The sequence below is a fragment of the Pinus tabuliformis genome, chromosome 3_1, assembly GCF_031772625.1.
Source record: "Pinus tabuliformis cultivar Carrire ecotype Pingquan chromosome 3_1, CPIR1, whole genome shotgun sequence".
NCBI lineage: Eukaryota > Viridiplantae > Streptophyta > Pinopsida > Pinales > Pinaceae > Pinus > Pinus tabuliformis.
In genome coordinates, this window is record NC_142301.1 from 854891507 (window position 1) to 854963595 (window position 72089).

Below are 72089 nucleotides of genomic sequence, written 5' to 3' on the forward strand. Positions count from 1 at the left end.
AAATTTATACTTTCTTAAACATTGTCAGTTCAAATGGTAAAATAGGAGTGAAATTAGAAGGAAGTGGTATGGAGAAAATGTATCATATTAGGGTTTCATGGGTCGTATCAGTCACACATCAAACACTGTGAAAACTTAATAGTGAGCCTTTCACGCCACAAATGTCTCTTATTGATTTTGAACTAAACAAGAAGAAAAAACATGTGAACTGATTAATAAAACAATAAGTATCTAAATCAAGGCTAGATCTTCAATGTTATTTCTAAATTCACTAAGTTCTCATTTTCCTATTTGAGAAGGGTTGACCTTGAATCCTTATTATCATAGATATTGTACACCATTGAAAATACTTAGTTTTAAATGTAAAAATGTTTCCACTGCAAAAAAATGTGTAAAAACAGTTGTGAATCTTACCAATTATAATAAAAATCGCCAACAAGGTGAATAAAAAAAATGTAATGAGTGAAATAAAGAAATAACACAAGTACATATCACTCTCCATTGGCATCACCCTGGTTATCTTCCTCGCTTGGCATGATAACACCGTTGTTTTCAAAAATATGATTTGATCTAGGGTTGTGTCTTAATACGAACCTCCAACCCCTATCCAACACATCTAGGTAAAAAAACACCTGGTTACAATGTTTTGGGAAAACATAAGGCTCGCTAACTTCATGCCACATCTTTATAGAGTTGATAGATATCAACACACTATTGTAGTCTTCTTTTACATTATTCCAATCAAAGGTGTCCCGCCACTTGCACCTAAAAATAACACATTGGAACGAAGAGAAATCCACTTGAATGATCTCTTGTATCATTCCAACGTAACCTAATGTCCCCTGCATTAGGTTTTGATTGTGGTGGCTAGCACGACTAGATTGGTCGAACTTGACTTCCACTCTACATCATTTTGTCATGCATCCATCATCAACATCCTCTGTGTGAAAATAATGTCCAGATTCCCTCATTAATGGGAAAAAATGCACCTATAAAAAAGTGAAAAAAACACAGTGTCATGTACTATCTAATAAGTCGGACAAATATATATATGTATATATATATATATATATATATATAATATATATATATATATATATATATATATATGTATATATATATATGTTACAATTCAAAGGTGCAGTATGAAGTTAGAATTGTACAAAAAGAGATTACAATTACTGAGTTGTTGCACCCAATCCCTATGTTTAGCACATCCTCTTCAGCACGTGGGTAACAACCAGATGCACCATACTTCTTTATGACTTGATCAACAACCCAACTGTTAGGGCATGTCATTGGCATATTTTCTTTTAAATGATTAGGATAAGACACACTTCTAGCATTCAACCATTTGAATTCTTTCCTATCACTGTCCCATTTCCTCGTCTTCTCTTCATACAATGTGAGACACGGTTGTGTCGCTTCCATATTGTAAAGAATGAATTTGTTGATGGCTTCAATTTCTAAATTCACTGAAGAAATGAATGAATATGCATTAATATGAATTTTAGTGTGAATAGTTATTGTGTATTGATTTGACAAATGATAAGCCTGCACTTACTCTTTATCATGCGCCTCTTTCCATCCGTATCGAGAAGCTCTCCTTTTTTGTCTTCCTCCCTTTCATCATCCCAAATCACCGCACCTGATGTATTGTTGATCTGCTTGACGTACTCATTGGCATAATAGAAAGATTCATACAATTTATACCCCTCTGTCATAGAGCCCTCGAGTTATGCTCTTTGCAAACATAACCTTTCAATTTCCTCATGTAACTCTTTAAGAAGAACATCCAATGACAAGAAATGACCCCAACTAATTCAACCTCATCTACCAAGTGAATTAGAAGATGACTCTGCAAGTCCATGAAACTCATCAACAACTTATGCCACTGTGGAATGCTAGCCATATGAATCTCCTTTGATGTGATCCAATGTAAAAATGCAGATAATTTAGATATGGCACATCATAGGCCTTGGGGGAAGTCATGGTTCACACATGCAAGCACGAGCAAAGGATAATGACATTGCACAGTAAATAATATATTATACAAATATTAGTTATAAAATATCCCAATACATAAAAATAAACAAACAATAAAATCATGTTTTTGACATACGTACTCTTAGAAGGTTAAAATGGCCATGCGATTTCAACCTCAAAAAATGGTCTTCCACGGTGAAGCAACACCGTAGTGAAAACCAATATAAATAAGACACCTTCACACTCATTATAACTTCATTTTCCAAAGAAAGATCATATTTCTTTAAAATCCATGAGACATCACCTTATTTGAAAGACCAAGAGGGACCAATCTCTCCTCTAGTTTCTTGTCTTGGCTAATGTTTATTTTTTGTTTTTGAAGAAATAAGATCTCTCATAATAGCCAATGTGTCACTTTCTTTCGATGATATATGCCTCCATAAAGAAGATGAAACATTTTTAAATATATGCATGGGATCTAGTAAATGGTCAATCTTAAGATGCGCCCAATATGGGATCTCATAAAAGACAAATTTCATTTTCATCTCAATAGGAAATTTCTCAACATAGGTGTCAAAGAATTATAGATCATCGAACATAGGCTCCACGTTTGAATTGAACATTTATGTATACTCCTTCTCCTTCTCACTCTCATATGCTCTAATAATTCAAATGGTGTCAATATTGCAAGCCTTTAGGTTCTCTTTGGTTTACCATTGAAAGTTGATGTTGCTCTTCTATAAGGGTGCTCTTTTAGGAGGAATACCCTGGAGCAGTCATACATTGGATTTCATAGGTGGTCGGGCCACCTAGAATTCAAAGAAGGTCCACAACATTTAAATCCTTGATACCCTTTTTTTACAAGAACTGCGAAATTATTGTATACAAGCTGACCATGAAGATCTGAACAATTGCAACAAACTAAATTAATATGCAAAAGAATATGGTTACTAAAAAAATCAATAAGAATGTAATTTACCAGAGAAAACTCCTAAGCTTGGATAGTCATGCATGGTGTAAGCACATATGCCATACACGTAAAACTCATCTATGTTGTGATGGGTCTTGTAACATTGTACACATGTATCCCTTACCATAATTCCTTAAATTCATCTATCAATGGTTGTAAATAGACATCCATATTCTTCACTTTTTTTTTACTAGGGACAATGAAACCCAACATAAGATGTTCATTCTTCATGGACAACCATTGGGGGATATTGTTATTGATCATTACTACATGCCAAAGAAAACAATTGGTGTTTTGGAAGGAATATGGGTTGACGCCATCCATGGTTATGCTAAGTCGTAGACTTCGTACTTCATTCTTGAATTTTTTAGGCCATGTAACCTCTATATGTTTCATGGCTATTGAATCTGTTAGGATTCACATAACTCTTGACTCACTTATGTGTGAGATGTGCCATCCTTGCAACATAGCTAATTATTTGCAATGAAAGAGTCTTTGAATCCATAGGATTATAAGCATGTGCCTCAATATCTTATGAGGAGGACTATGTGATTTACCCACTTTTTTGAATTACAGTACTCGTCATGCCCACATTTCAGACATATCTCTTTGTCTACATATTCGAATCTATATAGAATACAATCATTCAAACATGTATGATATGTTATGTACTCAACACCCAACATTTTGAACAACTTGTTTTCCTCTTCGCACTTACTCAACAAGAAATTAAAACTAAGAAGAACCTTATCTTTAAATATCTTGTAGTAGGTGGGGAATATAATTATACAATGTCAATATTTAACATTCATAAAATCGACCATTTTTAATTTTGATTGTGTGACAAAATATAAGGGACTTGATCGATAATGCAGGTGAATTACCTCAATATTTCCGAGAAACATGCATTCGACATGCCAAGCTTTGCTTTCACATTGTACAACAACATAGTTGTTCCCCACTGAGTAGACTTTGACTTGCCGCGAGGTCCAAAGGAAGGGGTGGTGGAAGCAGATTTCAGGGTTTCGAATAAGGAATCAGTGATATGAGCATCATCCCCTAGCTCATCGTTCTGGAATGCATCTAACAACATGTCTCCATGTAATTCGTATCCCGTAAGCAATCATCCATACCAACCTCTATTTGATTGTCTCCATTGCCAATTTATGATGAAGAACTACTATTGTTGTAGCCATTCCTAAATGGTGAATCTAGACGTAGTGGGAATTGAATAAGTGGTTAATTCAACCATTCTTTGTATGCTTCCTCTCTGAGTCTTTTTCTTAATGCAACCTTCTCTCGAATTGAAATTGTAGTGGGGTGTTCAGAAAGATGGTAGGTGGGTCACTCATCATCACTACAAGCCTAATTTCAAAAAATATTGAACGTCATTAATATAATATCAATAATATTAGTAAGCATGTAAATGCAATTGGTTTGTTGAAATTACATTATAACAAACAACTATTACCATCATTGATCCAAGATTGCGGCTGGAAGATGCCATGTTCCAATTGATAGGATTAAGAGGTTGTCCATTTTCATCTACCAACTGCTTGTGATATGCTGCTCCTAATAAGAGCTTCCAACGTCTTTGAAATGGAGGAATATTTTATGCATCTGAATTCGATTCTAAATCAGGATCCTGTAAATTTAGATACATTTTTATTAAAATTGATATGGATTAAAAAATCAATTAGATAATCAAAATATAAATAAAAACAGAATTCACTGGAGATGGAAAGGGAGAACTCTGGGAAGAAATTTAATCAACAACATAGAACGAGGTGAAATTTGAAGAATTGACCATTTGATATTATTGAGATTTTGTCCTTGCATTTGAGAAAAATCAGAAATAAAATTTTGTGAGCATCTTTAAATGAATCTCGAAAACCATATAACCACAGTCTAAATTTCAATATAATTTTTAAACCATTTTTAAAAAATAAAGCGACTTTAAGTGGAAAATGTATATTATGAACTATTGTAATCCATGTGGATGCATTCTAAAGGATAATTTCATATTAATATGCCATTTTATGTGAAATTAAAATTTCAGGTAGCTTTTGAACTCCACTGGTGCACTTATCAAAACAAAGCGCACTGATGCGTTTAAAAAATTAATAGCACTAAGGCATTGAAATAATACCTGCACCAATTTCCGACATTCCAGAGACCCAAAAAAAAAAATGTTATCATATGGTGCTCTTCTACAAAAACACATTGATGCGTTAAAAAAAACATCGCTATGCACATGTTTCCAATTTAAAAGAATAAAAATGAATTCAACCAACTCAGTGCTCTTATAACAATTAGAGCATGGATGTTTTTATATCGAAACCACAACATTGCGTTAAAAAAATTAATCGCATCATTTCAAGATTTCAAAAATAAAAAATATATATATATCATGTCAATGCGTTGAACAAATTTGGCGCCCCAACGTCGGTGCATTTTTATTATAAATGCACCAGTGCGCTTGACTATCGAACACACTGATGTGCAGAGAAATTGAAAAAATATAAGCAATTTGTTTTCTCTATTATTTTTTTTTAATTAAAAAATGAGCAGCAATTGATTTTTCCAAATCTAATTTCGTAAAGTCTTTTAAATAGTAAAAATTTATTCACCATTTCATTATTTTACCAAAAATTTCAAGTGAGTGATTTGCAAGAGAGACATACCAGAAGCACTGTGCAGCAACAGAATACTTTGGAGCAACAAAACTATTCAGAAGATAAGAGGCTGAAAGGTATGGGATTCACTCAAAAATTTGTATAGTAAAAAGATTAAATTTTATCGTTTATTTTACTAATGAAAAAATTTACAATTTCTTTTAGGGTTTAATTAAAAGAGATGATTTTCAAGAGAGGCATACTGGGAACACTATGGAACTGCAAAATATTTTGGATCCACCGAAAGATCAGAAGTTGAAAGGTATGGTGATTCATGTAGAAATTCTCACTGTAGATTAAACTGATTATGCAATGTACTAAAGCAAAATACTTGATCTACTTCTATTATCAAACTTTGCGGAAGCTTAATCAATTTGAGCAAGATTAAATAGAACACATATAACAGAGAATGAGAAAGCAATCACACATGAACACATAAGAATACTTTGGGGAAAGCCTCAGTGAAAAACCCCGATCTCTGTATTATCATACAAGTGGAAATCTGTCTGGATTACATAAAGCTTTAGCTCACAAGCTATCTAGCTCCCAGTACAATCCTTTCAGAATCCCATACCTTTAAAGACCCTATGAACACATCAATCCTATGCTCCTCTGGAATATCTTTTACCCTTATGTTCAATTTTTGGAACTCCTCAATGTGCTCCATTATTGAACCCTTTTGTTTGAGACTTATCAATTGGCTAAAAAAAGTGTTGCTTTTTGTATCCTCATAATGTGCTATCAATTCTTCCGTAAAAATTGCCCAAGTGATAAATTGTTTACGAGAACAAAGCCATTGATACCATACAAACTGATTTGGTTCTAAATATAAAGTTGCCATACGTACCTTTTGTGTGTTTTGCACATTATTGAGATCGAAGAATTGCTCCATCTGTAATATCCATGTGGCGGGATCCTTGCCATCAAACTTCCTCATATCGATTTTTCGAACATGGTGAGTCTTCGATCCAACATTAGAGTCTATGGAATCATGATTAACATTTCTTTTGTTCTCATCATGAGTTTCCTTTACTACCTTTTCACCATTAGTGACCCTTTCTTGTAGCAAGTTCTTCAATTCTTCCATGTCTGTCTTCAAATCTATCTTCAAATTTACCATCGAATCCTCCATCTTAGCTTCCATGCCCCTTTTTTAGATTCCACGCCATTTATCTTAGATTCCACGCCACTTATCTTAGCTTCTGTTAGCTTTTGTGAGCGTGACATTTGTTGCACTTGTTTTTGTAATTTTGATATATCATGTAGCATTTCTTCCTCTTCTTCATGAGTCATGCTAGAGCTTTCAGGTTCCTTACTAGGTGTTTGCATTTTCTTTCCTCGGGGCATCAGTTACCGATAATAATGATTTACTATGCCCTTTGAATTCCGTTAAACCAAGCTTAGATAAAAAATTAAAAAACAACTACACACCTTTTTTTCACTTTATAGAAGCCTGATATTGAATCTGATGTATCTCTGTAATTTCAGATCATCCAGTTCTGAAATTGCTACCTGTAATAGCCTTCTGCGTCCTCTTTCCAATGCCACAAGTCTGAGCCAAATTGGATTCTCCAAGTAAGAGTTATGTGAAATCTCCCACAGTGACTTGATTTTAGCCTGGTTCAGTAGAGCGAAATTGTACGACGTGCCACGAGTCACTGTTTTAACCTTTGAATCTGAAACACACATACAAGAAACTACAGTCCGTCCTCTTTCTGTACCTTTTTACGAAATTTCAATCCGATCCTCAGAGAGAGAGTTATGACGATTTTCCCCAGGTCACCTATTTTGAATGTAATTCAGGAGTCTGCCAAAAGGTCAACTTCCTCAGATCATATCCCCAAAAATATCACGCGAAAAGCTCTGAAATTCGGACCCAAGGTTCAGCGCCAATTCTTCTCAAATGGGTTTTTTTTGCGACTTCTGAAAAGTCACAGAAAAAAAGTTATAGCGAAAATTCCACGATGATCTGTTTGGAGCAGCGAAACCCTAGAATCCAAAGCTCTGATACCAAATGTTATGAAACCAGCTCAAGAAAAGATAGATCAACGCCTTAGAATTCAGCCTCTTCGAGGGGGCAACCTCCTTTACATTACATAAATGAACAATTCTTGGATGATACAAATGACAAAACCTCCTTTCTATATATAGGAGTCTAACGAGTCACAATATAATCCAGCCGACCTAACAATAATAATTTAAAGCCACAAAAATAACAATAGAGGGATTCTATGGGCACAGAAATAACAATATGGGGGTAATAGGGCACAACAATATAAATAAGGGGTATAACTACAATAGTAGTGGGGTAATCACTAGTATTATAGGGACCCAACATGCCCCTCTCCTTCAAAAAAGTGTTGCCCTCAACGCTTGAGTAGTTCTGGATACTTCTGCATAAAATTCTCATCCTCCCATGTGGAATCTTCAGCGGATAAGTTCTTCCACTTGATAAGATACTATGAAATTGATCGATTTCGTAGCTGTCGAGTTCTTGTTTCTGTGACTGCTTCCGGTTCCAATATAATTTTTCCTTCCTCATCAAGTTCTGGCAATATTGTTTGAATTGGGAGCTTGTCACCTATAACCTTCTTTAAACATGAAACATGGAAAACTGGGTGCAATCGAGAAGCTGCAGGAAGCTCCAATTTGTATGCCATAGTACCAATCTTTTGCAACACCTTGTACGGACCATAATACTTTGGTGATAATTTATTATCCTTCTTAGCTTGCTTTAGGGACATTTGCTTATATGGTTGTAGCCGTAGGAATACCCAATCACCTACATCAAAACTTCTTTCACTGCGATGTTGATCTGCCTGTTGTTTCATTCTATTTTGTGCCAACACGAGGTTATCCTTTAAGAGTTGGAGGACTTGTTGTTGATGTTCGATGTGATGTTCCACTGCCTGAACCTTAGAATTTTCTCTTAAATATGATGTGATGGATGGTGGTTGATACCCATAAAGTGCCATAAATGGGGTCATTTTTGTTGCTGTATGGAAGGAAGTGTTATACCACCATTCAGCCAGAGGCAACCATTTGACCCATTGTGTCTGTTTATCAGATACAAAGCAACGAAGATATCCTTCCAAACATTTGTTTACTATCTCAGTTTGCCCATCAGATTGAGGATGATAAGATGAGCTATGAGCTAACTGAGTACCAAGACAAGAAAATAATTCTGTCCAAAAATTTCCAGTGAAAATGGGATCTCTGTCACTTACAATAATCTTTGGGTTTCCATGTAGCTTTTGAACTGTTTCCATAAATGCAGTAGAAACTGTACTGGCTTTAAATGGATGTGATAATGCACAAAAGTGTGCATACTTGGTAAGTCTGTCAACTACCACCATGATGACACTCTTTCCCTCAGACTTGGGTAAACCTGTGATAAAATCCATTGAAACCTCCTCCCAACGTTGGCTTGGAATGGATAAAGGTTGTAATAGACCCGGTGTCTTAATTGTTTCAACTTTATTTTGTTGGCAAACCAAACATTCCGCCACAAACTTTTGAATATCTGATTTAAGGCCATCCCAAAAAAATTCCTTCTTAACCCTGTGGTAAGTTTTTAAAAATCCTGAGTGCCCTCCTAAGGGAGAAGTGTGCAATTCCATAAGAATCTTTTGTTTTAGCTGGGAATTCTTACAGAGGTATAAGCGATCTTTGTACCATAACGAATCATTTTGCCAGCTAAATGTATCAGAAGTACTGGAATCTTGTTGTAGCTTTCGAATAAGTGCCCACACTTCTTCGTCATTCTTCCATTCCTCCCTTGCTTCGTTTATCCAATCTGGTTGGATAATAGAAATGGCACACAACAATGCTTCCACATCCTCATCCTTTCTTGAGAGTGCATCTGCCACCACATTTTGCTTCCCTTTTTTGTAGATGATTTCAAAGTCATAACCCAACATCTTTGTGACCCACTTTTGTTGCTCTTCAGAGGATAATCTTTGTTCTAAAAAGTATTTAAGGCTATCATGATCCGTTTTTACCTTGAAGTGTCTTCCCATTAGGTAGGGTCGCCATTTCTTAAGTGCATGGAGTATTGCCAACATTTCCTTCTCATAAATAGCTTTGCTTAAAAACTTTCCCTTGATTGGACGACTTTCAAAAGCAATGGGTCTTTCATCTTGCATTAGAACAGCACCAATTCCATTTCCTGAAGCATCACATTCCACAATAAAGGTTTTTGTGAAGTCCGGTGTAGCTAAGACCGGTGCTTGGCACATTGCCTCTTTAAGATGTTCAAAGGCCTTTGTTGCTTCCGGAGTCCATGAAAATGAATCTTTCTTCAATAATGTTGTTAGAGGTGCTGCTATTCTCCCATAATTCTTAACAAACTTGCGATAATACCCTGTCAACCCAAGAAATCCTCGCAGATGCTTTATGGATGTGGGGATTTTCCATTCCTTAATGGCTTTAATTTTGCTAGGGTCTACCTTAACTCCTTCATGAGATACAATATGACCCAAATATTCCACCTCCTGGACTCCAAAGAAACATTTGGATCTTTTTGCATATAATTGTTTCTCCTCCAATAGTTGTAGCACCTTGTCAACATGTTCAACATGATCCTTCCAAGACTTGCTGTAGATTAGTATATCATCAAAAAATACTAACACAAATTTTCTAAGGAATGGTTTGAAAATTGAATTCATCAAACCTTGAAATGTTGAAGGTGCATTGGTAAGGCCAAAAGGCATGACCAAAAATTCATAATGACCCTCATGAGTTCTAAATGCCGTTTTTGGAATGTCTTCAATCTTCATTCTGATTTGATGATATCCCGAACGAAGATCCAACTTGGTGAAGTAAATTGATCCATGCAATTCATCCAGTAATTCATCAATAACAGGAATGGGGAACTTATCTTTAATAGTGAGCTTGTTGAGCTCCCTATAATCTGGACACATGCGCCATGATCCATCCTTCTTGTGCACCAATACTACTGGAGCTGAGAAAGAACTTTGACTCGGTTGAATTATACCAGCCTCTAGCATTTCTGCAACCATACGTTCAATTTCACTTTTTTGGACATAGGGATATCTGTACGGCCTGATGTTTGGAGGAACACTTCCTGGAATCAGATGAATAGCATGATCATGATCACGCATAGGTGGGAGACCTTTGGGAGTCTCAAATACCTTGGAATGATTGTCCAGGACTTTTTGGAGATCTGGAGAAATAGATGATTCCAATGTGGAAACATCTAGCGAACATAATTGTGCAATTACACCTCTTTGCTCCTTTTTTAGAAGCTTTGTCATACCATTAGAGCTGATTATCTTTCCTGGTTTCCCTGCAATACCCCTTAATTCAACTTCCTTTCCTTCCAAGAAAATTTCATGAAAAGTTCTTGAAAATTAAAAGCTATTGTACCCAAGGATTGTAGCCATTGGACTCCTAGTACAACATCAGCACCTCCCATTGGAATGGAAAGCATTGGGCTAGTCAATACATATTCTCCCATGGATAGCTTGATATTATGGCACTTTCCAGAGCAATTTATTGTTCCTCCATTTGCAATCATCACTTGACACTCTGGTGCTGGATATAGGAAGCAATTCAATTCTTTTGCTACCCTACAATGAATAAAATTGTGGGTGCTTCCTGAATCAATCAACACTATTACCTTTTTCTTCTTGATTTGTCCTTCTATCTTGATGGTTTGAGGAGTGGTAATTCCCGCCAATGCATTACAAGATATGGTCGGATTTATTTTTTCTTCATCTAGGCTTTGTTCCTGGAATATATCCTCTTCTTTTGACCTTTCTTGCTCCTTTTCTTCTTCCTCTTCACAATCTATGTAGAATAATTTCTTCTCAGCACACTTATGACCTTTTGTGTATTTGCTATCACAATTGTAACAAAGCCCTTTTGCTCTTTTTTCTTCCAATTGTTGTGGTGTCAACCTTGTAGGTTGTGGAAGACTATGGGCAACAACACTTCCGTCTTTATAGTTGTGAATGGTATGCTTCCTAGTTGCCATAATTTTGCTTTCCATTTTTCTTGCTAACCTGAATGCCTTCTCTAATGAATCAGGTTCCCAAAGGCGCACATCATGTTGGATATTATCCTTTAAAGACCCTATGAACACATCAATCCTATGCTCCTCTGGAATATCTTTTACCCTTATGTTCAATTTTTGGAACTCCTCAATGTGCTCCATTATTGAACCCTTTTGTTTGAGACTTATCAATTGGCTAAAAAAAGTGTTGCTTTTTGTATCCTCATAATGTGCTATCAATTCTTCCGTAAAAATTGCCCAAGTGATAAATTGTTTACGAGAACAAAGCCATTGATACCATACAAACTGATTTGGTTCCAAATATAAAGTTGCCATACGTACCTTTTGTGTGTTTTGCACATTATTGAGATCGAAGAATTGCTCCATCTGTAATATCCATGTGGCGGGATCCTTGCCATCAAACTTCCTCATATCGATTTTTGGAACATGGTGAGTCTTCGATCCAACATTAGAGTCTATGGAATCATGATTAACATTTCTTTTGTTCTCATCATGAGTTTCCTTTACTACCTTTTCACCATTAGTGACCCTTTCTTGTAGCAACTTTTTCAATTCTTCCATGTCTGTCTTCAAATCTATCTTCAAATTTACCATCGAATCCTCCATCTTAGCTTCCATGCCCTTTATCTTAGATTCCACGCCATTTATCTTAGATTCCACGCCACTTATCTTAGCTTCTGTTAGCTTTTGTGAGCGTGACATTTGTTGCACTTGTTCTTGTAATTTTGATATATCATGTAGCATTTCTTCCTCTTCTTCATGAGTCATGCTAGAGCTTTCAGGTTCCTTACTAGGTGTTTGCATTTTCTTTCCTCGGGGCATCAGTTACCGATAATAATGCTTTACTATGCCCTTTGAATTCCGTTAAACCAAGCTTACATAAAAAATTAAAAAAAAACTACACACCTTTTTTTCACTTTATAGAAGCCTGATATTGAATCTGATGTATCTCTGTAATTTCAGATCATCCAGTTCTAAATTTGCTACCTGTAGTAGCCTTCTGCGTCCTCTTTCCAATGCCACAAGTCTGAGCCAAATTGGATTCTCCAAGGAAGAGTTATGTGAAATCTCCCACAGTGACTTGATTTTAGACTGGTTCAGTAGAGCGAACTTGTACGACGTGCCACGAGTCACTGTTTCAACCTTTGAATCTGAAACACACATACAAGAAACTACAGTCCGTCCTCTTTCTGTACCTTTTGACGAAATTTCAATCCGATCCTCAGAGAGAGAGTTATAACGATTTTCCCCAGGTCACCTGTTTTGAATGTAATTCAGGAGTCTGCAAAAAGGTCAACTTCCTCAGATCATATCCCCAAAAATATTGCGCGAAAAGCTCTGAAATTTGGACCCAAGGTTCAGCGCCAATTCTTCTCAAATGGGTTTTTTTTTGCGACTTCTGAAACGTCACAGAAAAAAAGTTATAGCGAAAATGCCACGATGACCTGTTTGGAGCAGTGAAACCCTAGAATCCAAAGCTCTGATACCAAATGTTATGAAACCAGCTCAAGAAAAGATAGAAAAGATAGATCAACGCCTTAGAATTCAGCCTCTTCGAGGGGGCAACCTCCTTTACATTACATAAATGAACAATTCTTGGATGATACAAATGACAAAACCTCCTTTCTATATATAGGAGTCTAAGGAGTCACAATATAATCCAGCCGACCTAACAATAATAATATAAAGCCACAAAAATAACAATAGAGGGATTCTATGGGCACAGAAATAACAATATGGGGGTAATAGGGGCACAACAATATAAATAAGGGGTATAACTACAATAGTAATGGGGTAATCACTAGTATTATAGGGACCCAACATGCCCCTCTCCTTCAAAAAAGTGTTGTCCTCAACGCTTGAGTAGTTCTGGATACTTCTGCATAAAATTCTCATCCTCCCATGTGGAATCTTCAGCGGATAAGTTCTTCCACTTGATAAGATACTCTGAAATTGATCGATTTCGTAGCTGTCGAGTTCTTGTTTCTGTGACTGCTTCCGGTTCCAATATAATTTTTCCTTCCTCGTCAAGTTCTGGCAATATTGTTTGAATTGGGAGCTTGTCACCTATAACCTTCTTTAAACATGAAACATGGAAAACTGGGTGCAATCGAGAAGCTGCAGGAAGCTCCAATTTGTATGCCATAGTACCAATCTTTTGCAACACCTTGTACGGACCATAATACTTTGGTGATAATTTATTATCCTTCTTAGCTTGCTTTAGGGACATTTGCTTATATGGTTGTAGCCGTAGGAATACCCAATCACCTACATCAAAACTTCTTTCACTGCGATGTTGATCTGCCTGTTGTTTCATTCTATTTTGTGCCAACACGAGGTTATCCTTTAAGAGTTGGAGGACTTGTTGTTGATGTTCGATGTGATGTTCCACTGCCTGAACCTTAGAATTTTCTCTTAAATATGATGTGATGGATGGTGGTTGATACCCATAAAGTGCCATAAATGGGGTCATTTTTGTTGCTGTATGGAAGGAAGTGTTATACCACCATTCAGCCAGAGGCAACCATTTGACCCATTGTGTCTGTTTATCAGATACAAAGCAACGAAGATATCCTTCCAAACATTTGTTTACTATCTCAGTTTGCCCATCAGATTGAGGATGATAAGATGAGCTATGAGCTAACTGAGTACCAAGACAAGAAAATAATTCTGTCCAAAAATTTCCAGTGAAAATGGGATCTCTGTCACTTACAATAATCTTTGGGTTTCCATGTAGCTTTTGAACTGTTTCCATAAATGCAGTAGAAACTGTACTGGCTTTAAATGGATGTGATAATGCACAAAAGTGTGCATACTTGGTAAGTCTGTCAACTACCACCATGATGACACTCTTTCCCTCAGACTTGGGTAAACCTGTGATAAAATCCATTGAAACCTCCTCCCAACGTTGGCTTGGAATGGATAAAGGTTGTAATAGACCCGGTGTCTTAATTGTTTCAACTTTATTTTGCTGGCAAACCAAACATTCCGCCACAAACTTTTGAATATCTGATTTAAGGCCATCCCAAAAAAATTCCTTCTTAACCCTGTGGTAAGTTTTTAAAAATCCTGAGTGCCCTCCTAAGGGAGAAGTGTGCAATTCCATAAGAATCTTTTGTTTTAGCTGGGAATTCTTACAGAGGTATAAGCGATCTTTGTACCATAACGAATCATTTTGCCAGCTAAATGTATCAGAAGTACTGGAATCTTGTTGTAGCTTTCGAATAAGTGCCCACACTTCTTCGTCATTCTTCCATTCCTCCCTTGCTTCGTTTATCCAATCTGGTTGGATAATAGAAATGGCACACAACAATGCTTCCACATCCTCATCCTTTCTTGAGAGTGCATCTGCCACCACATTTTGCTTCCCTTTTTTGTAGATGATTTCAAAGTCATAACCCAACATCTTTGTGACCCACTTTTGTTGCTCTTCAGAGGATAATCTTTGTTCTAAAAAGTATTTAAGGCTATCATGATCCGTTTTTACCTTGAAGTGTCTTCCCATTAGGTAGGGTCGCCATTTCTTAAGTGCATGGAGTATTGCCAACATTTCCTTCTCATAAATAGCTTTGCTTAAAAACTTTCCCTTGATTGGACGACTTTCAAAAGCAATGGGTCTTTCATCTTGCATTAGAACAGCACCAATTCCATTTCCTGAAGCATCACATTCCACAATAAAGGTTTTTGTGAAGTCCGGTGTAGCTAAGACCGGTGCTTGGCACATTGCCTCTTTAAGATGTTCAAAGGCCTTTGTTGCTTCCGAGTCCATGAAAATGAATCTTTCTTCAATAATGTTGTTAGAGGTGCTGCTATTCTCCCATAATTCTTAACAAACTTGCGATAATACCCTGTCAACCCAAGAAATCCTCGCAGATGCTTTATGGATGTGGGGATTTTCCATTCCTTAATGGCTTTAATTTTGCTAGGGTCTACCTTAACTCCTTCATGAGATACAATATGACCCAAATATTCCACCTCCTGGACTCCAAAGAAACATTTGGATCTTTTTGCATATAATTGTTTCTCCTCCAATAGTTGTAGCACCCTGTCAACATGTTCAACATGATCCTTCCAAGACTTGCTGTAGATTAGTATATCATCAAAAAATACTAACACAAATTTTCTAAGGAATGGTTTGAAAATTGAATTCATCAAACCTTGAAATGTTGAAGGTGCATTGGTAAGGCCAAAAGGCATGACCAAAAATTCATAATGACCCTCATGAGTTCTAAATGCCGTTTTTGGAATGTCTTCAATCTTCATTCTGATTTGATGATATCCCGAACGAAGATCCAACTTGGTGAAGTAAATTGATCCATGCAATTCATCCAGTAATTCATCAATAACAGGAATGGGGAACTTATCTTTAATAGTGAGCTTGTTGAGCTCCCTATAATCTGGACACATGCGCCATGATCCATCCTTCTTGTGCACCAATACTACTGGAGCTGAGAAAGAACTTTGACTCGGTTGAATTATACCAGCCTCTAGCATTTCTGCAACCATACGTTCAATTTCACTTTTTTGGACATAGGGATATCTGTACGGCCTGATGTTTGGAGGAACACTTCCTGGAATCAGATGAATAGCATGATCATGATCACGCATAGGTGGGAGACCTTTGGGAGTCTCAAATACCTTGGAATGATTGTCCAAGACTTTTTGGAGATCTGGAGAAATAGATGATTCCAATGTGGAAACATCTAGCGAACATAATTGTGCAATTACACCTCTTTGCTCCTTTTTTAGAAGCTTTGTCATACCATTAGAGCTGATTATCTTTCCTGGTTTCCCTGCAATACCCCTTAATTCAACTTCCTTTCCTTCCGAAGAAAATTTGATGAAAAGTTCTTGAAAATTAAAAGCTATTGTACCCAAGGATTGTAGCCATTGGACTCCTAGTACAACATCAGCACCTCCCATTGGAATGGAAAGCATTGGGCTAGTCAATACATATTCTCCCATGGATAGCTTGATATTATGGCACTTTCCAGAGCAATTTATTGTTCCTCCATTTGCAATCATCACTTGACACTCTGGTGCTGGATATAGGAAGCAATTCAATTCTTTTGCTACCCTACAATGAATAAAATTGTGGGTGCTTCCTGAATCAATCAACACTATTACCTTTTTCTTCTTGATTTGTCCTTCTATCTTGATGGTTTGAGGAGTGGTAATTCCCGCCAATGCATTACAAGATATGGTCGGATTTATTTTTTCTTCATCTAGGCTTTGTTCCTGGAATATATCCTCTTCTTTTGACCTTTCTTGCTCCTTTTCTTCTTCCTCTTCACAATCTATGTAGAATAATTTCTTCTCAGCACACTTATGACCTTTTGTGTATTTGCTATCACAATTGTAACAAAGCCCTTTTGCTCTTTTTTCTTCCAATTGTTGTGGTGTCAACCTTGTAGGTTGTGGAAGACTATGGGCAACAACACTTCCATCTTTATAGTTGTGAATGGTATGCTTCCTAGTTGCCATAATTTTGCTTTCCATTTTTCTTGCTAACCTGAATGCCTTCTCTAATGAATCAGGTTCCCAAAGGCGCACATCATGTTGGATATTATCCTTTAAAGACCCTATGAACACATCAATCCTATGCTCCTCTGGAATATTTTTACCCTTATGTTCAATTTTTGGAACTCCTCAATGTGCTCCATTATTGAACCCTTTTGTTTGAGACTTATCAATTGGCTAAAAAAAGTGTTGCTTTTTGTATCCTCATAATGTGCTATCAATTCTTCCGTAAAAATTGCCCAAGTGATAAATTGTTTACGAGAACAAAGCCATTGATACCATACAAACTGATTTGGTTCCAAATATAAAGTTGCCATACGTACCTTTTGTGTGTTTTGCACATTATTGAGATCGAAGAATTGCTCCATCTGTAATATCCATGTGGCGGGATCCTTGCCATCAAACTTCCTCATATCGATTTTTGGAACATGGTGAGTCTTCGATCCAACATTAGAGTCTATGGAATCATGATTAACATTTCTTTTGTTCTCATCATGAGTTTCCTTTACTACCTTTTCACCATTAGTGACCCTTTCTTGTAGCAACTTCTTCAATTCTTCCATGTCTGTCTTCAAATCTATCTTCAAATTTACCATCGAATCCTCCATCTTAGCTTCCATGCCCTTTATCTTAGATTCCACGCCACTTATCTTAGCTTCTGTTAGCTTTTGTGAGCGTGACATTTGTTGCACTTGTTCTTGTAATTTTGATATATCATGTAGCATTTCTTCCTCTTCTTCATGAGTCATGCTAGAGCTTTCAGGTTCCTTACTAGGTGTTTGCATTTTCTTTCCTCGGGGCATCAGTTACCGATAATAATGCTTTACTATGCCCTTTGAATTCCGTTAAACCAAGCTTCGATAAAAAATTAAAAAAAACTACACACCTTTTTTCACTTTATAGAAGCCTGATATTGAATCTGATGTATCTCTGTAATTTTAGATCATCCAGTTCTGAAATTGCTACCTGTAGTAGCCTTCTGCGTCCTCTTTCCAATGCCACAAGTCTGAGCCAAATTGGATTCTCCAAGGAAGAGTTATGTGAAATCTCCCACAGTGACTTGATTTTAGACTGGTTCAGTAGAGCGAACTTGTACGACGTGCCACGAGTCACTGTTTCAACCTTTGAATCTGAAAGACACATACAAGAAACTACAGTCCGTCCTCTTTCTGTACCTTTTTACGAAATTTCAATCCGATCCTCAGAGAGAGAGTTATGACGATTTTCCCCAGGTCACCTGTTTTGAATGTAATTCAGGAGTCTGCAAAAAGACCAACTTCCTCAGATCATATCCCCAAAAATATCGCGCGAAAAGTTCTGAAATTCGGACCCAAGGTTCAGCGCCAATTCTTCTCAAATGGGTTTTTTTTTGCGACTTCTGAAACGTCACAGAAAAAAAGTTATAGCGAAAATGCCACGATGACCTGTTTGGAGCAGCGAAACCCTAGAATCCAAAGCTCTGATACCAAATGTTATGAAACCAGCTCAAGAAAAGATAGAAAAGATAGATCAACGCCTTAGAATTCAGCCTCTTCGAGGGGGCAACCTCCTTTACATTACATAAATGAACAATTCTTGGATGATACAAATGACAAAACCTCCTTTTTATATATAGGAGTCTAAGGAGTCACAATATAATCCAGCCGACCTAACAATAATAATATAAAGCCACAAAAATAACAATAGAGGGATTCTATGGGCACAAAAATAACAATATGGGGGTAATAGGGGCAGAACAATATAAATAAGGGGTATAACTACAATAGTAGTGGGGTAATCACTAGTATTATAGGGACGCAACAGCTACTCATAGACTGAATAGACACAACATATGCTTTCCTCCAGTCCTCCAAGCCTCCTATTTCCTTGCGCAGTTTCTCCTGGGGTCCAATGCTGCCACCTGTGTGAATTCACCTGTCACACAACTAACCAAACTCAGAGGTAACTACGCAGTCCTGAAGGAGATAATTCCTTCTGCATGGATGAGTTTCCTATATAGGAAAAAACCTCTAATTGATAGTACACTGTCCCTTCCTCTAATCTCAAATGGGTCTCTGACTAAACTGACATGCATGAGTTATTTAGGAGAGAATATTCAGTTATCTGAAGTACACTAATTACATGCATGCATGCATTAACTAACTAAACTCACAATCAGTTCCACAAACTATTGGAACTAATCTAACTGGACTTAACTCAGTTAATTGAGCTAACTAATTACAACTCAAAGTACAACTCATCATGATCTCCTTAATTAAGGTATAACTTCCTCAATCAAAGGGGAAACTGTTGCATGTCTTCACATAGACTTCATGTTTGATTTTCTACAACTAATTAACTCAAAATGAGTTAATTAATTATTTCACAAACAGTTGCTACGATCAAATTCGAATTTTAATTCAGGGACTAATTAAAACTGAAATCTATCCTAAAATACTATTTATAGCAATGCTATTTTTAGCATTTCAATTTTTTAGTCTTTGTTGCTATGTCCAACACTGGTACCTGAAATGCTATTTATAGCAATGCTATTTTTAGCATTTCTTGTTGCTATTTCCAACAATTCACTCAAAAACCTAAATAATAAAACTCTTATATTTTAATGTTAAAATATTTTACAATTTCCATTAGATTTATTCACAATTCAAAAAAAAATTAAAAACCTTATATAATAAAAATTTAATATAAATTTTCTATAAAAAAATTACCATACATTATACTATCTCCTGCAAAATTTCACCTTAGGGTTTAGCTTCATATACCACTTCATAATTAGGATTTTCCAATTAAGACATTTTAGATTTAATGCGTTTGTGTATTTACTATATATAGGTCATTTGACATGTAAAGTACGAGAATAACTTATTGAATTTGATTCAAACCTTGTCGACCCTCTCCATTTTTTTAAAAACGACTATATGTTTCACAATGCACCCTCTATAATATAACACATCAGTTCTCCCTATGTAATACAATGCACCAATATATTATACACTTTCGATTCATTCTAGTTTAATCGTTGCTCTCGGTGTAATATAACACATCGACGCGCCTCTTCCAAATAACATCATTAAATAATTCCGATGTGTTTATCCTTACAAATTAATTTTCCATGACAGAGCTGAACAATTAAATGCCCGGTGTGTTTAATGTCTTAAATGCACTAATGCGTTGATTCAGATAAATGTGCCAATTACCAGAGCCTTTTTGGCTGAAAATTATTTGATTTATTTGTAAAATATATTTAATGGTTTCTGTATTGCATGGTACATGTTGTATATTAATAAAAAATATCTCAAAATGTTTCAAATAACAAAAATATTGATCGACACAATGATAATGCATAAAAAAAGCAAGCAAGACAAGTTCTTTTTAAATTATTTACAAAATTATATATGTTTGAACTATATATGTAAGCTTAACTAATATGTATTTGTTGGTGTGTGTGACGCAAAACCAGAAAATGAATAAGGTCAATAAGATTATTTCTAATCTGAGTGTAGAAGAGCATAAAAGCCTGATAGAAAAATTACAAAATGATGTATCAGGTGAATGAAAAAAGTGTATAAGGAGATTGTCAAAGAAATAAACATAATTGCATCACAGGAGGAATCATCTCAACAACAATGTGCTTCAAATGTATGTAATCATGATTGACTTTGTACTAATAAAAAAATAATTTAGCATTAAATATTATTTTTCAAGTATTTTCTTGCATAAAAGAAAACAAGATGGAACTCATTCAACACATAAAACATGGTGACAAAAGAAGAAAATGGTTGATTTCAAAATTTGTGAGTAATTGTTAATATTTCCTCTTAACGACTCAAATTTTCCATTTTGTATATTTTAAGTTATTTTACAACATAACCATCCTTGAATGTATTCAAATATATGCTATCACACAAAAAAGAACCATTGGAAAAATTGATTGACATTGGGTTAAATAAGGGTGTGAGTATATGTTGGAATATAAAAAATTAACTTCGGAATTTGTAAGTATCTATGTTGTTTTACTTCTTTGATTTTATAATTAATAGGGAATAAATAAATAAATAAATTCATTTATATTAAATCTATGATTTATAATGAGGTTTCAAACTTGCAAGGAACAAAATATGGAACTATGCCAGCAGAAAACTTGTTGCAAACGAGGCATGAGACTTGGTTTTGAAACCATGTGCACAGTGTATGAGTCACTTCTTGTTATGGTACATCAATATTCTATTTACATTGATGTATATAATTTATTTCAATTTTCATTATTATTACCAATGTAGATACACTCATTACACTTTATTTTTATGTTTGCAGATAGAACAAGATCAAAAAGACAAAAACAATCGATGCAACCAACAAAACTTTCATCCAAATAACCCAAGTCATGGAAGTAGCTTGAGCACTGACAATAGTTCCAACGAAAAATGATGATCTATTTGGATATCAATGCAACCTGTTTTATTTTTTGAAATAATTGTTTGTGAAAATCAAACATTTTGTTTAATGTAATGAACATAGTGTTCCAATTGAAAAACAAGGGGTTACCAATAAAAATCCCATTTTGTATGACAAAGAGTCTCTTATTGATACATAATAAAATATATATTAATTTATTCTATTGTGTTATTCAATGTCGTTGTGAAATGTTATACCACTAATTAAATATATGGATAATTAAATATTATAATGAATAGATGTGAAATCTGATAATATAACAAATTAATTCAAACATCATATACAAATGCATTAATCAAATTTTAATCTATATGAATATTGTTATAAGATATATGTCGATTTTTCAATAAATAACAGATTTTAAAAAATTACAATAATTGCACTGTCACATGTCGATGTTTCCAAATAAGAGAAAATATCATTAAAAAATCAGTGTGTATAACATATAAATGCATTGATGCATTATTTTATATAAAAGCACCGCGACGACATCTTTTTGCATGACCGATGCCTTTTTGGAAAACGATAGACCTAGAGCTTTTATTTCTTCAAGCACCGATATTGTTTGAGATTAACACCCCAGTGCATTGTAATTCTTAACGCACTAGTGCTTTCATAGAACTAACACTCCGATGCAGTATTAAAACTAACACTGGGACTTTTGTATAATGAACGCACCATGGCATTTATACTAATGATACACATCAGCGCTGCAAATTAAAAAAAAAAAAATCGGTACAACAATTATTTTTTACGTGCCCCGGTGTCATTCCTTACAAGAACGCCCCAAGGCTTATATATATATTATCACTAATGCAGTATATATTTCGCATTGGTGTTCTTTACATCAATGTCTCAATGCATTTAGTTATGTATGTCGTCTGGTGCTTTTATTTATGCAACGCAACAGTGCTACTTGTTCCTTGAAACACATCGTTTAATAACAATAATAATAAAAACCTTCGGCCACCCATATTTTTTCAGTTGTGATAAAGTTTCGTTGAAACCTCCACTAGAACATCCGCTATCGCTAAAAACCTTTGTTATAAGCTTCGCTAGAAGGCATTTTCCTTGTAATGTTGGCTTTTGTAGTGTCCCATCTTATGACAATTGTAGCATTCAATCTTTGATAGATCAACATTCTTCTTTGGACTTTTGAACTTCTTGTATACTCCCTTCTTCTTGTGATGAACAAAGTAGGCAGTTGAAGTGTTGTTTTCTTCATCCTCCTTTTTGTCACTTACTAATGAGATACGGGCTGTTTCTTGACTACGTGCATTCCACATTTGTTCAAAGGTTTGCGTATCCTTCCAACTGCTAATTCCTGATGCAAAAGGCTCCAAGATTTTGGTAGACCTAGTAGTGCAACAATCACAAGTTCTTTCTTTGGTACAACTTCATCTATACCTTGGATTTCATCTCTTATTCTCAAGATGGAACAATATCATCTTTCATCATCTTTATTGTTCTTAGTTCATTATTGAGACTAGTTACTTGACCAATGTTCTTGATGGTAATTAACTTGGAAAGAGATTCATATATTTCTTGAGCGGAATCTATATTGTATATGTATGGGATTAGATTGTCTTTCACTCCATCTAGTATTAGATTCATGGTCAAGATGTCAATTTCTTTGAATTTCTCCTTTCCTGAACCATTTGTAGGTTTCTTAACTTTTCCTTGAACAATATCCAAACTTTATGCTTAGTGAGAATAATATTTATCCTCTTCTTCTATTCCCTGTAGTTGGAGGCTCCTTCTAACTTGTTTTCAGACTTCATTATCATGTATTATTTGCTTGATATAGTAGACCTTCTTTTTATATCGTCCTTATCCTTTGGATCTTTCAGTAGATCTTCCAGCTACCTTTTTCTTTCCTCCTTTATCTTAGATTTGATACCATGTTAGAAAATCATAAAGGAAGAAATATGTTTTTATGTTGATAATTACTTGTAATATTCTTGTAGTCTTATTATATTCTCTTTATGTTCATCTTCTATCTTTGTTTCATCAACCAATCATCAAATAAAAACATGAAGATCAATGAAACCAGATGTAGACACTTAGCTAGGGCTAAAACCCCTCTTTAGGGGAAAACCAAGTCAACCTCTTCCACTATTAAATCAAATTGAGATAGACTAAGACCTTAGACCCAAAAGACCACCTTCCTTCACCAAGTCATCCTTCCAAGATGATTCAACAAACTTCAATAATCTCTTCTTGTCCAACAACTTCAACCCAACAACAATCGATAATTTCAACCCACAACTTCGAAAATCTCGACCCTACTTCAAATCTAAAATTTTGGCCTCCCCAACAGCGTCAAAATTTCGCACTAGTGAGAGTAGAGAGAGAAAATTTGACTTCCTTTTTCTTGAAAAAGACTTCCTTCTCCTTTGTTAGGGTTTTCTTCCTCTTCCATGAATTTCACACCTTTTTTCTTCACCAACCACTGTAGATCAAACTTGTTGTGGATGTTTTCCAAATGAGGTCGAGTTGTTGCCTTTATATAGTGGTTTTCACCTCTCAATTAGGCTGACTTGGTGGAGGAGGCCTATAAGACCTAATTCACATCAAAATAATTTATTCTTTGATAGATAAAGCCCAAGAAGAGTCTTTTACATATTGACAAGGACAAGGACTCTTGACATAAACCATAGAAGCTTGTAGTGGAGGCTTTGACCTAAAAATCATTGACTCAAGATTGAAACACATGCTTTAGTAAGTAGATTTATTTTATAATAAAAATCATTTTCTTTGTTTTGACACATACATTACATCATGACTCAAATACAATTATGAATATTGACACTAGTTACATTTTTCAACAAGACGTGTGCTAAAAGGGGAGCCGCAATTGTTGGTGCTTTGTTTGGTATGTTAGGAAGGGCTTAACAGTGACTGTTAGGAGCCCTAACTAGGAAGCAAGCTACAACAATTTACATCATCCTAAAATGTATGTTGAGATGTTGATTAGAGTTTTGATGCTAAGTGGATAGAAGTTTGTATTGGACATCTTGTGGTTGGTGGAGGGCAACAAGTAGATGTCCAAAGTAGCCCTAGATCGGTTGAAAAGAAGGACTTTTGACAACTGTGAGTTGGGTAAAGCTTTGGTAGCCAAAGTAGCTCCTTGATGGACTAAGGATGATACAAGAGGAGGCAAATTGGAGCTCAAGGTTTGGCCAGCTAGAGGAGTAGATTGTTGGAGCCTATGTTCATCATTGGAGAAGCGACATTTAATGGTGATAGGTGCAAACCTTTATGCCCTATGTTAGTCTTCATTAGAGCAATGCAAGAAGACTGTAGTGGGAATAAAACCTTGAGAATCTAAGGAACAACAGTGGGTAGTTGTGAGTTGTTCACAAATGAAGTTGTGAACAACTCAACAAGAGTCTCAATGTGTTGATGCATTGATGGACAAATGATCAATGAGAGAGCAAATTGGATAGCCGAGATTCAATGGCTAGATGGAATTGGAACATTGATAAAGGCAGGTGTTGTAGATTGGGAGCGAAGGACCCACAGGTGTACAAGATATGACAAAGAAGTTGTGATCATGCACTACATCATCGAGACCATCAAATTAACTTGTATTTTGTTTTCTTGTACTTGTGGATATTTTAGGGTCATTATCCCTGGTACGAGAGCTCGAGACAGTTGTATTATTCAGTTGGATTAATATAACGAAGATTGGGTTATTGTACAAAATTGTGTATATTTTGTGCACTAGTAGATTCATTGTTGTTTATATTTCGTTGTGCAAAGTAGCTTTGTTGTGAATCTTGATTTGGTAGCATCAATGATTTAAGATTCTATCCTAGACACCAGGATCGTGGAAAAACAACATGGTATCAGAGCATGTATGAGCTGCTTTGAAGGGACAATGAAACAAAGTGTGCACAACAAAGTACAACTTAACAAGGAGTTGTTCACATTGTAGGTGCAAGGTTCCTTACAATGTAGAAGTTGCAAGTTGGTGTTCGGTATGAGGATAGGTTGGGAGGGTTGTCCAACTATAGTCCATGGAAGGAAAAGATCAAGTTGGTCTTGCAGGTCAACAAGATTTGGGAATTTGCTGAGAAATCCATCAAGAAGATTACTGGCCTTAAGGAGTTGGAAATGTACGAGGAATTGGATATAAAGGTGATATTTATCATCCTAGATGGTTTGAAGGACTCCCTAATACCTCATTTGTTCGGGAAGAACTATGCACATGATGTGGATGCATCTTCAGATTTTGTTCAAGAATACGAACGAGAACTGGGAGATGGTATTGGAGGATAAGTTGACGTCCACCAAGATGATGCAGGGTGAAGAAGTGACTTCATATCTGGTGAGGTTATCTCAGGTAAAAGATGATTTTACTGTCATCGATGTCACTATTTAAGATTCTAATATGGTGAGGATTGCTTTGAAAGGGTTCACCGAGGAATGGAAGCCCTTCATCAAAGGGATCGTCGCTAGAGAGAAGTTACGAAACTGGAATAGGCTGTGGGATGACTTGATTCAGAAGGAGTTGTGAGATGAGGATCTTCATCCGAAGAAGAAGGCTTCAGATGATGACGTGGCACTTACAACATGAATGAAGGGAAAGTAGAAGAAGGACTTGAGTAAGATCTAGTGTTTCAACTGTGGTGAGATGGGTCATTTTTCAACCAGTCCAAAGAAGTAGGGAGATGACAAAAAGAAGAAAGGGAAGCAGGTCTCCAGGGTCGCCACTTCTTTCAAGATAGGTGATCTCCCTAAGAGGTTAGAGAAGGACGACTTTGCCTTGATCTCTCATTTCTCGCAGAGTACCATCAATGAGGCTGCATGGTACGTGGACAATGGTGCGTCAAAGCATATGACAGGGCCACAAGAGGTATCTGAGACTCTAGCTGAGTGGGACTCAAAGTTGCACATGGTGTTGGGCTACAAGAGTTAGAAAGAGATAAGAGGATCGAGAGTTGTGCCATTTACGATGGAGTCAAGACAAGTGATGCGAGTCTAGGATGTGCTATTTGTACCACGACTTAGATATAGCGTGATATTTGTCTCAACGATTGAGCATAAAGGGGTTTGAGGTCTTGTTCCAAAGTGGGAAGGAAAGACTCAGACCTAGAGGCTCTAGCTCCGTAGGTGTTGCGATTGGAGTTAGAGAGCATGGTCTTGTTGTAGTTGCTGCAACACCCTCCAAACTTTTGACTTACACTCAAATTTGGAGCCTTCCTTGGTCATGTACATTGTTTTCGCAAACATTAGAGCTTATTCATGAGCTTTCTTGCAGTTTTTTGTTCCCTTTTCCATGTTGGGTTAACTATACGCTTTCGACATGTTTGGTTGTCACACAATGTTTGCAAGCCCATTCCGATGGTTTCAAAGGTTTGTCTTTGTGTATATGAGTTGTTCTAACTATTTAAACATATGTCACACCCATACACAAATTTTTAAGCTATGTCGCATAATTATCGTCAGGGTCGCCTCAAAGTGTATCTCTAGTGTCGTGCTTGCCTCAAAGCAGTCAAATGGAGGGAAAATGTTTTGTTCATATGTTTGGGTGATCTATGTTGTTGTGTCGTCAAGTATTATAAGTGTGAGATCACAACGAAAACTTTATCACCTCACACACTAATCTCACTGGTTCGACATTTAACCATTTCCGAAGAGGCTTTCCAACCAGCAACTTGACTTCACCCAGCCTACCTGGACTGCACACTGCGCAATTCCAAACCTCAAGGTGTGACCCAACCTCTTGGCATTGCGCAATGCGTAGTCCCTACCTCTCAGGGTTGTTGCACTACAAAGTTCCTATGCTCAAGGCCCTGTCTTGGCCTTTAGGATTGCACACTTATTACTCTCAGCCTGATCTAAACTGTGCACTGCACAAACACAAGCATCAAGCTCTCTCCCTAAGCCTTTGAACTTTGCATTTGCCCTATCCCCCTTGCTTGTGCTTGCGCAGTGCGTAGTTTAGGTCAGGTTGAGAGTAATGAGTGTGCAATCCTGAAGGGGGATAGGGCAACTGCGCAGTTGCCCTATCCCCCTTGCCTCAGTCTGCACTGTGCAAATTTTTCCCTGGGTTGCGCAATTTTAGTGATCAAGCTTGACCCTTGTCCGCTTGACCTACGCAATTGTGCAATCATTGGACCCTCTCTCCCGACCTATCACCTGGTTTGGGCACAGTTTACAGATCCAAATGCTCTATCTTAGACTAAGGGCCTTTACACTGATATCATCTTTTCCTGAGTGAATTGTAGATGAATTGTAGGGCTTCTCACATCATGACAGGATTTTTGTGGAGCGGACTTGCTAAATATCTGCTTCTGAAGAGAGGCAGAGATAGTGCCAGAGGGTCAACACAGTGACTGAGGAGGATCTGAGTTGCAGCGAGGGGCAGTGAGTACATAGCAGAGAGGCATAGATAGTGTCAGAGGGTCAGCGCAGTGACTCAGGAGGCTACGCAGAGGTAGTAGGAGCCACGCAGAGGCAGCTAGAGATTGCACAGAGGCTGAGGGGCCTGCGTGGGTGACGGAGAAGGCCAGAGAGCTGACGCAGAGAGGTAGAAGGCTGACGCAGAGGGTTCCAAAGCTACGCAGAGGCTAGCAGGGCTGACGCAGAGCCTTGGAGAAGTGCCAGAATGATTTTTACACGGCAATAATACCTCTTCTCGGAAGCAGATACTCAGCTTCTCAGCACTAGTCTGCCCCATGAAAATCCTTATGGCGCTTCTCCAAGGCTCTGCGTCAGCCCTGCTAGCCTTTGTGTAGCTTTGGAACCCTCTACGTCAGCCTTCTGCTTCTCCGCGTCAGCGCTCTGGCCTTCTGCGTCACCCACGCAGGCCCCTTAGCCTCTGTGCAGTCTCTAGCTACCTCTGCGTGGCTCCTGCTGCCTCTGCGTAGCCTCCTCAGTCACTGTGCTGACCCTCTGGCACTATCTCTGACTCTCTGCTATGTACTTACTGGCCCTCGCTACAACTCAAATCCTCCTCAATCAATGCGCTGACCCTCTGGCCCTATCTCTGCCTCTCTACTATATATTCACCGCTCCTCGCTGCAACTCAGATCCTCCTCAGTCACTGTGCTAACTCTCTGGCACTATCTCTGCCTCTCTGCTATCTACTCATTGCCCCTCGTTGCAACTCAGATCACTTGTTCTATTTTTCTCAACGAACCCCGCTCCAGAAAATCGAACTGACTGATTAATCTTGGTGTATCTCCAACTAACCCTCAAGCCTCCTCTTAAACTTTTCCTGTTGAGTCTTCAATGACCGAGATTAAGTCTCTAATCAACAATGAAGATTAGATTTGGCTTGATCCATGTAATTTAGAACATTCTAACCCAGTTTTATATTAATACCCACTAATATTTTAATTTTCCTAAGTTTAAAAATATTAATTATTTTAATATCTTTCTAATCGAGTGGAATTTCCCCAAACCATTTCTGGGTGTTGGATATCTCATGTGTTTTAGCCTCTCCACTAATTTTCATGGCTATAGCACTTCCGATGCTACAACAAATCAACACTCCCTCTTAGCGAGGAATGTGCTCTAATAATGCCCCACCACTGAACATCACACTGATCCTCCAACACCAGTACCTGTGTTGTTGTTGGGCCTGCTGCCCTACATCCACTGCACTATTGCCTCCTGTATTGCTGCCCATGGCTCTGCCACTGCCACTGCTACATTTTTACTACAACTCCCTCTCAACATGTTGCATCATGCTGCCTATAGTAGTACCACTGCTAACTATTGCACTGCAAATAAGTTACCGAGAGGTAAGTAACTGATCTACCCAAATCCTGACATCCTTGTCAGTCTGGAAGCCTCCTAATGTTGAAGCTACCTCTGCTGCTATCTGGTGCTTTCTATGTTGTCTCTGCGCTACTATAACCATCTATGTGCCTCTCGCACTGCTGCAGCGTCCACTTTGCCTCTCGCACTGCTGCAGCGTCCACTTTGCCTCTCGCACTGCTGCAACCACCTTTGTGCCTCTCGCACTGTTGCATCCCCCACTGCACTTCTACAGACCTCTGCACTCCAGCATTGTGTTTTCGCTTCATCGCATCTTGCTTCTACCTGAAATCCGTCATCCTGCTACTGTCATTCGGGGCTCCCGTAGCAGGATATGATCCAAGAGTTTGGGCACCTCAAGGATTATGTCCCTCATCTTCTGTAGTCATCTTAACTACAGCGCGATGTCATCCCAACTCTTCTCTAGAGGTGCATGAGCACTCATGGCATGATCGCCATCAGCCTCGACTTATATTTTTGCTTTAGCCGGAGCTGCCTTGGATTCAGAAGCCTCTCCCTTATTCTTCTTCCTGGGACATTGGGTTGCATAATGACCCAGCTCCCCACAATGGAACCACTTCACCTTGGAGATGTCCTTCTTATTCCTCTTCCCCTACTATCCCGCAGATGCTAGAGCCGCAACCTCCTCCTCCTCTTTCTTGATTCAACCTCATTTGCCACTACTTTCCGCCTTGGTCAACCGTATGATCTCTTCTTGGCGAAGAGTTGCCCACATCTCTTCCCATTCTGGAAGATTAGCTCTGTCCAAAATGCTTTGGACAAATGTCTCCCACTCCTCGAAGACTGCATTCAGGGCGGTCCTCACCATGACCTCCTAATCTGGCATGGCCCCTATGGAAGTAAACTGGTCCCAGATCTCCTGCAATCTAAGGAGGTATAGATTTATCTGATCCCCCTTCTGCATCTGAGATGACCATAGTTGATTCTCTGATAGCATCTTCTGCTGCACAAAAGTGCCTTGATACAATGTCGTCAAAGTATCCCACATCTCCTTTGCCATGTTCTTATCGAAAATATGTGGTATGACATGATCGTTGACCCATCAAGGATTATGCACTTTTCCTTCGCCATTGCATCCTCATACTTCTCATTATCGGCTGGGCCGACTGGGACAACCATGGTTCTCAAGGCGAAGCCCTTCATTCAATGTCTATCCAGCATTGATAGGATCCTGGACTTCTAGATGACAAAGTTGGAAGCCCCATCCAACTTGTCCTAATCTCTCAGTCCGTTCACTGCCATCTCCGCTCCTTCTTCTGGACTCCATTTGAGATTCGACTTCCCTCCTGGAAATCTCCCTCTAAGTCCTAATTTCCCTGCTGGAAATCTTCCCGCCAACTGTCGATCCGCTCCTCTCCAAACTTCTTTCCAACTGCAACTCAGATCTGGATTTCTTGGCTAGAAATCTGTGAAGGCAGCGACTCCCTCTACCTTGGTTTTGTCCCGTTAGGTATTGTTCTTCTTCGACAGAAACAACACCCCACCAGTTTCCCAACCCACAATCTGCCCACAGCTCCCTAGGACTCGGCAATTGAAGAAACTAAGTCTTCCAGCTCTGTGCAATCCCGACAAAAGCTGAATCGCTCCTCTGGCCAACTACGTCAAGCCTACCTAACTGAGTAGGATGACGTGGCTCTTCATGAGCCTCTTCTTCCTCTCTCTGCCTCTGCGTTGGCCCTCTCTCTGGCTCGAAATGATGACATAGGCCCTCTGCGTCACTCCTTCTCTGCTGTTTTTTGCTTAGGAGCAACTATATCTCTCGGGACAGTTTCTACTGCTGCAAATACTTCTAATTATGTTGGTGCCTTCAGTCCTCCTGTGATCTGCAACGCTCTGATACCATGTTGAAATTTATAAATGTTACCCATTAGAAATCCCTACTACATTATCTAGTTTATTTCACCTACTTGTTTATTCCTTAACGAGTTATTTATTCATATACATATTTAAAATAAACACAAATGCAACATTAACTCATATACAGATCAACAACTGAAATACTAGACAAACACACAAGGGACATTGTTATTTTTGGACAATCGTCCCCGTAAAAACCCATTGTGGGAAAATCGATGCAGCAGTTCTGAGGGTTTTATCATTATGCATATTTCTTGTGTACAACTAGGGTGCCAAACTGGCTCTCTGGCCTTCTGCATCAACCACGCAGGCCCTACTAGCCTCTACACAGTCTCTCTGGCCCTCTGCGTGGCTCCTGCTGGCTCTACGTAGCCTCATCAATCATTGTGTTGGCCCTCTGGCACTATCTTTGCCTCTCTGCTATGCACTCAATGCCCCTCGCTGCAACTCAGATCACTTGTTCGAATTTTCTAGCAAACCCCGCTCTAGAAAATCAAACTAACTGATCAATCTTGGTGTATTTCCAAATGACCCTTAAGCCTCCTCTTATACTTTCCCTATTGATTCTTCAACGGTCGAGATTAAGTCTCTAATCAACAACGAAGATTAGATTTGGCTTGATCCATGTCATGTAGAACTTTTTCACCTAGTGTTATATTAATACTCATTAATATTTTAATTTTCCTAAGTTTAGATTTAGGAACTCCATTAAAAATATTAACTATTTTAATATCTCTCTAACTGAGTGGAATTTCCTCAAACCATTTATGGGTCTTGGAGATCTCATGTGCTTTAGCCTCTCCACCAATTTTCATGGCTAGAGCACATCCAATGCTACAACAAATCAATAGTGTCGTCAAGTATTATAAGTGTGAGATCACAGTCGAAACTTTATCACCTCACACACAAATCTGACTAGTTCGACATTTAACCATTTCCAACGAGGCTTTCCAACCAGCAACTTGACTTCACCTGGCCTGCCTGGACTGCACATTGCGCAGTTCCAAACCTCAAGGTATGACCTTACCTCTTGGCACTGCGCAATGCGTAGTCCCTACCTCTCAGGGTTCTTGCACTACAAAGTTCCTATGCTCAAGGCTTGTCTTGGCCTTCTGGATTGCACAATCATTACTTCAGCCTGACCTAAACTGCACACTGTGCAAGCACAAGCATCAAGCTCTCTCCCTGAGCCTTTGAACTGCGAAGTTTCCCTATTCCCCTTGCCTCAGTCTACACTGTGCAAATTTCTCCCTCAGTTTGGTCTGAGTAGCGCAGTTTTAGTGATCAAGTCTGACCCTTATCCTCTTGAACTATGCAATTGTGCAGTCACTGGACCCTCTCTCAGACCTATCACCTAGTCTTGGCACAATTTACAGATCCAAATGATCTATCTTAGACTAAGGGCTTTTAGACTGATATCATCTCGCGACGAGTGAATTGTAGATGCAAGTACTCTCTCACACCATGACAGGCTGACGAAGAAGGAGATGCAGAAGGAAAGCATGCAAAAAGACATCTTTGCAGTTGGGCATGCAAGCTCCTCTATCAAAGCAAAGCAAAGGGACACCAACTTGCGACACAACTCAAGACTTAAGATCATCAAGGTTTCGTATCACCAAGCCATGAGGAGGTGGAAGACAAGGTGTTCTCAAGAATACATCAAAGACACAACAACAACAGTGGCTTGACATTGCCACATTATAAAGCAATCCATGTCAGCAGTGTCATGTCATAATGTGTCATGAGTTGTCATATGCCACATCATCATCATGGACTATGTATTATTATATTCAAAATGTATTGTAAAGTGGAAGTCCAAAGGACACACATAAATATGGAAAGTCATGTAAGTTGAAAAGTCATAGGAATTTGAATAGTGATTAGGGTAGTTAAAGAGTCACAAAGGGGAAGCATCACCCCTTGGTTATATATACAACCTCATTGTATAAGAAAATGACTTTTCACCTTGGCTCCTCCGCAAGGGATTAGACAGATAAGCTAGTTCTTTGAGGAGCAAGGAATGGCTCTAATGTTCCACTATCGAGGCTAGTGATGTACATTGCAAACATGTGTCTTGGAACTTTTACCTAATAACAGAAGCTTTCAACGCCAACACATTCTTCATGCATGGATTATGAATGTTTGTAAAACTATTATGCGGATGTTTGTAAAAGTATTCTGCCTTCACACGTACTAAGATAGTTGAACTATTTTGGTTATTTTAGTACTTATCATATTGAGAATATGTTGTAATGTTTGTTATTGTTGCCCCATCCTTGTGGACTATTCCATGGGATACTAGCCAAATCTTTTTTCATTTGTTGGTTGTAATGATAGTCGCATCCGTTGTGGACTATTCTGTTGGATGTTAGACGGACCCTCCTAGTTCATGTGTGTCTCTTATTGGGTGGTACTATTACCTCTCACCTAGAGGCTCACTCCCCCCCCCCCTGTAGTAGAAGAACCACGACACAGTTGCAACAGAACACTCACCAAGAACACCTTCTTGATTTTTGAAGATACCACTGCATCCCTCTCTCTTGCTGACAGTGAGAGCCAAGGCATATCTTTGAGATATATGGCAACCAGGGCGATATTCTGAATGGGGCTCCTACATCAAAAAGTGTGATATATAATTGGGACTTCACATCGGGGAGACCCCTTGGTTGATGGATTTCCAGCATCGTCAACAGTGGCACTAGAAGCACGGTTGGATGAAAAGTTGAGCCCATTGTATCTGGTTTAAATCTCTTATCTAAAATGGTTCATACACAAATCTTACTCCCAGGGTCTTTTTATAATTTCTCCCTTTATCAATTTTCTATCCATGATGAGCCTCTCGATCACTTGTCCTAGTTAAAGTTTGATGGTGAGGATGGAACATCCATAACCAAGCACATTTATGATTTTCTTAAATTTTTGAATCCTACGAAATTAATGATGAAGAGTTTGCTTGTGCGATTTTCTTCCTCAGCCTTCATGGTCGTGTTAATCGATGGTGCCATACCTTGCCACTTGCTTCCATCAATTCCTTTCGTAACTTCCTCGGGGAGCTTCATCAAGCCTTTGATAGGTATAATTACTGACATGTTTGTAGAAGAATCAATCTCTTAAGAATTAATCCCAATGAGTCAGTTAAGGATTTTGTTGATTGATTCCTTCACCTTTATTGTGAAATTCCTAAAAAGGACATGAATCAGGTTTTCTTGAAGCAAGAGTTTGAGTGCTTGGTTCTATCTCTTTACACAGTGAACCTAAACCCCCTAATTTACCTAGTCCCCCAACTCTTGTGAATCATGAGACACCCCTAATTTCAAAGGAGGAATCTATTGCCCCTTTTGTTCCTTGTCCTCCTCCTTTTCCATTCCCGATGCTCGTGCCTCCTTGTGGAGGTTGTAAAGTTGGGAAATCTGCAAATCAAATTCATAATCAATATTCTCATTCTGCTTCCGCTTTTCATGATTCAGATTCAATGTAGGAAATTCCAGAATGGCTCATGAAGCCTATGGTGAAGATTAACTCCTCCATTCTGCAAGATGTTGCAACTGGCCATAGTTTTAGTCTCGAATCTAATTCGGATTTCTGTTATCCTCTATCATCTACATGCCATGACTCTTTATACCGTGACCCACTCGATCAATCTGCTCCATCAACTAGTTTTTCGCATTCTCTTGATTTTTATGCTGCTAATCCAAATTGCGATCAGGTACAAGGTAGTCACATCACACAAGTAGTGGAGCAGGAGGGTGGAGATGCTTTCAATCTTTCCTCTCTTTTTCAGAATCCTCCATGTCAAAACAATGTGCTTCCATTCTTGGATGATTCTCAATCTTCTAATCTCGGTAGTCAATCAAATGTAATCGATTCTTTCGATCAATCCGTAGCCTCGAGCAACAACAATCATTCTAATGATGATGACCTTGTTAATGTATGTGATCACGAATGCCCAGGTGTATTAGTTGATATTTTGGTTTCTCATGAAAATTTTACTTTAGATCTAGAATCTGATTCGGTAAAAGAAGATGTGCTTATCTAAACTTCCTCTTCATCTCATCATTCCTTGTGCTCTACCATCTGCGATGCATCTACTTGCAACAAGGGTACTCCATGTTCTTCAAGTCCATCATCTGATGAGTTAACCTATCAAATGGCATAAGTTGGTGAGATTATCCATGATGCAAATGAAGACAATCAAATCTTTGAGTACTCTCCCCAACCCTCATCTCTTCACTTGCATGAAGACAACTCTTTGAATCAACCTGCTCATCAAAATTCCTTGATTCATCTATCTTTGAATTTGTGATCAGAATAACCTTTCGACTTGAGTAATCTGATTGTTGAAGTTGAAGAATCTAATCAAACCGGTGACAAAGGTGGTTGTAATTCGATGATCAATGGTCTTATTGAAACCGGTGGTAGCAGTTATCCTCACACCATGTACGATCTGGTACAATCTTCAAAATACGATTTTACAACTCTGGAAATTTCGGGACTTGCCAGGAAGTCAAGGCACTTCAACTTCCATTGATGGTTATGTCAGGATCTTGCGACTCTAGTAAGCCCCCTTAACTAAGCAAATATGGTTTCTCCTGCACAACCCTTCTCTCTGCATGGTTTAACTCAAAGTAAATTTTGTTTTGAAAAATGTTTGGCATTTCAGGTATGATCTTTCAAATTTTCAAGATTTTACTTCTAACCAGATTCATTAAATTTTTTTAGTTCATTCATCTTCATGCAAATCTCTCCCAGTAAACTTGGGTTTGGAATGTGTATCTCTCATAAGGTCATGGAATTGTGAAGTTGATCATTCCAAAGACCATCTTTGGCTGAAGGAATCATATCTATCAGGTTTATTTCATGATGAGTATCTACTGGCTTTCCTTGCGAATATCATATCGCAAATCTTGTTCTTCATTGAACCTGAGATCCTCTTGAGTAACAATGAATGCACGAGTTATCACATGAGTCAACTTCTCCATTCACCACATCCTGAGTAGTCTCATGTATCTGTTGTGCTAACATCCCTTTTAAATTATTTTCATGATTATGATGCTTGCATAGTTTTTCACTAGTTATAAGAAAAAGATTTGTCACATTTGGCAAATGAGGAGCTTGGTTTGATTGTTCAGAGCATTCGCAGAATTGTTCAAATTTATTTATCTTTGTTTACCACAAACCGAGAATCTGATGCTTTAATCAGCTCATTTGATCATTATTATATCTTTGATGGTTGTCATTCATGCTATCATTTTCCCATCAGTATATCCAATGACAGTTGTTTTACATCCTTCAATCTTCATCGTTCAACATCTCACTATTCATATTTTTTTCAAGTGGTTGACGCGCTTCAGTCTCCACTGATGGTTAGATCAGGTCCTCACTATCTCGACACAACTGTTAAATATGATCAAATTTATTTTCTCTCACAAGATTCTCGTTATAATCTCATGCCTCTAATTGAAAATCCATATTTTCAAAGATTTCAAGGTTTTCAAGAGGATCATCATGAATTTATTATCCAATCGCTCAACAGTTGGAGCAATCTTACTTGGCAAGCTCCATTGTAATAAACATGTGTCGACCTTTTCTCATGCTTGCTAAGTAGGATGACACAGAAGAAGATTCATTCGCAAGAAGTCTTCGAGGATTGTCCGATTATGCTTTCCGTCGAAGAGGTAAGAATGTGAATTGGAAGAAAGTAGTCGTTGTGACACATCTTTCTACCCACGGGCAATACCTTCCTTTTGTTATGTAAGTTATTCAACCTCTCATATTTTCTCTTGCACACTACTTTATATATGTTTCAATCGATCGTATCCTTATGATTGCAAGTCGGGAACGATTACGGTGGCTACATTGGAAATTTCATTATACATGACCCCGACCTATTAGTTGCTAGGTTAGGAGTAGGATTATCTGCATCTTAGTTTTCCTTCTCCTGCACCCATCCCATGTTGTTCTCTTTAGTCTCTCTTGTTTTTTTCTTACTTTTTTCTTGCATTATGCTTTGGTTTAACTTCTTTTGCTTGTCTTCTGGTTTTGTTTCCTTGTTGTGTGTTTTCTTTCCGTTCGTTTTGTGCCTTTTGTTTTTCTTTCTTGTTGTTTGTGTCCTTTTGTTTTCATCATGTGAATAAGTGTTGGGCCTGGACCTGTTTTGGCTTCTTAGTATGTGTGTGGCTAAAGTCTAAAGAGTCTTGTGACACTTCAGCATGTTAGTTCCCTATAATATTGGTGATCCCCCCATTAATATTGTCGTTGTATCCCTTATTGTTATTATTGTACCCCTATTATCCCCATATTGTTGTTATTGTGCCCCATAGAATCTCTCTATTGTTATTTTTGTGCCTTTATATTATTATTGTTAGGTTGGCTTGGTTATATTGTGACCCCATATACTCCTATATATAGAAAGGAGGTTTTGTCATTTGAATCATCCAAGAATTGTTTATTTGCGTAATGTAAAAGAGGTTGCCCCCTCGAAGAGGCTTATTTCTAAGGCGTTGATCTATCTTTTTTATCTTTCTGTGAGCTGGTTTCATAACATTTGGTATCAGAGCTTTGGATTCTAGGGTTTCGCTACTCCAAACAGGTCATCGTGGAATTTTCGCTATAACTTTTTGTCTGCGACATTTCAGAAGCTAAAAAAAAAAAAAACCCATTTGAGAATAAAGCTTATTGAAGCTCAAGTCCGAATTTCAGATCTTGTCTCACTTTATTTGACGAGATATGATCTGAGGAAGTTAGGGTTTTTGCAAGCTCCAGAATTTCATCTAAAACAGGTCATCGTGGAAGTTTCGCTATAACTTGTTCACTACGAAGTTTCAGAAGCTGAAACAAAAACCCATTTGAGAATAAAGCAGTCTAAACCTCAGGTCTGAATTTCAGATCTTGTCTCACTATATTTTCGGAGATATAATCTGAGACATTTAGGGTTTTGGCAGGCTCCCCGAATTACATTCTAGATAGGTGACCTTGGGAAAATCGTCATAACTTTCTCTTTAAGCATCATATTGAAATTTCATAAGAATTTGCAGAACTAGGATGGACTGTAGTTTTCTGTGTATTGGTTTTAGGTCCTAAGGTTGAAACAGTGACACGTGACACGTCGCACAAGTTCACTCTACTGAACTAGTCTATAATCAGGTCACTGTGGGAGATTTGGCATAACTCTTCCTTGGAGAATCCAATTTCGATCAAACTGGTGGCATTGGAAAGAGGACACAGAGGGCTGCTACAAGTCACGATTTCAGAACTTGGAGATCCAAAATTACAGAGGTACATCAGATTCAATATCGAGCTCCTAAAAAAAAAGTGTGTACTTTTTTTAAATTTTTTCATAAGCTTGGTTTAAAAAATTAGTTTGAAGGAATTCAAGAGGCATATTGAAGCATTATTATCGGTAATCGATGTCTCGAAGAAAGAAAATGGAAACACCTAGAAAGCAACCTGAAAGCTCTAGCATGACTTGTAAAGAAGAGGAAGAAATGCAACATGATATATCAATATTACGAAACCAAGTGCAACAAATTTCACTCACACAAAAGGTAACATAAAATAAGATGGATGGTTTAAAGAAAGATGGACGACATGGAGGCTAAGATGGACGGCGTGGAAGCTAAGATGGATGATTTAAAGAAAGGCATGGAAGATTTGCAGACAAATTTGAAGACAAATTTGACAAAGTTTCTACAAGGAATGCTTACTAATGGCGAAAGGATAGTAAAGGAAACTCAAGATGAGAACAAAATAAATGTTAATCATGATTTCATAGACTCTAATGTTGGATCGAAGAACCACCATGTTCCAAAGATCGATATGAGGAAGTTTGATGGCAAGGATCTCGAAACATGGATATTACAGATGGAGCAATTTTTCGATCTCCATAATGTGCAAAACACACAAAAGGTACGCATTGCAACTTTATATTTGGAACCAAATCAGTTTGTATGGTATCGATGGCTTTTCTCTCATAAACAAATTGTCACTTGCACTATTTTTACGGATGAAATGATAGCACATTATGAGGATACAAAAAGCAACACTTTTTTTAGCCAATCGATAAATTTCAAACAAAAGGGTTCAATGATGGATCACATTGAGGACTTCCAGAAATTGAATATAAGGGTAAAAGATATTCCAGAGGAGCATAGGATTGATGTGTTCATAGGGACTTTAAAAGATAACATCCAACATGAGGTTGGCCTTTGGGAACCAGATTCATTGGAGAAGACATTTGGAGTGGCAAGAAAAATGGAAAGCAAAATTATGGCAACAAGGAAGCCTACCACTCACAATCATAAAGATGGAAGTGTTACTTCCCCTAGCTATCCACAACCTACAAGGTTGACACCACAACAATTGGAAGAAAAAAGAGCAAAAGGGCTTTGTTACAGTTGTGATAGAAAATACACTAAAGGTCATAAGTGTGCTGAGAAGAAATTATTTTACATAGATTGTGAAGAGGAGGAAGAAAAGGAACAAGAAACGTCAAAAGAAGAAGATATACACCAGGAACAAACCCTAGAAAAAGAAGAAATGAATCTGACCATATCTTGTAATGCATTGGCTGGAATTACCACTCCTCAAACTATCAAGATAGAAGGGCATATCAAGAAGAAAAAGGTAATAGTGTTGATTGATTCAGGAAGTACCCATAATTTTATTCATTGTAAGGTAGCCAACGAATTAAATTGCTTCCTATATCCAACACCAGAGTGTCAAGTGATGGTTGCAAGTGGAGGAACCATAAATTGCTCAAGAAAGTGCCATAATATAAATCTATCCATGGGAGAATATGTATTGAATAGCCCAATGCTTTCCATTCCAATGGGTGGTGTTGATGTTGTACTAGAAGTCCAATGGCTACAATCTTTGGGCACAATAGCTTTTAATTTTCAAAAACTTTTCATGAAATTCCCTTCAGAAGTAAAGGAAGTTGAATTAAGGGGTATCGCAGGGAAACGGGGAAAGATAATAAGCTCTAACGGAATGACAAAGCTTCTAAAAAAAGAACAACGAGGCATAATTGCACAGTTATGTTCAATAGAGGTTCCCACATCGAAATCATCCATTTCTCCATATCTCCAAAAAATCTTGGACAATCATTCCAAGGTATTTGAGACTCCCAGGGGCCTCCCACCTATTCGTGATCATGATCATACTATTAATTTAATTCCAGGAAGTGTTCGTCCAAACATCAGGCCTTAAAGATACCCCTATGTCTAAAAGAGTGAAATTGAACGTATGGTTGCATAAATGCTAGAGGTTGGTATAATTCAACTTAGTCAAAGTTCTTTCTCTGCTCCATTAGCACTAGTTCACAAGAAGGGTGGATCATGGCGCATGTGTCTAGATTATAGGGAGCTCAACAAGCTCACTATTAAAGATAAATTTTCCATTCCTATCATTGATGAATTATTGGATGAATTGCATGGATCAATTTAATTCACCAAGTTGGATCTTCGTTCAGGATATCATCAAATCAAAATGAAGACTGAAGACATTCCAAAAACAACATTTAGAACTCATGAGGGTCATTATGAATTTTTGGTCATGCCTTTTGGCCTTACTAATGCACCTTCTACATTTCAAGGTTTGGTGAATTCCATTTTCAAACCCTTCCTTAGAAAACTTGTGTTAGTATTTTTTGATGATACACTAATCTACAGCAAGTCTTGGAAGGATCATGTCGAACATGTTGACATGGTGCTCAAACTATTGGAGGAGAAACAATTATATGCAAGAATCTCCAAATGCTTCTTTGGAGTACAAGAGGTGGAATATCTGGGTCATATTGTATCTCATGAAGGTGTTAAGGTAGACCCTAGCAAAATTAAAACCATTAAGGAATGGAGAATCCCCACATCCATAAAGCATCTACAAGGATTTCTCGGGTTGATAGGGTATTATCGCAAGTTTGTTAATAATTATGGGAGAATAGCAGCACTTCTAACAACATTATTGAAGAAAGATATATTTTCATGGACTCCAGAAGCAACGAAGGCCTTTTAATATCTTAAAGAGGCAATGTGCCAAGCACTAGTCTTAGTTACACCGGACTTCACAAAAATCTTTATTGTGGAATGTGATGCCTCATGAAATGGAATTGGTGTTGTTTTAATGCAAGAAGAAAGACCCATTGCTTTCGAAAGTCGTTCAATCAAAAGAAAGTATTTACACAAAGCTATTTATGAGAAGGAAATGTTGGCAATACTACATGCACTTAAGAAATAGCGACCCTACCTAATGGGAAGACACTTCAAGGTAAAAACAGATCATGATAGTCTTAAATACTTTTTAGAACAAAGATTATCTTCAGAAGAGCAGTAAAAATGGGTCACAAAGATGTTGGGTTATGACTTTGAAATCATCTACAAAAGAGGGAAGAAAAATGTTGTGGCAGATGCACCCTCAAGAAAGGATGAGGATGTGGAAGCATTTCTTTGTGCCATTTCTATTATCCAACCAGATTGGATAAACAAAACAAGGGATGAATCAAAGACTGACGAGGAAGTGTGGGCACTCATTCAAAAGATACAACAAGATCCCAATACATCTGATACATTTATCTGGAAAAACGATTCTTTATGGTACAAGGATCGGTTATACGTATGTAAGAATTCCCAACTCAAACAAAAGATTCTTAGGGAATTGCCCACCTCTCCCTTAGGAGGGCACTTAGGATTTCTAAAAACCTACCACAGGGTTAAGAAGGATTTTTTTTGGGATGGCCTTAAATCGGATATTCAAAAGTTTGTGGCAGAATGTTTGGTTTGCCAACAAAATAAAGTTGAAACAATTAAGACTCTAGGACTATTACAACCTTTATCCATTCCAAGCCAACGTTGGGAGGAGGTTTCAATGGATTTTATCACAAGTTTACCCAAGCCCGAAGGAAAGAGTGTTATCACGGTCGTAGTGGACAGACTTACCAAGTTTGCACACTTTTGTGCATTATCACATCCATTTAAAGCAAGTATATTTTCTACTGCATTTATGGAAATAATTCAAAAGCTACATGAGAATCCAAAGATTATTGTAAGTGACAGAGATCCATTTTCACTGGAAAGTTTTGGACAGAATTATTTTCTTGTCTTGGTACTTAGTTAGCTCATAGCTCATTTTGTCATCCTCAATCTGATGGGCAAACTGAGATAGTAAAAAAATGTTTGGAAGGATATCTTCGTTGCTTTGTATCTAATAAACAGACACAATGGGTCAAATGGTTGCCTCTGGCTGAATGGTGGTATAACACTTCCTTCCATACTACAACAAAAATCACCCTATTTAAGGCACTTTAAGGATATCATCCACCATCCATCACATCATATTTAAGAGAAAATTATAGGTTCAAGCAGTGGAAGATCACATCGAGCATTAGCAAGAAGTTCTCTAACTCTTAAAGGATAACCTCACCTTGGCACAGAATAGAATGAAACAGCAGGCAGATCAACATTGCAACGAAAGAAGTTTTGAGGTAGGTGATTGGGTATTCCTACGGCTACAACCATATAAACAAATGTCCCTCAAGCAAGCTAAGAAGGATAACAAATTATCACCAAATTATTATGGTCCGTACAAGGTGTTGCAAAAGATAGGTACTATGGCATACAAATTGGAGCTTCCTGCAGCTTCTCGAGTGCACCCATATTTCCATGTTTCATGCTTAAAGAAGGTTATAGGTGACAAGCTTCTAGTTCAGACAATATTTCCAGAACTTGATGAGGAAGGAAAAATCATATTGGAACCTGAAGCAGTCAAAGAAACAAGAACTCGACACCTACGAAATCGATCAATTTCAGAGTATCTCATCAAGTGGAAGAACTTGCCCGTTGAAGATTTCACATTGGAGGATGAGAATTTTATATAGAAGCATCTAGAACTACTTAAGCGTTGAGGACAACACTTTTTTGAAGGAGAGGGGCATGTTAGGTCCCGTAGAAATTTCTCATTTCCCACCCCGGTTTTCAGTTTCTCCTTATTTCTCCCATATAGTTAAATGCCCTTTCCCATAAACATACATTTAACAAGCTGGAAAAAATAAATTTGCTGAAAACACAAATTCTAGAAATTTTACAGAACGCTGGAAATTGCAGAAATAAAAATCAGCAGTAATAAACAGCCATTAAAACACATTTAAACACTGATATTTTTGGTCAATGTGACCTTGGAAAAACCCCCTAAAACTCTTGGGGAAAACCAGTTTGAGAGCTCTTCTTTATTTCTGGAAAATGCCTTTTTACAGTAAGAGAAATATTCAGCAAAAATCAGCAAGCAAACTTTTACAAATTAACTCAGCCTCGCTGAAACTCAGCCTTGCTGAAACTCCGCCTTGCTGAAACTCCGCCCTGCTAAAACTCCGTTGTACAGACTTGCTGAAACTTCGCCCTGCTGAAACTTTGCTGCTAAAACTCCACTACTGAAACTCTGCTGTGCTGAAACTCCACTCTGCTGAAACTCCGCTGCTGAAATTCTGCAGCTCACTTTCCAGAAATCTCCCTTGCTGTCTTGCTCTCCTTCTCTCAATCTGCTCATGAAAGAATGAATGATCTTTTCCTCCTTTAATCTAACCCCAAGTGACTTTTGGGTGATTCAAGTGACTTTTGGGTGATCCCTAAATCCAATGGTTGAAATAGATTGAGATCTAAGGCTGAGATTAAATGTTCATTTAAATCCCACTTTTTATTTTTTAATTCACCCCACTTTAATAAAGACCCACTTAGTCATTTATTTCCAAAGTCACTTTTCCTTTCTAATTTTTCATTGACTTTATAAAAGTCACTTTAAAATTAGACTTAATAACTTTATCACTTAAAGTCACTTTTAAATTAGATTTAACTTTATAAAATTATAAAGTCACTTTAGGAGAAAAATTAAATTATTTTGGACACTTTTCCCTAGGCCAAAGATCAAAGCCTAAGGGAACCACCTGTCCACCGGTACCAAATTTCAACACTCCCTCTTACCGAGGAAGGTGTTCCTCACCACACCCATCTTGTCTCTGAAGTAGACATGCTTTCCCCGTGGTAAGGCTTTGGTAAGAATATATGCAACCTGCTCATCAGTGGAAATATACTCAAGCTTCACAGCTCCCTTCTGAACATAGTCTCTGATGAAATGATATCTGATCCCGATATGCTTTGACTTGTCATGAAATACTGGATTCTCCGTGAGTTTAATGCAACTCTGATTATCACAGTGAATCACTGAAGGTCTCAACGGCTGACCAAATAAGCCAAACAACATCTTGCGAAGCCAGATAGCCTCACAACTAGCTAGACTGGCTGCCATATACTCTGCTTCCGCTGAACTCAGTGCTACTGACTGCTGCTTCCGGCTAAACCATGACACTACTGCGGAACCCAACCCAAAACAGCACCCTGAAGTGCTCTTCCTATCAGAAGCACAACCTGTCCAATCAGAATCAGTGTATCCTGCCAATCTCACTCCATCTCCCTGCCTGTAGTCCAGACCATAATCCACTGTCCCCTGCAAGTACCGCAAAATGTGTTTTGCAGCCACCTAGTGAACCTTCCTAGGCTCACACATAAACTGACTCATCGTGTTGACTGTAAAACAGATATCTGGTCTAGTGTTGACCAAATACAGCAAGGAACCAATCAGCTGCCTGTACAATGTGGGATCCACCAACTCAGAATCCGAAGCATGAAGCTTCTTCCAGTTGGTGATCATCGGTGTCGACATGGGTCTACAATCCTCCATGTGGAATCTGCTAAGGATGTCCACAATATACTTCCCCTGCCCCAGGAAGAAATGCCCCTCCTCCTGCCACATCTCCAAGCCCGAAAAGTAATGCATCAAGCCGATGTCCTTCATCTCAAACTCCGTCGCAAGATCTCTCTTGCAGTGCTCTATGTAGAAATTTTGAATAATTTAACACATATTCACAGAGATTATCCTGATCATACAATTATAAGCGGAACATGTATAATACATAATCTCCTACATTGATCATCAATTTACAGAAGCATAAACATTCACAGGCACACATAGAAGCATCAATCAAACTCATTAACACAATATGTATCCCAGGGAAAGCATCTCGCTAAAAACCCCACACTATCTGTATATTATATTGATTGAATCATGTAACATTACAAAATACAATGCTTATCACAAGCAATCCAGTACTAGCTCCACCTGTTATACACAATACAGCTAAGATCTGATCCCCAAATCTCTCCCGCTGCTTGCCTGCCTCCACAACTCAATACCTGCTCAAGAACTGATGAGAATGGCTTCCCAAACTCGTATTTCACCTCAAAATAATCACTCACACTTTGTTGGACGTGAGCAAAGGCTACAATACTGGGAAAATACGTGAGCAAACTCATTGGCATACTCAATCCCTTGATTGTGCAAGATCTGGTGCACAACTATAGTCACAACTGATAGAAATTTGATTCTCTACCACCTATCCCTGTTGAACTGAACATGCACTGACATGCAACTGAGTTAACTGATGTATTCTATAGTTGTATTATGAGTTAATAACTAGTGAATTAATTAATAACTAATTCACCCAACTCATCTCTAGTCTATTTGCTAGTTAGACTAAATACAACCAGTTTAACAAAGCTAAACTGAACACAACTCCATCAACTGCACCTCCAGTCCACTAAACTCAACTCACTTGAGTTCTAATTGAAGTCCTGCATGCAAATATTAGTCATCCCATAGGTAACCATGTATTTCCCTCTGGGATCTGCATGTACCACATCCGTAGCTCATCCTGTAGTGCTCCAAGAGAATAAGATCAAGTTTATAGTCCAAATATTATTATGAGACAATAATATTTGACTTTTCTATTTTTGACAGCCAGTCTAAAAATAGACTTTTATCACTCACACTGTGATCACTCACACTTTGATCAAAAATAGAAGTCCATCTATTTTTCCCAACTTGACCAATCATCCATAAACAGAAACCTGCAATCTATAGACATGATCCATATGTCTAAAAATAGACATAGTCTAAAAATAGACTTGCGCCAAAAATAGCCTGCGGGCCCACTTAGTGAAGGCGACTCTTTTCACTAAGCTCCATCATCTTGTTGCACTCTCAACAAGCATTTCTTGTTGCACACTTTTCAACACTCCCTCTCAACAAGAAAGGCTTCCTCTCAAACCCGATCCTGTAACTCTGGAATGTTCTCCATGCAACACATCTGGCCGGTCCACTTGCTCTGTCATCAAAGTCTCTGACTGCTATTGCCTCTGTTGACTGAAACTCTGCATCTCTGTGCTCTTCAGTATCTGACTGCTCTAGCCTCTGTCACTTTGATCTCTGACTGCATCCGTGCTGCTGCTGGTTCTATCTCCCAGCATTGCATCCGCACTGCACCTCCCAACTGACCTCCCTGTTGGGATAGAAACACCCTCTAATGATGAAGCTCTACCTACTGCTGACAAGTGCTCCCTCTCTGACATCTGCGCTACTGCAACATCTCCATGCATCTCGCACCATTGCACACCTTTCTGTGCCACCTAGCACTGTGCAAAACACTTGTGCCTCTTGCATTGCTACAGCCTGCTAGCTATGTGTTGTCCTGGGATTCCCTGCACTGTCGCTCTCTCTGCCGCTCCATCCGCATCTGTCTCTACCCAATCAGTCAGTTCCTGCTACTACACATTTGGGGCTCCCGTAGCAAGGTCTCATCCAAGAAGTTGGGTACCTCAAGGATCTTGCCCCTCCTCCTTGGGACGATCAATCCACATCACCCCACCTCCTACCTGGAGGTATGGCTGCATGCGATCCCTCAGCCCACCTGGCTCGAAGTTTCCCTCTAGTGGAGGTCTCTGGATGAGTAGATGTCTCTACTTGATCTCCTCTCAGCTTCCCCTGTTGTGGCTCCTCCATAACCTCCTGAAGCTGCTGCACCAATCGTGGCTCCTCCACAATCGTCTGAGACTTCTTCTGGCTCTGCATGTTGAGAGGTAATATACACTCCCTCTCAACCACCAAGTCTCCATCAGTTGCCTCGCTGCTCAAGGCTTCACATGCATCTTGAACCTCAAGAGCATACAGGTTCTTGACCCGTGAACCAATCTGCTTCACCTGTCTAATGATGATGTGTCTAAGGAAAACCTTTCCCTTACTAAAGACCACATCATAGCCTCTGTCTTCCAACATCACGATCGACACCAAGTTTCTCTTCAGTCCTGGTACATACTTGACATCGGTCAAGGTAAGGCGAGCTCCATGCTCCCTCTGAAAAATAACCGTGCCTACACCTGAGACACTATACTTCTCATCATTACCCATCCCTATGAGTATCTGGAGATCTTTCTCCTCCAAAGCACTGAACAAATTTTTGTCACCAGTCATGTGGAAAGAAGCTCCACTATCAAGAAACCAACCACTTCCCACCATGGATGAAACCATGCATGCGAAGAGTGTGAAGTCCAACTCAAACTGTGAAGCAAGTGAGGCTGCCTCACCTTCAGATCCTTCCCCGGATCCCTTCTTGGACTTCTTCTTTGGGCAATTAGTAGCATAATGACCCAACTCATGACAACGAAAGCATCTCACCTTCGCCTTGTCAACCTTCTTCCCATCATTGGAAGAACTGGATTCGGAAAGAGAAACCTTCTCCTTCCCCTTCTTTGCCTTACTCGCTAAGGCACAATTCTCCTCATCCTGCATGGATGAAGAACTGTCTCTGGTGCTCCATCTAATCTCCTCCTGCACAAGATCCGACCAAAGTCTCTCCCATCCTGGCAGTTTCTCCCTTCCATTCACCGAGTCCTGGTAGCTATGCCAACTCTTAGGAAGGTCAAGGAGTGCTAGACTCACCATCCTCATCTGACAGTCACGCCCACACTTCCCAGCTCATCCCGACATTGGGTGAACTTCGTGAGACACTGGGGCATATTGTCTCCATTCTCACACTTAATGTTTCTGAGTTTTATCTCTTGCTTTGGAATTAAATTCGAATTCCACCAGCTCAAAACTCAACCACTTCCGATCTAGAATTCGTGAGAACAAAGTATTTCTTGTACAGAGATCGACTGTATGGGCATTCACCGGATATCTCACCTTCCAAAAGAAGGATGAATCCAGAGGCTACCTGGCCTGATTACAGACTCTGCCTGAAGAAATAAAATGTAAACACTTCCTGAATAATAGATCTAATGATCAATACAGCACTGATATCATGTAGAACTTCTTCTACAAATCAGCTCGCTCCGATACCATGTAGAAATTTTGAATAATTTAACACATATTCACAGAGATTATCCTAATCATACAATTATAAACGGAACATGTATAATACATAATCTCCACTACATTGATCATCAGTTTACAGAAGCATAAACATTCACAGCCACACATAGAAGCATCAATCAAACTCATTAACACAGTATGTATCCCGGGGAAAGCATCTCGCTAAAAACCCCACACTATCTGTATATTATATTGATTGAATCATGTAACATTACAAAGTACAATGCTTATCACAAGCAATCCAGTACCAGCTCCACCTGTTACACACAATACAGCTAAGATCTGATCTCCAAATCTCTCCCGCTGCTTGCCTGCCTCCACAGCTCAATACCTGCTCAAGAACTGATGAGAATGGCTTCCCAAACTCGTATTTCACCTCAAAATAATCACTCACACTTTGTTGGACGTGAGAAAAGGCTACAATACTGGGCAAATACGTGAGCAAATTCATTGGCATACTCAATCCCTTGATTGTGCAAGATCTGGTGCACAACTATAGTCACAACTGATAGCAATCTGATTCTCTACCACCTGTCCCTGTTGAACTGAACATGCACTGACATGCAAATGAGTTAACTGATGTATTCTATAGTTGTATTATGAGTTAATAACTTGTGAATTAATTAATAACTAATTCACCCAACTCATCTCTAGTCTATTTGCCAGTTAGACTAAATACAACCAGTTTAACAAAGCTAAACTGAACACAACTCTATCAACTGCACCTCTAGTCCACTAAACTCAACTCACTTGAGTTCTAACTGAAGTCCTGCATGCAAATATTAGTCATCCCATAGGTAACCACGTATTTCCCTCTGGATATGCATGTACCACATCCGTAGCTCATCCTAAAGTGCTCCAAGAGAATAAGATCAAGTTTATAGTCCAAATATTATTATGAGACAATAATATTTGACTTTTCTATTTTTGACAGCCAGTCTAAAAATAGACTTTTATCACTCACACTGTGATCACTCACACTTTGATCAAAAATAGAAGTCCATCTATTTTTCCCAACTTGACCAATCATCCATAAACAGCAACCTGCAATCCATAGACATGATCCATATGTCTAAAAATAGACATAGTCTAAAAATAGACTTGCGCCAAAAACAGCCTGCGGGCCCACTTAGTGAAGGCGACTCTTTTCACTAAGCTCCATCATCTTGTTGCACTCTCAACAAGCATTTCTTGTTGCACACTTTTCAACACTCTATGAGTCTCTCTGCACCTGTAATGACCAAGTCATCCACATATAACACCAGAATGAGAGGCTCCTCACCAATCACAATAAAGTAAAGGTTCGGATCTGCCTCACTCTTTGTGGAACCCATCCCCTGCAAATATTTATCTATCCTGGAGTACCAAGCTCTGGGAGCTTGCTTCAGGCCATAAAGGGCCTTCTTCAGTTTGCACACATGGGACTCCTTCCCATGCACCTCAAGCCCTATGGCTGCTCAATGTACACCTCCTCCTGTATGAAGCCATTGAGAAATGCAGTCTTCACATCCATCTGGTGGATCTTTCAACCCATCTCTGCTGCTATCGATATAATGGAGCGGATCGAAGTATATCGAGCCACGGGAGCGAAGGTCTCCTCATAATCAACTCCCTCTACCTGGGAGAACCCTCTAGCCACAAACCTTGCTTTGAATTTCTCAATGCTGCCATCTGCAGCATGCTTTACCTTGTAAAGCCATCTAGAAGTAACCACAGATTTGCCCTCAGGCCTCGGCACCACCTCCCAAACATCATTCTTCATGATAGAAGAATACTCCACCTGCATGGCCTCTCTCCAGACTTGCTGGCTAGCTGCCTCCTCATAGCTAGAAGGCTCAGAGTCAAGGATGCTGGTAACCATCGCCATATAGCTACAAAACCTCTCAGGTGGTCTACTCTCTCTGACCGGCCTCTCCGGCTCAGCAACAGATGAGACATCTCTCAAGGTGTCCTGAAGCCACTTGGGCTTCCTCTTCCCTGAGCGCACTTCTCCCACCGGAGAATGAAACTCCTCCTCCTCATCATCATCAGGAGCCTGAACTCCTGACGGTCTGTCTGTTGTCCTCCTGCCTGCACTTAAACCTGTAGAAGCCGAGGTACCGTGTGAACTTTCCATCAGTGGACTCCCTAGTGAACTGCTCTGCATGTTGCCCGGAGCACCACCCCTCTGGCTCAGTGAGCCACTGCTCACTGACGGACCTGACATCCTCATAGCTGTACCTCCTGATCCTCCTGATCCCTGCCCACTGGATCCTTGCGACTGACTCAACTGCTGCTGAGGGTCTGGCTGATCCAAATACTCTAATTCCCGTGACCTCCTAAAGGCCTTGTCCTCCTCAAACTTCACATCCCGTCTGACAACAACTCTCCTCTGTGCAGGAATGTAAATCCGAAAGGCCTTTGAGGTCTCACTGTAGCCCACAAAGATACCATTCTCTGCGGTGGGCTCTAGTTTGGTCCTCTTCTCCTTGGGTATATAGGAGTATGTAATGCATCCAAAGATATGAAGATGACCAATATTAGGCTTCTTCCCAGAGAAAGCCTCCTATGGAGTCATGTGCCCCAAGGCACGATGCGGACTCCTATTCTGCAAGTAAACAGTTGTGTTGCAGGCCTCTGCCCACAAGAACAATGGCAACCTCTGATCATGTAACATGGCTTTGGCAACCCCTATGATGGATCTGTTCTTCCTCTCTGCAACCCCGTTCTGCTGGGGGTTATAAGGAACATTGAACTCCTTCCTAATGCCTGCCTCTGCACAATAGTCAACAAACTCTCCAAGGGTGTACTCTCCTCCATTGTCCGATCTCAGGGACTTGATCTTTCGACCTGTCTGTGTCTCCACAAGAGCTCTGAACTCCTGAAACCGCTTGAAGACCTCACTCTTGGTCTTCAAAAAATAAATCCAGGTCCTCCTAGAGTGATCATCAATGAATAAAACATAGTACTCATATCCACTCAAGGAAACATGAGACATCCGACCGCTCACATCGGAATGAATCAAATCAAGTATCCCAGTCGCTCTGTTGTCACTGCTGGGAAAAGGGGATTTGGCAAACTTGCCCATCGCACAACCTCTGCAAGTATCAAAGTGATCAGTACTGAAATCTGGCACACCTGTAGTGATCTCCCGCATATGTCCCATCCTGCGGTGCCAAATCTCACACAGCTCAGAACTGCTAGCTCTGTTGTCGGTACTACTGCTCAATGCCAAAAGGGGCTGGAATGCAAACTTGTACAACTTTGCATGGCGTACACCTATCGCTCTAGCTGAATCAGCTGGAGTGCCCCTGGGATACATCAACACCTGTCCTCCCCTGAACAATAACTCATATCCTCTGTCCTCCAAAGCTAAGACAGATATGAGGTTCTTCCTCATCCCTGGCACATAAAGAACATCTGACACTTTCAAGGGAGGTTTGGACTCCCTCTGAAATGTCAGTGTCCCCACCCGACTGCTCTAACAACTCTGTCATCACCGAGTACTACCTCTATATCAGTGCCACTCTCTGAAAGCTCTGAGAAGTACTCACGGACTCCTGTCATGTGACGCGAAGCCCCACTGTTCACATACCAGATACCTGAAGATGCTCCACTAATCGAGGGAAAAGCATGCTCCCTCTGAACCTGTGTGGCAGGTGATCCTGCACTAGAGGACTCACACGTAGTGAACGCAAACTCCCGGTTAAAACGACCTGCAAAGTCCTCAATCTCTGTTGAAGTTGCCACGTCCTGGTTCTTCCCCTCCTCCTCCTTCTTCTCCGGACACACAACTGCATAGTGTCCCATCTTTTGACAATTCCAACACTTCACCTTGGAATAGTCCTTCTGTGTGTTCCCCTGTTTTCCTTTACCTTTGCCTTTGCCCCCACCACTACTTGTGGAAGCCTGCTTCTTCCCTTTGCCTTTCTTGCCTCCTACCACCAGTGCTACATCCTCATTCTGCTCAACTGGCTTAGCTGCCCCAAGCTGACCTTTCCTGATCTCTGTCTGAATGCAATCATCCCAAAACCTCTCCCATGTGGGAAGGGTCTCACGTGCACAAACCCCATCAGCAAAGTTCAACCATGAACGGGGGAGGCCATTCACTGCAATCCGCACCAACTCAGTGAGTGGAATGGCCTCTCCAATCGCTGCCAACTCATCTCTTACATTAGTAATCTTTGTGAGATATTCAGCTGCACTATCATTACCCATCTTAATGTTCTTCAGCTTCTCCTTCAGGACCATCTTCCGGTTCTCATTGGTACTCTGGTAGAGATTGGACAATGTTGTCCACATCTCATGGGCATTGCTCTTTCCTCTCACATGAGGAATGCAATGGTCTTTGATTTCGTCTAGAATCAGCCTCTTACCCTTGTTGTTCTTTTTATTATAAGCTGTCAACTGAGTAGCATCAGTAGGCACAACAACAGGGTTCTGTGTGGTATGCACCATGATATCCCAGACTTCTGCCTCCTCAAAGATACTCTACATTCTCTCCTTCCAAATGTTGTAATTTGTATGCCCATCCAGCGTATCCTCCATCCTCAATCCCAATGACATCCTGCTGTCCTAAAACTGAAAAATAGCACTTCTGTAGTAAAGATAAAACTGTTGTTTATGGAAAAAATCAGCTTGCTGGAATTTTCAGAGTGAAAAATCAGCAGCTGTAATTTTTCCTTTCGCTGTCCCAAACTACTCAAGCTCCGATACCATGTAGAAATTTCTCATTTCCCACCCCGGTTTTCAGTTTTTCCTTATTTCTCCCATATAGTTAAATGCCCTTTCTCATAACCATACATTTAACAAGCTGGAAAAAATAAATTTGTTGAAAACACAAATTCTGGAAATTTTACAGAATGCTGGAAATTGCAAAAATAAAAATCAGCAGTAATAAACAGCCATTAAAACACATTTAAACACTAAGAATTTTGGTCAATGTGACCCTGGAAAACCCCCTACAATTCTTGGGGAAAACCAGTTTTAGAGCTCTTCTTTATTTCTGGAAAATGTCTTTTTACAGTAAAAGAAATATTCAGCAAAAATCAGCAAGCAAACTTTTACAACTTATCTCAGCCTCGCTGAAACTCAACCTTGCTGAAACTCCGCCCTGCTAAAACTCCGTTGTACAGACTTGCTAAAACTCCGCTGCCGAAACTCCACTGCTGAAACTCCGCTCTGCTAAAACTCCGCAGCTCACTGTCCAGAAATCTCCCTTGCTCTCTTGCTCTCCTTCTCTCAATCTGCTCATGAAAGAATGAATGACATTTTCCTCATTTTCCTCCTTTAATCTAACCCCAAGTGACTGTTGGGTGATCCAAGTGACTTTTAGGTGATCCCTAAATACAATGGCTGAAATAGATTGAGATCTAAAGCTAAGATTAAATGCTCATTTAAATCTCACTTTTTATTTTTTAATTCACCCCACTTTAACAAAGACCCACTTAGTCATTTATTTCCAAAGTCACTTTTCCTTTCTAATTTTTCATTGACTTTATAAAAGTCACTTTAAAATTAGACTTAGTAACTTTATCACTTAAAGTCACTTTTAAATTAGATTTAACTTTATAAAATTATAAAGTCACTTTAGGAGAAAAATTAAATCCTTGTTGACACTTTTCCCTAGGCCAAATATCAAAGCCTAAGGAAACCACCTGTCCTCCGGTACCAAATTTCAACATAATATTAGTGATCCCCCCATTACTATTGTCGTTCTATCCCTTATTGTTATTATTGTACCCTGTTATCCCCATATTGTTATTATTGTGCCCCATCGAATCCCTTTATTGTTATTTTTATTCCTTTATATTATTATTGTTAGGTCGGCTTGGTTATATTGTGACTCCATAGACTCCTATATATAGAAAGAAGGTTTTGTCATTTGAATCATCCAAGAATTGTTCATTTGTGTAATGTAAAGGAGGTTTCCCCCTCAAAGAGGCTTATTTCTAAGGCGTTGATCTATCTTTTCTATCTTTTTGTGAGTTGGTTTCATAATACATCATTTGGTTAAATTCTAATATGTTTTCCTTGTGTTGGTTATATCTTTTGGCAAATGAAGTTTTCATGGAAAATACAATTCGTCCGTAAGGAGAGTTTTGGTCCAACAATGAACCCATGTCATTTTTGTTGCTCATATGGAGATTCTGACTGCACGGTTGGAATCTTGACGAGAAAACATGCAAAAATGACTATAAGCTTGCCAAATTCTATCACTAGCATCTCTGGCCCTCAAGGGAATCTTTTCGTCAGCTTAAGATTCTACACGTTTAGGGTTCCACACCCTTTACAAATCATGGTTCCGCCCAGTTTCACGCTTAGAGTTTCGTCTCTCGCTCTTCCGCTGGTCCCCCTGCCGAGCAAATGAATATGGTTTATATATTAAGTCTCAAGCGGACTTAACAAGGCTTAGGCCATTGGCCCAACAGTGGCGGAGTCCATTAATGGCGAGTTGGGTTGGGTTCAAAACCCACCTGGTCCATTTTTAAAAAGTGGTTGTGTTACTGTTGTAACACATAACGACTGGCAGTAATATGTTGATGCGGTGGTTACATATAATTTAATGGCAACAATTATGGTTTGCGTTGTATTGGCATAAAGTTTTGGTTTATGTCGGATTAACACAGTTGCATTTGTTCCATAATAGTTTTTGGAACAACCATATGTGGTTTAACGCCCAACTAACATCACAATTGGTTTTTATATATATAAACCAGATATCCCACCATTATGACCATTAATTCATTGGAAAACCATGGCTCTATTTTTCAATAGTTTGATTTTATTTGGTTATTTTAATAACTATATTCTATATTATATACTTTTTATGTATTTTTGTTTTATTTGAGATTTTTAACATTATATTATTTTGTCTTTTCTGCAGGGGCAAGGTGCCAATGGTGGAGGGCCATGTGTTAATGGATGATGTGCTTCTATGTGGGTCCCACTCGTTCACTGGGATGCCATGTGGCGCACTGTGGGCCCCTCTTTTTCCTTGTCTTTTCAAATTTTAAAGAGCCATAAGTTGGTCCTACAGACTCAGTTTTGAGTGACGTCTGCACCACTAGAATCGTAATGACGAACACTACGACTTGGTATTTGTTTGGCTATATCTTTAAGACTTTGATTTTCGAGCCTTTTCCATAGCCACCACTGAATTTTGAGCGTGTCTGGAGCCACCTGGATCATTCCTCTCCACTAAGGAGCTTTTGGTCCTCCAAAAGCATGAACATAATCTGCAAATGTTGTGTTACATTGTCTGCACCACAAGCGTCCTGACATGTCACACTTACTTCTCCTTCACCCTTGTTCTTCGAAGCCATAAGTGATGAGCCGACGCCTGCATCCTCTACAAGCATATAGTAAAATATTTGCAAACTACATGTTCAATTACATGACCAATCATGACCCAAGCATCCCCATACTTGCCAAGAGTTTATAACACACATTGTGTGGTCAAGTTTACATCAGAATGGAAATCAATACCCCACCTATCAATAAAAGACCAAAACATCATTATTGCTTTAATAAGAGGTGGAAAACACATCATCACTTTTATATTTATATCACAACACACGATTTACAAAATACAGCCATGAAAAGCTACTATAACTAGTAAAACCATCTCTTACTCATCAAAGTGAACCACAAGGACTCCGGTGAATTTGCTTGTCGAACATCTTCACCAACTAGTTTCTGCATGGGCCCTCTGTCCTTGAAACGCTGCTCTGGATGGAGCCTTCAACATGTGGCTTTTTGATGACCACCTCTATTGCAATGGCTACAAAAAGTCTTCTTCCTCCAAACCTGCTTAGCTTGATTCCTTCCTTGATGTGGAGAGGGCCTTTCATGCCTCATCATTTTTCTTACTGCCATTCTCTTCCAGCACTCAGAACCACATTGTTATGTAAACCAAAAATACTACATAGTTTGTTATGCCATGATTTATGTTCGTCATTAACAACATGATTGTAATTAAAATGAACTCTAGAATACTGAGATTGTTTATACCTCTCTCGGTTGTGTCTGGTGCGATTATGGCAATGAGAGCTTGCCTTAGCTCTCCCTTTGCAATGTGCACTGTCATGAGAGGATGGTGATGTGTTCCCATCATTCTCTTTCCTCGACGGTTTCAACAATGTATTGGAAGCTTCTGACGTCTTTGATCACTCTCCTTCAGTGTACCCCAAACTTGCAAATCGAGGTCTTTGTACAACCTCCAATGGTTGAGTCATCCCTTCGCCATTAACACGAAGTCCTCCTCCTTTATACCCCATCTTGGTAAGGAGTCTCATGCTAGTTCATGAAATGGGTACCTCCACATTTCCAATAGAAATAGTGTCGTGTGAACATAAAATTGAAGAATGATCAACACTGCTTACCTCAATTGTCGAATCTGGATGATGGCTTCGCTAAGCCTTCGTTGCGCTGCAAATTTTCCACGGTCTCTTCCATGGCTTGTAACTGAAGTTGCAATCTCTTCTTCTCCTCTTTTTCTTCTCATAGAGGTCTCATCAATTCAACATTCTATGCTTGAAGACTCTGATTGATCTCCTCATCTAAATGACAAGAAGACAATGAGGAAAATGAATGTACACTTAAGGGGGTAGAAGGAGCATCATCCTCTGCTCTTTCTCTCTTGTTCCTCTCTTGCCATTTTCTTCTCATAAGCTTCATACATTATGTCGACCATTTTTGACATCATGAGGAAGGTTTCGTACATATCTTTGTCATCTTCCATTTTCTGTCTTGTTGCACATTCAATCCTTGACACTCATAATTCACATCAACAAGAAGATCGCTTTGATACCAAAATTGATCCAAATCTCTTCAACTACCATAATTAACCAAGATCTTTTATTTATATGATGTTAGCAGAATCACATTCAAAAGAGCATGAAAAGCCACGGGTGCATCACGTCCATCTCCAACCCCATGGCTTCCAAGTTGTTAGTGGATAGTTCTGTCTACATTCATTTGGTCAGAGGAGGTTGGGTGTCTATTAATTATGGCCATGACAATGGAATGCTATACCTGTGATGGAAAATGCATTAATTTCCCTTTGATGCACTATTTGGATATTTTAATTCAAATGGAAATACTAATAAGGTGGTCTGCCATTTTTTTGTTATATTCTTTTTTCATTGGATCATTGTCATGCTATGTTTGATGGGAAGACTATCTTCCCCTTTGCTTCATAGTTATTGAATTTATTTTTTACGAGGTTTCTAGTCACTCAACCAACATTCAACCATGTTCGTCATAGGTTTATGACAAGATGTATATATGTACATGTGAGGGTAGATATTTCCCAATAGGGGTCAACGAAAGGAGTTGTGTAGAGTAGTTAATTTAGAAGTATTACATTTGCTAGCTAGTGAGAACGATCACATCCTTGATCTTGTATAATACTCATACATAGGGATAGACTTGCAAGGGTGTCTAAACACCATATTTAGTTAAATTGATCCACTATATGCAAGAGGTAATACTATCATTACTTTTTTATTAATTTAGTTGCAAATTTTATCTTAATTAATGCACATGTAATTGATTATGAGTTTTTGCTTAAATTGTTTATTTATTATTCGTCCATTTGGTTTTTTATATGTTGGTAACTGTGTTCGAGAGATGCCACCTCAACATAATGAGGTGATCATTGAGTCAGATGATTCACCTCAGGGGTAGAGAGTTGGCATGCTACATAGGCTATATCATAGATTTTGTTTACATGTGATGGATTATATATGTGCATTGATGGCTCATAGTAAAGCAGACTATGTATGAGCTCAAAAGATCATGCAAACCAATAAGCTTGCACCAACATGGGATAGACTTCCCTATGATATGATATTATTGATATGTCATGTTAAGGGATAGGTAGAATTATTCTTTAGATTTGTCTACTAGGGATAATATTGTACCTACACCATCTCCTCTAGTAGCAAACTAGCAACCATCTCCTCCTTCACTAATGGGATGACCACCATATCCTCCAACAATAGACCAATCACCATCTCCTCCTTATATGCTAAATTCCAAAATTTATATTTCTAAAGATGCATTAATGTGTATGGCTCTAGCGGTGTATGACTCTTAACTCTAGTGCTAAAGATATTGAGGCTTTTAGCTTTAGTGGTATACTTAGCTAAGAACAATTAACATGCATATATTCAATTGTTGTGATGTGTATTTTACATGTATATTTAACATATACATCAATTTTGATATTAATATTCATATATATTATACATTTTCATATTACGTTGATGTTAATGTTGTTTTATTTTTAAATATATTGTATATGCTAATGATTTCTATTATCAAATATTTCTTTATTTTTAAATTAAATTTGAGATCCATCACACATTTAAATTTGAGATGCCATGTAATACTCAACTCATGTTATGAGAAATCATTTAATTTAAATTGTGATTGTAAATATTATAATAATTTAATGCCATTCGCAAGGTAAATTATTTTTTGAATAATAAGATAAAATATGTTGATTAAGTATGTTTAAGTGATTCATTCACCGATTTCCCCATTTGATCTATATTTTAAATGAAAATTTTATATTAAATTATATTTCTAAATATTTCTAAAAGGCTTTTTTATTAAATTAAAATTAATATAATTAAATCTAAAAAAAAATCTTCAACTTTTTTATATAGTGATAATATTATGTAGATTAAATCATGAAAACAATTCTAATTTTATATTTTTAAAATTAATCTGTTTGATTAAATATTCTACTCACTTATGAAAACAATTGTTTTCATTTTTTAAAGCATTTTATATAAAAGAGAATTGGTATCCAGAGCATACTATTTATTTGTGTCACTAGGGCTCGTATTATTGCCACTATAACTCTTGACATGATATAATACTCTGTAAACCATATAGAATGGTTTAGCCATTATTCGAATTAAAGTGGACATGATATAATAGTCCCTAAACCATATGGGATGGTTTAGCCATTATTCAAGGTGGACAACATTAATGTGGTTAGTCCACAACAATTCTAAATTTTTATATTAAACAAGAGGGGCTACATGGCAACTAGTCTCGGCCTTAAGTGCAGCGAGCAGGTGGTTGAGGACTGCATGGTTGTCAGGTTTAGACACACGTCCTAGCAAGTCGGCAACCAAGCCCTGGCTCAGTTTCCCTCAACCAACCCACCAAGTGATCTAATTAATCCCAGCTAGGCCGGCCAGCTAGCTAGGATTTCCCTTATCCATCAACTTGGCTTCTTGATCCACACAAATATAGCAAACTCCTCTCATACGACCAGCAGTGCGTAGTATCATTGGCGGGTTTGATTTATAGATACATATCCAGTTTGGCAGTTTGATTGGAGACCACCACTAACGGGGGAACTAGCAGGTTACAAAGAGTGGAAGAAGCATTCATAAGTGAAATCAATTTAACTGTTGAATAGTCAGAAGCAGGCGTGAGTGGATGAATTCCATGTGCAGTCCCAGAAGAAGATGCAGCCAAGCCCACCAGCTTGGGTGTCCTCGTTTGAGGGTGGTAAATTTGGAAGTGGGGCGTAGCCGGGATTTCCCTTATCCGTCAACTTGGCTTCTTGATCCACACAAATATAACAAACTCCTCTCATACGACCAGCAGTGCGCAGTATCATAGCGGGTTTGATTTATAGAAACATATCCAGTTTGGTAGTTTGATGGTAGACCACCACTAACGAGGGAACTAGCCAGTGACAAAGAGTGGAAGAATCATTCATAAGTGAAATCAATTCCACTATTGAATAGTCAGAAGCATCCAACTGAGTCCATCCCGTGATTCGAACCGTGGCCATTCTTTCGCCCCAAACAATAACACCAGTCCACAACATTACATTTAAAAAAGCAACACAGAGACGATGACGACAACTTCTATAAAATTGGCATTTGAGCAGGAACAGAGACTGAATCAGATGGAGATCAAGCGCAAGAGGCAGGGTTCGATACCTAACGATGCCAAGGAAAAAGCCTATGAAGTGTGTAGTTGCATGATACGCAGATTTTGCCCACAGCTATTCGTATAGACCAGCAACAGCTGAAGTTTCGTGGTGTGCTGTTGTACAGTTTATATTATATGGAAATGGAATCCATCCTTTCCTCCTAAACTTTCATTTTTCCGCTACTGAGACTTTCGTTTTTCCCTGTAGCGCAGCCCACGAGGCATTTAATTTTCAATACTCACTTCCCCAGTCAATGCCCCATCTCACGTACATCAAAAAGCTCCACTCCCATGACCACCCAGCGGTGACCTCTGGTTCTTGGATTGATGTGGGATCGTTCGACTTCCTTTCTCAAAATAGATTTTTTTATTACAATAAGGTAAACTTCGGCAGTCTCAGAATTATCTTTTTATTAAGACAAGGCCAGACGGGGTTTTGGCCCCACCACGAGAGACAAGCCAAGCGCCACAGAGACGTGGTTGAACATAACAAGAGACGTTGTTGAACATAACGCATAATGCATGATAAAAATGGAGCTGAAAAGCAGGACAACGGTGACAGGTACCATTCTATGTTAATCTTGCGTGTTGGATAGTTGAGCGGAAAAGCTTAGAATCTTGGTTATTACTTGCAGTAGCAGCGAGCATGAGCTGGGGTTCTCTCAGTTGTCATGAAAACCTGGAATGGGTGTAGTAAGTAGTTAGGGGAATGGGTGAATCGAGAGAGCATACCTGTGAGCATAACAGAAGATCTCCCTATTTGCATAACAGATGAGCTGCTGGGTAGCCATAGTGTCGATTCTACTGCTGGTTGTGTGGAAATGTCGGTCATGTGGAATGTTGTTGTTATGTCTATCTTGAATGAAGGAAGTTGCACTGATCTATCCATGTTGATAGTTACATACACCTCATATCACAACCATTTGTGGCATGCTAATCATGCCAACTCTAATTCGAACGTCAGCCTCCCTACAAAGTAGTCTCAGTCTCAACTTGGAGTAGCTCCCATTGTCTCATAAAAGAGTTCCAACATTTCTCAGGAAGTGGCATAGACTCCAGAAGAGGCAGCACCTTGTATAAATTCGTCTGATAATCTCTTCTCACTGATCATAAATTCCCGTGGGAGACTAGAGAAATGCGTGGTCTCTTCCATAGAAATTCAAGAAGACGAGCCTCTGGCATTCGTGCAGGATGTAGCTGAGAAAAGATCAGAATGATCAGAAGCAAAGATCAGAAAAATCAGAAGGATATTCATTGGCCCAATTTGCTTGACCTGAAAGCCGCTACAGCCACATCATGCCCTAGGAAGGAACGACCATCGATTCAAGATTAGCAACGGGATGAGAAGGAGCCTTTTCAAATAGCTATTGTTCATATTGGACCTATGAGGAGCCAAATGATGATGATGATTTCTATGCAGAACTTGGGGAACTGCCCAACTCATCAGCAATTTTCAGCACAAGGGGTAGGCGGATGAGCATAGCGTAATCGTACTGACTGGTTCTGAGGTGGCCAGGTAAAGCATGCAAACAGAGAGGATGGACTAGTAGTAGGTGACTGTGTCGCTCGCATTCATCTCAGGTAATGTTCTTCCTGGCTAATACCTGGCTTCGCTGCAAGAAAGTAGTCTCATCCTTCTTTTCTTCATTTCTTCAGTATGCTTAGGCAAGTTCTCTTCCCTCTACAGCGTCTGAATCTCGCTGGTTAAGATGGCCCGAACCTGAACCTAGTTTGCTTCATTATGCTTAGGCAGGGTCTCTTCCCTCTGCAATGTCTGAATCTTGCAGCGTCTAAATCTGGCTGGTTAAACTATAAGTACGCTTGTTCATGGGTACAGGGGTATACACTGCTCCTCCCTTGGTTTTTCTCCACGGCGCTCTTGCAGTAACATCGAAGCAACATGCAGTAACACCGAAGCAACATGCAATAACGAGTGGCAACAAGGGGCAAGCAACATGAAGTAACAGGTGGCAACATGGGCCTCTCATGTCAGTGTTCTAGGTTGCAAGACATAGAGAGCTAGCATTTCATACTTGCTAGACTAATGCTAGCATTAGTCTAAACTAATTCTGAATAGTTCTGAAATATGAATGACACCAATTCAAGATACTATATGCTTATAGCATGTCTGCCTCGGGAAGAGGCCAAATAAGACCATGAAAAAATAAGAACATAGTTTTCAAACCACATAGAGCGGACTGAAATAAAAACAGTGTAAATAATAACCAAAATTAATGTTATATCAGTCGATTCTGATTACTATAGTTTATGCCATCTGCCAGATGGCAGCGACTAATAGTGAATAAGATTAAAAAGAAAATCCTTCAACTAAACTACTCTTGATGATAATAATTTCTGAAATCAATATTTTAAATAGTAATAATAACATTTTACACTATACTAAATCATAAAAACAAAAAACAATGGTAGATTACATTTAAATCATTTTAAAACGAAATTAATTTTAAAATGAAATTATTTAATTATTTTTATTAAAACATAAAAGTATATCTAAATTAATATATTAAATATAAAAGGAATAAAATATAATTTTAACTAAACTCACGTGGTTAATATTAATTTAATTTTTTTTATAAATTTACAATTAATCACTAATAATTAGATGTTTTAATATTGGATTAAGGATAAGATTTAAAGTAATAATAAATAATATAGATGAAAAAATATTTTCCTTAAAATATTATATATATATAATTTATATTAAATGTTAATATGAAGGTAAAGGTAAAGATTATATCTTTAATGTTTGAGATTCAAATTTATTGTATTAACAAGTGTTGTAGGCAGTGGTAGTCTCTGTTGGGCAAGTATTTTGTCTACACTCTCATTCTATGACACTTATTCTTTGAAAACATCTCTGTTGATTATAGTCTTCTTGGTGACGGGGTTTAACATTTTATATGCTTTTTATTACTCGCTATAACCAGTAAATATGCATTTTTCACTTTATCATCTAACTTGCCTCTTAGCTCTTTAGGTACATGTGCATATGCTACACATCCAAACACTCTAAGATGAGATATACTACAAGACATAGTTGACCATGCTTCTTTTGGCACTCTATTCATCACGCTCTTTGTAGGAGATTTGTTTATCACATAAACAACACATGCAACTGCTTCTACCCAATAATTGTTAGACAAGTTTCTTCCTTTTAACATGCTTCTTACCATGTTCATAATTGTCATGTTCCTTCTCTCTGATACACCATTCTGTTGCGATGTGTATCTGGTTGTAAATTGTGTTTTAATTCCATGTTGTTTGCAGTAAGCATGGAATGCCTTTGAATCATATTCTCCACCACAATCTGATCTCAATACATTGATCCGACGATCGCTCTGGTTCTCTACTAGGGCTTTGAATTCTTTGAACTTTGCAGAAGTTTCATACTTCTGCTTCAAAAAATAAACCCACGTCTTTCTTCTAAAAGAATTAATAAAAGTGAGGAAGTAACAACTTATGCCAATTGATTGTGTTTGCATGGGTCCACACAAGTCTGTATGAACTAGTTCTAGTGGCTACTTTGCTCTGTATGCAACTTCTTTCAGAAAAATTTCACGATGTTTCTTTCCCAAGATACAACACTCACAAGTATTAGAAGGTTCTTTGATGGGAGGTAATCCTCTAACCATATGTTTCTAATGCAACAATCTTAAACAAGAGAAATGAAAATGTCCATACCGAAAGTGCCATAACCAATAATCATTAGAACTAGTTCATACTTGAATTGATCTCTGTAATTCCTTATTAGAAGAAAGAGTTTGTTCCTCGTCATCTGCACCTTTTCTATCAGTTGCTTTCTTGGGGGCTTGTCATATATAACACAATCTTGTCCCTCAAAAATAACTTAGTATCCTTTTAGCATTAACTGACCAACACTTATTAGATTATGTTTTAAACTAACAACATAATATACATGTGAGATTGTCTTCGGCTCCCTTGCCTGCTCAGAATGTTGACGACTCCTTTTCCATCTACATCCAGAGTCTTGTCAGTGCCCAACTTTACCTCTGTCCTGACAGATTGATCCATATTTGCAACCAAATTCTTGTTTCCTGTCATATGGTTACTACAAAACCACTGCCTAATAGCCAAACATTATCAAAAGGTTTATGCATGGTATGGCAAGCTAGGAACATGTAGTCACTATTTTCTGTAGTTACATTAGCTCTTTGCTTTCCTTGATCAACTATCATCTTCGTACAATCACGTGCATAGTTCCCAAATTTATTACAATAATAATATCTCACCTTTGATTTGTCGACTCTTTGATTATTGTTGTTGCTTCCACTTTCTTGTCCCTACTCTTCTTTGCCATCTCTCTAACCACCATTTCTTTCGCCTGGCATGTTTCCTCTCAATCTACCTCTTCCTCGACCTCTACCTCTTGAGATAGAAACCTGACTTTTAAAAGCGGTTTCTAATGAGGAATCTGTATTTTTGTCTATCGTTGCCTCATGGGATAGAAGCAATCCCATCAATTTATCAACTGTCAGGGACGCCAAATCCTTGGCTTCTTCAATAGTTGCTACTACAACATCAAACTTAGTAGACAAAGATATGAGGACCGTTTCAACCACTGTTTGATCATTAATGTCATCACCATAAATCTTTAACTGGTTCACAATAGTCAAATATCGATTCATGAATGAATCAATATCCTCTATTTCCTTCATATGTAGTCTTTCAAAATATCTCCTAGTATTCTGCAACTTAACAATATTGACTTTGGCCATAGCTTTATAGCTCGTCTCCAAAGTCTCCCATGTTATCTTTATTGACGACATGGTCATAATCTTCTGGAACATTGCTTGGTCCACTCCTTGTTGGATAAGTTGTAATGCTTGTGCATTCTTCTTTTTGTATATCCTCAATTGCTCCTTCTCTACATGTGTGAGGGCTCGTTTTGCTTCATTCTCAAGTTTCATAAATATAATCTTGATGCAATCCCAACGATCATGATCCTTTAATGTCGTATCCATCTTAATGGCCAACATATCATAGTTCTTCCTTATAAATGGTAGAAAATGTTATAGAAACTCGATGAAGCCATCTTTAAAAATCTTCTCTTCAAATAATAAAACCCCCTTTTTTTAAAAAAAAAAAACCTTTACTGGCAAAGCCTTTATTTTTGTATTACTCCTTTTTCAAAAAAATAACTCAAAGTACTCCACTCAAAACATATAACAAAACTCCTTTTTTAATAAATCTCAAAAACAAATTTTTATAAAAAAGCTTCTTCAAACACCTTGCATAAACTTGTATAAGCCCTTTTACTAAACTTTTTAACACCACTATCTGTATAAGACTTAAAGCACCATTAAACATCATATGAAAAGAGACATCCCTTCTAGATTTTTTTGAAAAAAACAACGAACTTCATAAACCTTTAAGAGTGCTCGAATTTTGGACAATTTAAAAAAAAAACCTCTTTTATGTTGACTAACGCGACCTTTTTAATGACTCTCCATTGCTCGCACCTTTTACACGTAAAACCCGTGACAGTCACACGAAGGTGTTGCATCCGTAAGCCTTTAAATCTACGACAATTCAAAGAAATGTTTTTATTTTAATTTTTTTAAATTGTTGGCCTTCTTCGCTTGGCTCTCTTCTTGTTAGTTCTGCAGTTTCTTCGGATCTTGTATTCCTTCCTCAATTTTGATACCAATTTGTTAGAAAGGCATAGAAGTAAAGACACAAAAATTCACACGCAAAATATGAGTTGTTGCTCTTCTATTGATCACACAAACTTGACTTGATTACAATGAACCCAATAAGGGGTATTTATACTTTTTAACTCATAACTCCATTGATGTTAATCTTAACATGCAAATACTCACTAAATTTAACCTTTCCCAAAATAAGACTGAACTCCAAGTGACACTCACTTGACTCAATTAACACGCATTGACACTGGTTATATCAAACTCTAAATTTGGATTTCTCTACATGTGGGAATAATTATCTATCTTTAACAAAATTATTTTGCAGGTTTGATATGGTGTGGAGGTAGTTGAAGGAGGTGGCAAGAATTGTATGTGAAGGAGATGGTAAGAGGTGAAGGAGGTGGAAAGAGGTGTTGAGAGATGTATGTCAAGGACATGCTGAAAGGTGAAGGTCGTGGCTAGAGGTGTCTTTGACATTGGTAGAAGTATATGTATTCAACTTAGCCTAATAGTTGCCTGATGTAACGATATGTTTGGTTCGAAGCGTTTTGCAAGCTTAGTTTAAATCAATTTATATAAGTCTAACATCTAGCCTAATGTAATGATATGTTGGAAGCTTAGTGCAAACTTGGTTTAAATCAAAAGAATATTTCTCTCCTATTCTAAGTTTTAACTTAGATTATTACAACATTATTACATTGGAAAATTTGAAGTGCTTAATAAGAATTCAAATGATATAGGAAACTGCATTTGGAATAATAGATTTTTTTCTATTATATAAATAAATTTATTGCTATATTATGTTAAACATTAGTATATATAAAGAATTTAATATGCAAATGTAGATTAATATCAGGTACGATTTATATTCCAGGCAGGACTAATAAAGGGGTTAACATATTAAAATATAATTATTTTTTTATATTTGTATGTTATTAAAATGTAACAAAAGAAACAATTTGGAATCCATAGGAAGAAAAAGTACATTTATTGAATATTGTGAAAATTCTAAAGTTCTTAGAATATATATTCCTAGTCAAAGGAAGGTTGAAATTAACAGAGATGTTACATTCGATGAAGATGTTGCCCTTGGAAAATCAAGGGACCTTCCTCTACCTCCTCCTCTTGAGAAGAATGATGATATGTATATTTTAGATGGTCCTTCAGTGTCCAAATCTAAGACATATATTGTTGATGGTCCCATGGAGCCCATGGATCCCTTAGATCCTCCTACATGTGATCCTGCTGCTAGGAAGAGGCCATTTTGGCTTCGTGACACATTACAAGATGATGAGAGACGAGCTCCCGTTTGAAGATCATTTAGAGAAAGGAAGAAGCCACGCGGGTACCAGGGATATGTTGCAGCTATGAGTACTATGATTCAAGTTGAACCTCCCACCTTTGAAGAAGTCGTAAAAGAACAATTTTGGATAGATGTTATAGCCGAAGAATATGAATCAATTATGAATAATGACGTATGGGATGTTTTGTTGAGACCGAAGGAGAAATCCGTGGTAACGTCAAAGTGGTTATTCAAGATCAAGCATGGAGTTGATGGTAGCATTGAGAAACATAAACCAAGGTTCGTGGCCTGAAGTTTCTCCCAAAAAGAGGAAGAATATTAGGATGATATATTTTCACTTGTGGCTCGATATACAACCAATCATTCAATAGTTGCCCTTGCCGCAAGTCAAGGATGGAAAGACTGCATTCCTTCATGGCATGTTACAAGAAGTGTATGCTGAGCAACCATAGGGATTTGAAGTAGAGGATCGAAAGACACATGTTTGTAGGTTAAAGAAGGCATTGTATGGTTTGAAGCAAGCCCCCAGAGCATGGTACGCCGCATAGACAGTTATTTGGTGAAGTTGGGATTCACAGGAAGCAATGTCGATCCCAACCTCTACTTCAAGGTAGTCCAAGGTATTCCGTTGATTTTGGTTTTATATGTTGACGATCTATTCTTGAAAGGTAGTGAGCCCCTCATGATTGAGTGTAAGAGAGAGCTAGCCTCTGAATTCAAGATGAAGGACCTCATACCCATGCACTACTTTCTAAGCTTTGAGGTGTGGCAAAGGCCTTGTGAGATTTTCCTTTCACAAGGAAAATATGTTGTGAAGTTGTTGGAAAGATTTGGAATGAAATAATACAAGTCCATACCCACACCGATGGAAATGAACTTCAAGAAGTTACGTAGAGAGGCTATAGGACCCGATTTGACGAATTGATCGAGTATAGACAATTGATTGGGGCTCTCATGTTCCTAGAGAACACCCATCCAAACATATGCTATGCAGTAAATACATTGAGTCAATTCATGACCAAGCCTCTCCATGCACATTAGATCGTTGCCAAACACATTTCGAGATATTTGTGTGGGACGATCACACATGGTCTAAGATATTCTACTAGAGATGCTCGACTTCATGGATACATCGACGCTGACTAGGAAGGAAACATTAGCGACATAAAGAGTACGTTTCGATGTTGTTTTAGGATTGAATCTGTCATGATATCTTGGATGAGCAGGAAGCAGAAGTTTGTAGCATTAATTACTGTCGAGGCAAAGTATATTGCTGCTAGCATGGCTAGTTGTGAAGTAGTTTGGTTGAGGAAGCTCTTTGGAGAGCTATTTGAGTAGGTCCTAGACACTACAGTGATATATTGTGACAATAAGAGTGGGATCCATCTGGCAGAGAATCATGTATTTCATGACAATTCCAAGCACATAGAGAACCGATATCACTTCATTCATGACATGGTGCAGGTGGAATTCCCCCTAGTTGAAAGGGAGTGTTAAAATTGACAACTAGGGCCAAATTCCACGTTGAACAACTCATTTGATGGAGATGATGATTCCATTGAATTCCTCTTTTTGAGATGACCAAAATCGACTTAAAAATCATCAAAAGTTTGGACAAGGGAAAACGTACTTATGAAGAAAAGCCCACATATGCACATTTAGACAGGTCGGCCCTAATGGTAAATTGGTCACCCTTGGAAGCCTATAAATACAAGTGACCTCAAGCTCATTTAGATATCACCAAGCATCTTCTTCTTCTTTTCTTCATTGATTGGTTCGCACAGGTCTAAGGCTCGGCCGACAAAAGAGCAAAGGTTCGAAATTACAGGCTTTGAACCTCACATCTATTTCTAGGGTTTTGGGTTACATTCGTAGGGTCATCAAAGGACAAATTTGACCACAGCCACTGGCTTGCAGGCGCAAGGGAGCGACGGGAAGCCTTCAGTCACTCGCACAACTCCTCCATGCGACCGAAAAGTTTGACTGAACTTTTACTGTTGACCGAAGTTGACGGCAGACAAGAAAAGTTGTCTATGATATATTTTGATGCTGGAAACATATTTCTAAATGTTATTGGGTTATTTCGCTGGATGATATTGTATTGGGCTTATTGCACTCTCTACTGAACATTTTATGGCAATCTAATAGAAGAATAATTTCAAAGGGTTTTCCCCCTTGTGGGGTTTTTCGTTGGTATTTGACCAAACTTGGTGTCTCTTGTTAATGTGTTGATTGTCTCCTTTGTCATTGCATTTATTGTTCGATCTTCAATTATTGTTGATGGTTGGAAAGATTAATTGGTATTGAAAAGATTGCTAATTGAAGTATTGAATTGGGCTAAATTAATTGATACAGTATAGAACAATTTGAAAGTTTAACACGATTCATTCGTTGGAGGCCGAGAGAAATTCTGGAGGGCCTAGTGAATCATTGTTAGAGGCTAAGTTGGGCAAGACCACTTGATCAGAGCAACTTCCATGCAGTGCATATGAGGGCATGCGCAGAATGTTGATCCAGGGGTTTAAGCAGCGTAGTTTGATTTTTGTGGCCAATTTCTCTTGTGGAGGATTGCTAGTTTTGGGCAGCCAAATTGTACTCATAATTTCATTGTTGCATTATAATAAAACCCTCATCTACTGCACTAGTTTTCCTGAATTGGGTTATTTCGGGGACAATTGTCCAAAAATAATTGTGCCAATTTTATTGTGTGTTTGCATATTATTTCCTAGTTTCCGGTTTATTCACACAACATTTTATTTGCAATGAAATTGCAGTATGAATTATTCGTTTTTTTTTCCGCAACAAAATAAATTGCTTAATAATTTATTCAGATAGAAGAATTATTTCCAGTTGTTGAATTTCGAGGAAATTTTCACATGGTATCAAAGTGAGTTTGACAGATTAGTAGCTTAGGGATGAAAAGGGAGAAATTCACAGCGCTCAGAGGGAGCAACAACACAATTTTTCTAGGGTTTGCGCAGAGGGCAGTGCGATCGCTGGGCAGAGGGGTCAATTTTCCAGTGTAAGTGGAAAGAAAAATTCGCAGAGCCCAGTAGCAGTTCCAACAAGAAGTGGTGAAGCCGAGAAACAGTTTTGGTGGAGTAGAACAAAGAATTCATTGAACAGATTCCTGATCAGGGCACAGTTGTTTTTGTAGCAGTTTTGTAATAGCAGAATTGATGTCGGGTGGAAGAGAAATAGCACACACTGAGGGATTTTTCTCAGAGGGTTTCCAGATTCATTTTTCTGAAGTTCTTGATTTCCAGTTGCAGAAGATCGTGCTAGTTTGCTAGCCTAACCAGTTCGAGTTGTTGAGATTGCAGATCATGTGCCAGTTTTTGGAAAATGACTTCTGGAAGGTTAAGCGAGTAGTCTCAGGCAACAACTGAAGGGAGAGTAAGGAAACAGTGGCAATTTTGCGCTTTGCAGGAGGGAGTGAAAATAGCAGAACAAGTAGCCGATTAGGAAAGGGAGGAAATTCTCGTTTATTTTCCACCTTTTGAGTTCTCAGATTTTGCAGCTCTATAGAGATGGTCATATGAGATTCCAACATGAGATCATGCGAGATAACCAGAACGCAGATCTGGACAACAGATCGACTTCCAGTTACTGGAGACAGTTGTCAAAGGAAGTATGAGTTATCCAGTGCGAGTTGTAAAGCGAAGAAGGGTCCCAGTGAGGGACTAGACTTGAAAGGAGATAGTGGGGCACCAGATCCAAGAGGAAATGTGAATTTCTCTAGTCAAGAGTAGTCTCAGTGGCAACAACAGAGGGTCGAAAACTATGAAGGAGGAGGAGAACGTAGCCCTTACATCAAAGGGAAACGTGAACAAAGGTCCCAAACATGGACAGGGCACACAAGGAGGTGAGAAGAAAAAGGACCTATCAAAGGTCAATTGCTTCAGGTGTGGTGAGTTCTGTCACTATAGTACTTGTTGTCCTCAGAGAAAAAAGGACAAGGAGAAGCAGGGGCAGGAAACAACTTCAACAAAGATAGATCAATTGTCTTCCAAGTTAGAGGAAGACTTCGCTTTGTGTGCAACTATACCTCCAGGAGAGAGGTGGGGAGACATTGAGCTCTAGATTCCAAAGTTTCGCAGAGATGGGCAGGGCCCATTGTGGTTAGCATCAGGTTGGTGTTTTCTCTTGGGTTAATACCCTTGCTATAAGGGCCCACAATATTCAGTAGCAGAGGGATCAATGTCAGATGGCGCAATCAGATCTTGAGGGACAATTGCAGTACTAGTTGCAGTCAAATGTTGAGGAGCACAGTGTAGTTGCAGTGCAGACAAACTCAATGGACGATGCAGAGACTGGTACTAGTCAATGACTCAAGAGACAGTTGTAGTCCATAGATACAACTAATTTAGTATATTAGATTTCAGTTACAGTGGTTGCAACAACAACAACAACATGAGATCAGTCATAGCGCAATAGTAGAGTTGGAAACAGTACAGGGTGTACTGTGTAGTGTCAGCAGCAGAGCATACGTAGGATGATTTAGCTACAGTGTGGCAGATGAATCAAAGTTGCGCATTGGTTGATGAACAGTAGCAGGATGCTACAATTGTCAGATATCAACAATGTGTATGGAGGATGTTATGGGAGAGAA